At 32.8% G+C, this 64,398-nt stretch overlaps 10 protein-coding genes across 13 annotated transcripts; 3 read left to right on the forward strand and 7 right to left on the reverse strand.

Moving 5' to 3' along the window:
* The first annotated feature begins 1,049 nt into the window (after positions 1-1,049).
* Positions 1,050-4,687, forward strand: LOC120257496 (probable carboxylesterase 16). Its single transcript, XM_039264947.1, has 2 exons — positions 1,050-1,913; positions 3,904-4,687. Exons 1-2 carry the CDS (start codon positions 1,144-1,146, stop codon positions 4,439-4,441), a joined length of 1,308 nt encoding a protein of 435 aa, XP_039120881.1. The 5' UTR covers positions 1,050-1,143; the 3' UTR covers positions 4,442-4,687.
* Positions 4,688-7,497: 2,810 nt separating this feature from the next.
* Positions 7,498-10,233, forward strand: LOC120257497. 2 transcript variants are annotated; one of them, XM_039264950.1, is made up of 5 exons: positions 7,498-7,621; positions 8,401-8,506; positions 8,889-8,996; positions 9,761-9,825; positions 9,899-10,233. In XM_039264950.1, exons 2-5 carry the CDS (start codon positions 8,414-8,416, stop codon positions 10,044-10,046), a joined length of 414 nt encoding a protein of 137 aa, XP_039120884.1. In that variant the 5' UTR covers positions 7,498-7,621; positions 8,401-8,413; the 3' UTR covers positions 10,047-10,233. The 2 variants fall into 2 exon arrangements, with proteins under 2 accessions (XP_039120884.1, XP_039120883.1); XM_039264949.1 differs by having other exon boundaries at positions 7,511-7,621; positions 8,380-8,506.
* A 124-nt stretch (positions 10,234-10,357) lies between these two features.
* Positions 10,358-14,759, reverse strand: LOC120257523 (26S proteasome non-ATPase regulatory subunit 6). The gene is made up of 8 exons (XM_039264988.1): positions 14,547-14,759; positions 14,350-14,464; positions 12,351-12,441; positions 12,105-12,250; positions 11,783-12,002; positions 11,595-11,703; positions 11,006-11,174; positions 10,358-10,769 (listed from the first exon to the last, which is right to left on the reverse strand). Exons 1-8 carry the CDS (start codon positions 14,680-14,682, stop codon positions 10,595-10,597), a joined length of 1,161 nt encoding a protein of 386 aa, XP_039120922.1. The 5' UTR covers positions 14,683-14,759; the 3' UTR covers positions 10,358-10,594.
* Positions 14,760-15,014: 255 nt separating this feature from the next.
* On the forward strand, positions 15,015-20,633 carry LOC120257512. 3 transcript variants are annotated; one of them, XM_039264970.1, is made up of 4 exons: positions 15,015-15,110; positions 16,595-17,679; positions 19,247-19,617; positions 20,016-20,633. In XM_039264970.1, exons 2-4 carry the CDS (start codon positions 16,629-16,631, stop codon positions 20,064-20,066), a joined length of 1,473 nt encoding a protein of 490 aa, XP_039120904.1. In that variant the 5' UTR covers positions 15,015-15,110; positions 16,595-16,628; the 3' UTR covers positions 20,067-20,633. The 3 variants fall into 3 exon arrangements, with proteins under 3 accessions (XP_039120904.1, XP_039120907.1, XP_039120905.1); XM_039264973.1 differs by having other exon boundaries at positions 19,247-19,593; XM_039264971.1 differs by having other exon boundaries at positions 19,259-19,617.
* Positions 20,634-21,002: 369 nt separating this feature from the next.
* Positions 21,003-23,308, reverse strand: LOC120257520 (30S ribosomal protein S21, chloroplastic-like). Its single transcript, XM_039264982.1, has 3 exons — positions 22,866-23,308; positions 21,798-21,997; positions 21,003-21,254 (listed from the first exon to the last, which is right to left on the reverse strand). The coding sequence occupies exons 1-2, from the start codon at positions 23,258-23,260 to the stop codon at positions 21,868-21,870; spliced, it is 525 nt and encodes a 174-aa protein (XP_039120916.1). The 5' UTR covers positions 23,261-23,308; the 3' UTR covers positions 21,003-21,254; positions 21,798-21,867.
* A 577-nt stretch (positions 23,309-23,885) lies between these two features.
* Positions 23,886-29,203, reverse strand: LOC120257513 (peptidyl serine alpha-galactosyltransferase). Its single transcript, XM_039264974.1, has 8 exons — positions 28,771-29,203; positions 27,937-28,107; positions 27,379-27,622; positions 27,076-27,276; positions 26,470-26,942; positions 25,765-25,929; positions 25,416-25,659; positions 23,886-25,139 (listed from the first exon to the last, which is right to left on the reverse strand). Exons 1-8 carry the CDS (start codon positions 29,076-29,078, stop codon positions 24,465-24,467), a joined length of 2,481 nt encoding a protein of 826 aa, XP_039120908.1. The 5' UTR covers positions 29,079-29,203; the 3' UTR covers positions 23,886-24,464.
* Positions 29,204-30,018: 815 nt separating this feature from the next.
* Positions 30,019-31,434, reverse strand: LOC120257521 (BAHD acyltransferase At5g47980-like). The gene has a single exon (XM_039264984.1). The coding sequence runs from the start codon at positions 31,399-31,401 to the stop codon at positions 30,139-30,141; it is 1,263 nt and encodes a 420-aa protein (XP_039120918.1). The 5' UTR covers positions 31,402-31,434; the 3' UTR covers positions 30,019-30,138.
* Positions 31,435-33,214: 1,780 nt separating this feature from the next.
* Positions 33,215-34,708, reverse strand: LOC120257499 (stemmadenine O-acetyltransferase-like). Its single transcript, XM_039264952.1, has one exon. It carries the CDS (start codon positions 34,661-34,663, stop codon positions 33,413-33,415), a length of 1,251 nt encoding a protein of 416 aa, XP_039120886.1. The 5' UTR covers positions 34,664-34,708; the 3' UTR covers positions 33,215-33,412.
* A 5,519-nt stretch (positions 34,709-40,227) lies between these two features.
* On the reverse strand, positions 40,228-45,124 carry LOC120257525 (two-component response regulator ORR26-like). The gene is made up of 5 exons (XM_039264990.1): positions 44,903-45,124; positions 43,511-43,663; positions 43,028-43,411; positions 42,767-42,843; positions 40,228-41,600 (listed from the first exon to the last, which is right to left on the reverse strand). The coding sequence occupies exons 1-5, from the start codon at positions 45,036-45,038 to the stop codon at positions 40,566-40,568; spliced, it is 1,785 nt and encodes a 594-aa protein (XP_039120924.1). The 5' UTR covers positions 45,039-45,124; the 3' UTR covers positions 40,228-40,565.
* Positions 45,125-54,876: 9,752 nt separating this feature from the next.
* On the reverse strand, positions 54,877-59,386 carry LOC120257519 (B3 domain-containing protein Os02g0598200-like). Its single transcript, XM_039264981.1, has 5 exons — positions 59,198-59,386; positions 56,487-58,266; positions 56,248-56,352; positions 55,841-56,112; positions 54,877-55,292 (listed from the first exon to the last, which is right to left on the reverse strand). The coding sequence occupies exons 1-5, from the start codon at positions 59,345-59,347 to the stop codon at positions 55,032-55,034; spliced, it is 2,568 nt and encodes an 855-aa protein (XP_039120915.1). The 5' UTR covers positions 59,348-59,386; the 3' UTR covers positions 54,877-55,031.
* Between the last annotated feature and the right edge of the window lie 5,012 nt (positions 59,387-64,398).

A 64,398-nucleotide genomic window follows, 5' to 3' on the forward strand; every position in this document is an offset into this window, starting at 1 on the left:
ATTATGTTTGAAAAATAAAACATTATAATCATTTTATTAATTTTAAAAACTTAAAAAAAAAATCTCATAACAGAACAAAAATTGATAATATTTTTAAAAAAATACTTAAAAAATTTTATACAACTCAAACCTACACATTCCCTTTGAAATTCTATTTCATTGGACAATATGATTTATAATGGAGTAATATTTTAATAAACTTTGTTTATAATGAATGGAAATTTTTAAAAGTTTATATGTTGACATATTCCTTTCTTTGAGAAGTTAATATTTAGTGTGGAGTGTTATCACCTCAAAAGCAAAACATAATTAGAACAAGAGGAATAAATTACTTTTATAGTATAAGCTTGTGTCTTATATTTAATAATATGGGAACTAGATTATAATGAGAATAAGTTAAATTATCCAACGTGAGAATGTTTTTCAGGGTAAATTACCAAATAATCAAATGTGGATAACTTATGTCTTTGTTCCAATTATTTATTTGTTTTTTTACTTCTTTTTATTTGAGCCGTGTTCAATTTAGCATAAAAAAATTGTTTAATTATATATATAGTTTAATGCTTTAGTTTAAAAAATATTAATCACAATAACTATTTTAAAATTCAAATTAATTTTTTATACACTAATTATCATATATATTTAAATAAATAATTTTTTTTATAAAAATAAATAAACTACAGATTTATTGAAATATAAAAATAAAAATAATTTATAAATGAATCTAAAAGGTTTTTTTTAAATATTGGTTTTTTTTTTAAATTAATTATTAAAATAGGCATTTCTACCATTATTTTGGAATGGTAAAATGCCGATTTTAGTGATTAATTTAAAAAAACAATATTTAAAAAAAAAGCCACATAAACAATATAAATAAATTAATAAATAAATTTAAAAAAAAAATCCCATCCTAGAGCCTTGACTACCCCCACTTTTCTAGAAGACCAAATTATCCTGTAATGTTTTCATTTCACCCCCTCAATTCTTTTTTATTTATCTATTTTTATTTTTAACACCACTTTCAATCCCCCGTTCACACAGTTAAAAAAACCCCATGAACTCCCAAACCTCTTCTCCTCCTCCTCCTCCTCCTCCTCCTCCGCCATTGTTCCTCTCCGAGCTCCAGATCTACAAACCCTAGATATGCCGAGCGTTGCCGTCAAGCTCTACAGCGTCTTCTTCAAGCTCCTCCTCAAGCGCCGCCTCCATTCCCTCCTCCACTCCCCCTCCTCCTCCCTTTTCGGCCTCACCTCCCGCCCCGACGACTCCTCCACCCCCGCTTCCCCCTCCTTCGGCTCCGACTCCGTCGCCACTAAGGACATCCACATCGACCCTCTCACCTCCCTCTCCATCCGCATCTTCCTCCCTGATCCCTCCTCTACTGCTGTTCCTCATCACCAGGACCTCTCCCACCTCCGCCGCACTAGCTACTCCGGAGCCCACCTTGCCGCTGCCTCCCCTTCCATTGACCAACCCCGCCGCAGCAGCTACGGTAGCCCCACCGACCCTTGCGCGTATAGCGGGTATTTGCCAACTGATGACGCTTGGCGTCGTCCGGGCTCGAGAAAGCTTCCGGTGATGCTGCAGTTCCATGGAGGCGCCTTCGTGTCCGGTAGTAATACATCGCCGGCGAATGATTTGTTCTGCCGGAGAATCGCCAGGTTGTGTGATGTGATCGTGATCGCCGTCGGGTATAGATTGGCGCCGGAGAGTCGGTATCCAGCGGCGTTTGAGGATGGATTAAAGGTGTTGAATTGGCTGGCGAAGCAGGCGAATCTGGCGGAGTGTAGCAAGTCGATGGGTAATTTGAGAAGTGGGGATGCGAGGAGAGCTGATGGGCAGAGGTATATTGTGGATACTTTTGGGGCTTCTACTGTCGAGCCATGGTTGGCAGCTCATGGTGATCCTTCAAGGTAACCATAATTCTCTCTTCCTTTCTCTTTTGAACCAAAGTTTTTGTGAGTTGCTTAGTTGGATCTGATATTTGGCTTCTGAACTGAATTTAAATCTTTGATCTTTGGAAGTTTGAATCTTTGATCTGCAGTTTGTCTTCTTTTCTATAAAATGATCATTGAATCAAGATTATAGATTAAAGTAATTTAGCATGCGGGTCAGTGTATGATCTTGCTGAAATTTCAGTTGAACAATTTATTTCTCTCTTATTTATTTTCCTAGGTTTCAGGTTGTAATGTCTATTTAAGCCAAGAGAAGCAGTGTGCTAGTTCCACATATGGACGCTTATTATAATGAACATTGGTACATAATTTATTGTTTTAAATTGACAGTCCCCCGAGCTATGGTATACACTAAGAAAACCTAGCGTGTTGAATGTTTATTAGACTGAAATTCCACAAATAATAGTTTTACTCATCTAGTTAGTTTTGAGTAAGACGGTCATGAAAGTGTCAGAAGTCAAATATATGAACAGATCAGAGTGTCCTTGGAGGTGAAGTTGTTGTGGGATGGGATAACTTCGCTGCATTGCAACCAGTTATCTGGTGATGCAAAACTGAGGTATAACTTTGACGGCAAATAGATGATTTCTACTCGGATCCTTTTAGCATGATTATTTATTTTTTGCTTGAAGGTTCATAATTCCAATAAACTCAAGGATGTGGTTTAAGTTTTCCTGATAATCACGGAACCTCTGAATAAAAAAGCTCAAGGCAACACTAAAACAGAGAGAGATGATTTTGAGAATATGATTTCATCAGTAGGCTTATGAGAGATAGAAGAGCTATAAGAAGTGGTTATTTGAAACAGTAGAAATGTTAGAAGATTTTGAATTGATTGCATTTTAGATATTTGCAGACATGAGAAAATGGCTGTTCAGCTGTAGACTTCACTTTGTTGTGTATTCTATTAAACGCCATCTTTGTTGTACGTCTGCTCTTGGGTTTTTATGCTGCATGACGGGTTAGTGTATCATTATTACAAATAAAGCTAAGTTTGTTTTGAGGTTGACAGGTGTCTTCCGATAGGCACAACTTCAAAAGTTTAGTACATTAATGTACAACACTTGCTAGCATCATGCCTTTGACATGGTACATAGGAGGTCTAAAGGGCTATTGGACAAGCCATTAATTCTATGAAAATTGGTATACCTAAAATGACAATTGTAAGGTGAATTAATTAAAAGCTTGCGTGAGTGTTGGTAAGACATTAAAGTTTCTCATTGACTTCTTTTGAACTTGTAATTATGCTTGCCAGCGTATTTGTCTCTTATTCATATTGGAAATCTCTGCTTATTTTAAGCAGATACTTAGAGCCAAGAGGATATTGGTGTTTGCGCAATTTTATCAGTCTCATAATTGTTAGAAACTCTTATAGACCATGGTATTGTATTAAAGGTGTCCTGATATCTTGTTTGTTCATTTATGACTGCATTGATCATTCCGAATCAAGTAGCATTGCAAAATTGACTTTCAAACCCCAACACAATTGTCACCTTTGCTGTGTGTTTTGACATTCCTGTTTAACTGGTTGAATGTTAATACCATCATTCAAAGCTTTATCTCCCTTTTATATATATATAAATCCCTTTTTTTCCCCTACGAAAGGACCTGCTTATAATTTTGGACACTTGATGATTTTATTCCTCCTGGCCCACCTCACCCTCTAAATCACCAATATGTGCTGCAGTTGCCACAGTTAGGACACTCATCTGCTGTTTGTATCATACATACTGTATGGAAGTCACAAGTTCATAACCCTATTGTGTTGCATGCCAATGTATTTATAAGATGTATATGTTCCATTCTCTAAGCATTTGTTAGCGATCCATGATTTTACTATCTTGTCTGTTTCCTTAGCTGAAATACATGATCTTTTTATCCTTTACTGAAAACGAATTGTCATACTGTGCACTATGTAAAATAATGCTCCGATGTTTCATCATGACAGATGTGTCCTTCTTGGCGTGAGCTGCGGTGCAAATATTGCCGATTATGTAGCTCGGAAGGCAGTCGAGGCCAAGAATCTTCTAGATCCTGTTAAGGTCGTTGCACAGGTGCTGATGTATCCTTTCTTCATTGGAAGTGTTCCCACCCATTCCGAAATAAAGCTAACAAACTCCTACTTTTACGACAAATCCATGTGCCTGCTCGCCTGGAGATTGTTCTTACCAGAGTACGAGTTCGACCTTGATCATCCAGCTGCAAACCCACTCGTCCCCGGAAGGGGGCCTCCTTTGAAATGCATGCCACCTACCCTTACAGTTGTAGCAGAGCATGATTGGATGAGGGACCGAGCAATTGCATATTCAGAGGAGCTCCGGAAAGTGAATCTCGATTCCCCTGTTCTTGAATACAAGGATTCCGTTCATGAGTTTGCGACACTAGACATGCTTCTCACATCCCCACAGGCTCAGGCCTGTGCTGATGACATTGCAATCTGGGTGAAGAAATACATATCACAACGTGGTCATGAATTCTCTTATTAGAACAGAACTTTTTTATACATAGTAAAGATCATCACTGAGATGTTTTCTCTCTGCTGTAATTATAGTTTCTCTTTGATTTGCGCTGATGCGATTATCAGGTTTAGCAATTCTTTCTTTCTTTTTTTCTGAAGTATTTCATGATTTTTGTGTTGTGTTGTAATATGAGAAGAGTAGCGATGGTATAATGTGATGTTATGCCCTTTACTGAACTTCTTATGCATTTATGGTCTTTCTTCTCTTGAGTAATATGGTGTAATGTATGATGGAGGCTTCTTGCATACCTTTAATTGTAAAAAAAAAAATGGGAAATTTAATTGATATAGTGATTGAAATTAAAATTTATTATGCAGGGATTAAAATTATATAATGGATTGGATGAAAATCTATATTCATTTTCTATTTTTAATCTGATTGGTATTTTTTTTTTTTTAAAGAAATGTTAGGAATACAAGATGCTTTAGTGGTCTGTGTTAAATGAAGTTCTTTGGTTTATTATATCATTTTTATGTCCCTTGTTTTTTAAGAATTGTGATAATCATGTATCCATATTCCATTGCATTAAATTTATCTTAAATAATTATATTTAACTATTCAACCTTATGTACGGATTGTCCACGTATTAATTATGAGCTAAAATTTATTTATTTATTTATTTTATGGTTTTGACCGGAGAACTATTGCATTTTTTGTCGCTACCAATTTAAAATAATATGCTAGATTAAATAATAAATAATATATATAAAAAAATTGATAAATCAAATTTTAACATGTTTGAGGAAATCAAATAACATTAAATGATAGTTTTTGGATGAAGTTAATTTTTAACTGGATTTTATATTTTATTTTATTTTATTAGTTAAGGGTTAGCAATTTTGAATATTTTTATTAATAAAATTAGTAGAAATTGATTCATAATTTCAGACCATATGATAAAGAAGATATGAGTAGCGTAAAGGCACATAGCCCGTTAATATAATGAAATTTTATTCATAATAAAATCTTACTAGAACCATTTGAGTCTTTGTTTCATTCTCTACTTTTATCTTGCAATATTGAGTTGATAAAACTATGTTGGACAAAGCTATTGAAATAAATTTTAAACCCCTTATATTTTCAAATAAATTGAAAATTTATTAAAAATGATGATAACAATAATCAAATGTTTCATTATCAATTTATTAAATAATAAATATTGGATCAAGCTCTTAGATAAAAAAAAAATTTACAAGAAAAAAATGTGTGTTTGGATTGAAACGCTTACAATTTTACTGTAGTTATTTAGATTGATTATACTTTTTTATTATTAGTTTATATTAAATTCAAATTTTTGATAATGTCTTATTCTACTCAATTAATTATATTTTTTCTCTTTCAAAACTCCTTATAAAGAATTCTGATATATTTTATAAACTTTTATAGTAAAAAAAAAAGCAATCCAAACCACACTTATTATTTATATAAAATTATAACTCAATAGAAACAATATAACAAAAAATATATCATCTTGACTTGGAAAAGTTGATATTACCTTTTGCAGAGGGCATATATGTAATTTTTCTAAATATAAATTTATTTTATTAATAATTATGATTTAAAATGTTAAAAAATGTAAAAGAATTTACAAGTAGAAAATTAATGTTGGGTATGCACGCAACTATAAAAATATTTTCACATGTTTTAAATCCATTAATTATGGCAACGAGTACTTGATTGAATTCTAATAGAGAATATATAGAAAATAATTTCAATTTTTTGAAAAGTATAGAAAAAAAATACAAAGAAATATTATATGTTTATTTATAACCTTTAAATTTAACCTTTTATAAAACAAATTATATTTTCAAAATATATTAAACATATATTAGAAATTTCAAAACATCTTAGCCTTATTTCATCCTGTATTTGTGGCACATTCATATGTCTTATATGATATATATATATATATATATATACACATGTTAAGTCACATTCTTTTCATGATCACTTTATTTATAAATATTGCGAAAATGAATATAAGAAACAAGAATTACACTCTCTTCTTAATAAATAAATTCATTTGGATTGATTTTTAGTGATTTTCATAAGTTTAAAAGTTATTTAAAATTATATGTAATAATTAAATTTTTAATATCTCAATATGCCACTTGCACTAGAACTTAGATGTTGGAGGAAATCAAATGAAAGGGACAAAATACAGGTAATAGCTTTCAATTTTGTTAATATTTTAAGTGAATTTTCTTTACGAATAATGATTTATAATTAAAAAATAAAAAAAATTGAATTATATGATTAAAATTTATTTATTTATATCAATATTTTAAATAATAAAAATATTAATTTTAACATCAATTATTTATTTTTGTTTCTTCAACAGGCTTGAGAATAGGATTCCTAGGTGATTTAACTGGGGAAGAATATATAACTTTAATGGAAATATCATCTCCTGTCCACCACTTTATTGTTATAAAATATGGTTATAAAATATGGGGTTTGTCAACATTTTAAAATAAATAAAAATAAAAAAATACAGATGCATGTAATCTTTTTTATTATTGTAAAATAGAAAGCCGTGATAAGAAAAACTCTTATAAAATCCACTATTTTAATATATTATGTATATATTAATATATAATTAGCTCTTATTTTTCTAAATAGTTAAAACATTGAAAATTTATTTATTTTTATCAATCTGTTTTTTTTTACTTAATATAATTCATAAATGTTGACAATTAAATGTAAGTCCAATATATATATATATATATATATTGCATTGGAAGACTTATAATATATATATATATATATTAATATATATATATATCCAATCTACCGGGACGTTTATAAATAACAATTTTAAAGATTTCTAGGACTATTGGACTTGAATTCAATAATTATAGATCATACATTAATATAAATAGTAATTATGATCTCAACAGTAACTTTTTAAATTATAACTCACATTCACTTTTAAATCGAGTACAACTCCCAACCACTATTTTTTCTTAATTTTTCTTCATATATATATATATATATATATATATGTATATATATAATTAGCTGGAGACTGGAAGCGAATTGATTTCACTAATATATAGGGTTCTATTTGCAAATAGACCTTGATCCCCATTTTAATTGTCACTCTGGTGTTCCTTTTCTCCATCAATGGTCGTCGTCGAACTCTAGGTATGATTTTCCACTTTTTTCTCTTCTTCTAGTACTATTGTTTCGCACGATGGCAATAAGAGTGTCTGAGTGGTGTTGTTGATGATGAAGGATTGGTATTTAACTGGTTTTTGTGCATTTGGTGATAGAAATGGCAGTTATAATAACATTTGAGGGACTCCTCAATTCACTAACTTTGATCATGTCTCATGAACAAGAAACCCTAATTTTGGAACTGTTATCTTCTTCCTAAAGTTTTTGTTTTGTTTTTGTTAATTGTTATTTATGAATTTGAGCAACTGTTAGTGTAGTGTTGATTGTGAATTATTCAAAAGCTGATTGATAATATTTAGTGAGAAAGATGACACTAAGAAACCATTTTTTTTTTTTAACATTGATAGATGCAAAGTAGGATGAATTTAAAAATAAATACTTGAAATCTAGTAAACGATAATGCTAAAAAAAATGTTGGTCTTTACTTATAGTTTAATTTTGGTATGAGGTGTTCTAGTGTCAAAAGCATCTGTTTGAGAAGAAATGGAACCAAGGTCTTGTTTTTCTTATTTTATTGAATGAAAGAGGAAGATATACAGTAGCAGGAGTATAAAACTATGTACATGACATATGGTCAAAGATAATGGTGATACATAGCTGCTATTGAATAAAAAGTGTATGACATAACTTTTTTCTTAACAAATTTTTATGATTGATAGACATTAACTTGGTTTAAAGGCTTTATTTACACTGTTGAATTACTTCTTTATCTGTTTTTGGCTCAGTGCAAGATCTTGACCTGACAGGAGCACCAATGTCATGACTGCCTTACTATTGGCAGCGGTTCGAGGTGTATGCACTTCTGCACAACCTCCCCGGCTGACCAAATTCACTCTTCATCCTCCCAAAGCTGTAAGCTCTTTGCCTCTTGTCACTTATGATGATTGCCTGATGAGATGCATGACCAAGTTCCTGTCCTATTTCTACTTTGTTCATGTGAACATGTAGTATCTGATTGCTTTTTCTACTCTCAATTCTTTTCTTATCTACTTTATTTGTTTCATAGGTATGCATGTTTATTTTTTCTAGTGTGGTATGAGATGCAAATTTGTATCGGAAGTCATTAATATAGGTTTCTACTTCCTACTGCATGACAATTAAAAAGCAGTATATTAATTGGATGTTGTGTCTTTCCCTTTGTGATATTGAACTCAAACTTTGCAAACTATTGATTTGGTCTGTGTTGAAATCGACATTATGAAGTGCAAATTTATGTCATGCATATTTTTTACAGGTACATGTAGAATTTTCAGATGGGAGCTTATTCAAACTTTCAGCTGAATTTCTTCGGGTGCATAGTCCATCAGTAGATAGCAAGATAAGATCAATAGGTGGTGAAAAGGTAATTTTTGTTTTGCAAAGTTTAAGTGATATTTTCTTTCAATGACTTTTTGTTGCTAGAATTCAGTTCAAGGGTTTGTGTACTCTCCTTTACATGAAGATTTTCTGCTAATTCCTATTTACTATCAAATTTGATAATGATGCTGATGTTATGATTCTGAATTTCTGATAGATAATACTTTATCAAATACGGTGGAGAATAATTTAATAAAATGGTTTATTACATAACCTAGCGAAATAAGGGATAGAGATTTAGAGCAAAATGAACTGAATTGATGCTACGGTGGTGAAGATGGAAATTAAAACTTGTGTAGTTTTCAAAAATATGACATGCATGTATCTCAAATTATTAACAAGACATGGTTGTAGGGCACTATGGAATTTTACCAAGTCTGTTCCACCAAGCCCTGGCTATCCATTCTAATCCATGAGAATAAAAGATTTATATCCAATTGAGCTTTTGATATTCAATCCGGTTGTTATTCTTACTTGTTCTTTTCCATCAAAACATAAATCCATTTTTGAGAAGTGAAATGAAGTATGAAGTCAACACTACCTTGAATTATGTTTTAGTGTTTTACTAAGTCACATTGAACTATATAAATGATAACCTCTTCTTCTTAATCTTACCTAGGCATTTCCAACAAAGCTTGAACTGATGGAATCTAATATATCATCATTGTAATATAAGTATATAAATATGTATGCATGCACGCTATTACTGCTCAATTTAAAGGTAGTATTCATTCTGTTCGCATGAAGCAGGTGATATTTGGTCGACGGCATGTAGGTATAATGTCAGCAGAACCAGTTGGAAATTATGGAGTGAAGTAAGCATCTAGTGTCTTTAAATTTACTCTGCGAGTCATTCATGATTTGTGTAAGCCTATCTTTTTTTGTCAGGATAATCTTCGATGATATGCATAAGACTGGTATCTACACATGGGATTATTTCTACCATCTAAGTACCAACAAGTTTTCTCTCATGCGAAACTACATAAAAATCTTGAAGAAACATGGCCTTAGTCGAGATCCTTCTCGGAGAAAATGAGGCATTATATTGTTTCGAGAATTGTTATTGAAATTTATGCTCTTGAAGAAATTCAAATGTGACCTTATTGGTTTTTAACACTATGGGGAATACACAGGTTTTGAAAGAACTCAATATCATCAATTGTATTACTGGAGTGGTTTCCTTATCATTCCAAGATTTGTTGCAATGACACATTGTTTGTACATTTGTTACTCCATTTAATGATGTTTTTTATGAGATGTATAATTGCTTAAAGTCCCTGTAAATAATTTCAAATGCCTGCATTTTTAGACAAGGCAACCAGGAGCAATTCAAACATGACCACCATGAAAATTCCAAAAAACCCGATTCATTTTGGATAAGGAACCTTGGAAATCTCATATCCCTGAAGAAAGGATATGAATTGTTAGCTGAAAACATATGACAAATACAACTCCAGATACTTCTACAAAGTTGGATACAAATTGAATTTGGGAGAAAGATGGCACCTTATCAAAGCAGTCTAAGAACTGTTCTGAGCAGATTTTAAACATTTTTTGTTTAATAAAAAATTGGCAATAACAGGTTTACAAATCTATCACACGAGAAAGCTTCTGGATCCTATTCAATAAGAAATCGCCTTGTTTGATGGTTGCTTGATAAAGTGCATTCTTTGCATCCGGCCTGTTTGTTTCAAGAACCCCAGCAACCTTGTCTATTTTGCAGTGGAGTTTCCCAGCAGCTATGAAGCGTGACAATTCCCTAACAAATAAAAGAAAATTTTAATTAAATACTCCATCGATTTTTATCTTGTAATATTGATGTGAGTGATCCTACTAAACATATTAGCAGTCGAAGATAATTACATGATTTTGTAATTGGAATGAGGTAAGTTAGGAACAAGCCATCAACAAGCCATATTTATCAAAATATAATAAGAGTAATGATTACTATTATCACAATAAAAGAAGAAAATATAACAAAGGATAAGTACTCACAGATCTATGAAATCAACAGTGACACCAAATGCTGTTGCCATTGCTTCCATGGTAACACTCTTGTAGGACTCGAGAAACTGAGAATAGATGACAGTTCGGACCTCCCTCATATAGAACCGGAAGTGAGGCTGCAGATAGCGATCCAGCTTTATCTGCTCAGTCAAGCCAGCTGAAAAGCAAAAAAGTGAGTACATTGCTACAGTGACTTATATACATCAAACGTAAGTGGCAACACTGGAAAATGACAGCCCTAGAAACCAGAATTGGTCAAGTGTAGTTAGTTTGAGATTTTCAAAGACAATTTATAATGAAGACAAGGATGAGCACGGAGTGACATCAACTAAGAATAAAAGAGAGCAGACTTGGTCATAGAGATTGATTTGACAAAAGAAGACAATCAAGAGACAAATGTGTGGCATAACTAGCACAAATGCTTAGATGAGATGCTTCAAATCACATGGAAAGCATAAGTTTTTTAATTTATACATCCACAAAAGAAGCCAAAAAGTCATATTGTGCCCCCAAAAAAAAAACAGAAGGGAAGAAAGAAATCCATGCATAAGCAAGCTGCACTGGTTAAAGTACTTACAGAATGCAGAGAAGAAAGACTTGTATTGGCACTGGTAGAGAGAATTCAAAAACTCAGACAGATAAGGGACTTTTCCTATAACAGCCAGTATTTCTGGTGCATCAACCACCTGCAATAGTTTGCATCATCAAGTCATCTACAGGCACAGAAAAAATACATACAAGAATACAATAAAAGATTCAAATTACCTTTTGCTTTAGTGAAACTCTGTCCAATGAAATAATGCTGGTGAGGACAGTGTAGAAGATGAAGGTATCATAAGGGAATAGTTCATAGGTTGTGAAAGTTGAAATAGAATCCAAAAACAGATTAGCCGCTTTCTTGAAGTTCCTAGTAGACATACAGTACAGGCCTTCATATACCTTTAAACGGTTTTTCCTCTCCCAATCACCTCCCTCCTCAAATAAGCTGTCATCAATCGGATTACACTTGATTAAATATCATTAATTGGGTATTATACTAGTATTAACGCTAGCAATTAAAATAATCCTTTCAGAAACCAACTCTTACTTCTTAGCCTTGTCAATGCTTTTGGAGATAAGATCAAAATCCAAATAGAAAAATCCAAGTTGGAGAGTGTAGAAAACTAGGTCCATCTTTTGACCTACAGCAACTGTTTTGCTCTCAGTTAATTTGAGTTGCTCCAAAGCCTTTTCCTGCATTTGATAGTCAGTCAGCAACAAACCATGTTTACTACAGGAAGTTCACTTATTAAATAAAGACAATCTGAAAAATGCAGACTTGAGGAAAACATACCTTACATCCTATTTGGATGTAAAACAAGGATTTAGCTAGATGAGCTTCACGCACTTCACTTTCACCTAAGTTCTCTTCTGCATCAACAATCCTATGACATAATGCAAAATGCAACTAAAAGATGAGGACTAGAAGGGTCAAAAACTTAAACAAATGTAAAATGCTCTCATAAGATCAGATCAGTAAAAATGGATGTTTAAGTTTCAAACAGTTAAAAAAAAAAGTAATCCATAAAAAGGATAAATATAGCATATTTGTTCAAGAAAATTAACATCTAGAATGGGAATAAACATTCATCATATTCATGACCCATTCTTTGACACCATTAACATATTATGAGAAGTTCAAGCATGAAATGATTACCAACGTACTATGATGTAAACTCATATCAACAAGTAGAACTAGATCCTCATTAAAAAAAAATCAAACCAAGAAGCTTAACAGCTTAAACTAAAGTTCAATATTTAAGAAAATATACTTCAATTTAACAGAAGATAAAAGAAAAAAATGCTTAAGAAAAACTGCAAACCACAGTTAAGCATCTATATCCATGAATACTCTAGCGGACAAGAAATGTTATACAGCCAGCAGTGGATTACGATCCACGTCAGCAGCAGTATCCAACCCAGGGCTAATTACTCTGAATCAGACCCTCCAAACTTAACAATATTTATTACTCAAAAAATAAAAAATAAAACAAAATAACAGATAAAAACACAAATTCTAAACAATTTATCATTTAAAAGTAATCCTATATATAAGTCTCTTCATGAGAAATATATGAGTGTATGTGTTCAATTGTGTGGTCTTTTATGAAAATCACGCATACATATAACCTCATAAAGTTTATCTTTTGAAATATGCCTCCACAAAGTTGAGATTTTTGCATATACACCTTTTCGTTATTAACCATGTTTTGTGGATCTGCCAGGAGATCTTCGGGTAATTATTAGCTCAACAATGAAAAGCACAAGTTGCTTCTCTTGTCATCTGGTATTGAACGTTGAAGGTTAGAAGGTCCTACAGAATCAATATTCTAAGAAATTAAACACCTTCCTCAAGGTTGCAACCATTTGTCAATCTGATCACTGCCGCAGGCAAAACAGTGAGTGTACCCTTAAAGATCTTGCTTCCAAACCATGAGAGCTCCAAATTTAAATAAGGGGAAATTTTGGGACACATATTCAGACGACTCCCTAAAACTTCCTTTGAAGAATCAAAAGATAAATGCTGAGACAATCAAATACATGTTCTTCTAACAACAAATTGTAAATAATAAATAATAGGGCACTTCTAGAAAGGTGTGCATTAAGCTACATCATAATTCATCTATAGGAGCCTCACAGCCGAAAAATTTGAGTGCATTTCCAAAACGTTTAAATAAGCTGCCGCAATGACATAATCCATACATAATAGTACAGCATCATAAATGATGAGCAATCATAAACATAGGACTATCTGATATTCCTTCCTAAACACTACTAGAACCATTTCCTTCGCTATAAAGCTGATTATAGCTTAAAATCATTAACACATGCTAAAAACTTGAAATTTACAAATTGAAAAACACAAGCTACAACTACGTTGCTCAAGTCATTTGCTACCCACCGACTATCAGACTGGGTAGCAGGTGCTTTCAATGCAAACTGTACAAGTTTTATGGACAAAAATATCGTGTACAGACTCATTACACAAAGATCATAAACCATTTCTAATCTAACACTCCAATCCAAAGTGAACAATTTTCATATAGACTTCAATTAAAAAACAAATCCATAAAATCTGATCGCTAATAATTACAAGACAAGAACCACAAATATTCAAGATCCATCAAAAACATAAATTTTCACAGCATATCAAACATTTCAGAACCAAAAGAAAAAATTGAACTTCCAGAACAAACCCTAGGGTAAGCGATCCAACGAATTTACACCCAAAAAAATGCGCAATCAAATAATAAAAGGGTAAAAAAAAAAAGATGAAGAAAAAAGAGGCTCACTTCTCATCGAGCTTCTTGATCTCCTCCTCGTTCCGCTTCCGCATCTCATCCAGCAAACCCTGATCCCTATCAATCAAAGAGTCCGAAGCAAGACTCTCATAGAGAGAATCCATATCTGCAATCAAGGGCCACCGCCATAAAAACACACGAGAAGCAAGGACAAAAGGGGGAAAGAGAGGAAGGAGAAGAAGAGCTACCAAGGGATCGGACGGTGGAGACGACCTCATCTCTGAGTCGGACCTTGTCGATATCATCCACATCAGGGTGGGTAAGAAGGAATATCTTGTGAGCTAGCACTAGATGGGGCTCTTGTTTGCCATCTTGCCCCTCCATTTCCACTCCACCACTACTCTTCTCCGAGCTTCTTCTTCTTCTCCTCCTCCTCTTCGATTTCTAGGGCTTTGAACTCGGTTTCTTGTGAGAGAGAGAGAGTTATATAGGCCGGTGCTTAGCGGGTCGGGTATAGTTTTCCTCCACCCGAATCCGAACCCACTTTTGAGGATCGGATTCGGGTTAAAAAATGATCAGGATCCGACCCGAAATGTGTTAAAAGTCAGTGAAAAATTAACACGTATTGGCTGTGGATGTGAATCGGGTCCAGATCCTGTAAAACGGGTTTCGGATCTTTACTACTATCGGGTGTCGTGAGCATCCGACCCGTTTTGGCTAGCGAATCGTGGATAGCTCGACCCAAAAGAGAAGAAACGAGAAAGGGCAAGACGGGGGGGGGAGAGAGAGAGAGAGAGGAGAAGATCGAATTGGTAGGCATTTCATCGATCTCTTTTCAGCTTTGACAGCTAGGTTTAGTGATGTAACTCGCATTCCCTTTTGAGATTTTCTATCTGGAAATGATTTGTTGTTGTTCTCTGAATTGGATAGGGTTTTGTGAAGTTTATCTTGTGATTTTTGTTGATTGGCTTTGTTTATTGCTTTGTCTATGTTGAATTCCAGTCGGGGATTAGAGTTTAGATTTCTCTGGGCTGTTAATTTTAGTGGAGTTTGTGGATTGATGATTGTTCTATTGGCTAATCATCTATTGTGAATGGAATTTATTGCAAAAATTCACCCTTTTTGATAAATCTATGGAGAAGAGAGTTGATATCAGTTTGTTTGATGGATTTAAAGATGTACTCTTTTTGTTTTGTTAGTGTAGGAAGCTGGAGATCATGGTGAAGAAATTATGAACACAAGGGTTGAACAATTATATGGATTTGGATAGTATTGTTGAAGCCCAGTGGTGGATTCAAGTTTAGTATATTTAGATTTCTCTGGGCTGCGGAGTTTTGCATAATCTGTGGATTGATGATTGTTATGTGGGTTATTTGGTAGTTGAGTTTATTGCAAAAAACCAGACCTTTTTTGCTTACTAAATCTGTGGAGAAGAGGGTTGATATCAGTTCGTTTGATGGATTTAAAGTGATATATTTTTTGTGTTGTTAGTATAGGAATTTGTGGATGGAAGGTTTCAATTGTTTCCCCCTTTTTTTTTTGGAATTCATGGTGGACTAAATATGGTTTTAAGGGTTGAACGATGAACATGGGTTTGGATAGTATTGTTAAAGTTCAGTGGTGGGGTTTGATTTTAGTGGAGTCTGTCGATGAATGATTGCTCTATGTGCTATTCATGCAATCTAGTTTTTTTAATTCATTTACTGTTAATTGAGTTTATTGCAAAAACTCACATATTTTTTTTACTAAATTTGTGGAGAAGAAAGCCTATACCAGTTTGTTGATGGATGTGAAGATATACTCTTGCTAGGTTGTTAGCACTTGAAACTATGGATGAAAGTGCCAATTTTTTTTGGAGTTCAAGGTGGATCATTTATGCCTTGACAAGTTAAAGTTTTAGACAATGACATGGATTTGGATAACATTGATCCCATCATTGCAAGAATAAGAGAGGGATGAATCTGATCTCATTTTGATTTTCTAAATTTTTTGAGGTTTTGTATTTTTTTTTCCTGAATCCTAATAACTGGTTTATACTTTCATTGCTTGCCATTGTTGTGTTTCTGCTCAAAAGTAATTATTTCTGATGATCTAAATGAAGCTGACTGACTTGATGAAACTACTCAAGTTTTAATCTATCTCCAATGAAAGGAAATTTATATTGGATAGCTAGGTTCCGTTATTTCTGCTCAAATTCTGATAGACCTATTATCTAGCTAAAATATGTTTCGTGAACATTTAGTTTGTCATCACTTCTTCTCTTAGTCTGATATTATTTGATCAAACTGTTATGCAGCCAAAAAGATGTTTCCATGTTAGTGGCACCTTGAATGGGTGGCATGGCAGGCACTGATCTGCCATCTATTGGCCGAGTGAGGCTCACTGATCTCATAGCCTCAGAAGGGCTTCCTTCGGATTCTTACAAGATATCTTTATTAACTTTAACACAGTCCCTTGCTCAATATTCTGCCGCTATTATACAGTTACCATCCAGTGATGGGGCACTTCTAAGGTCTGGCCTTGAATCTGCTCGATTTTTCTTCCACCAAAGAGCTTTCCCAGCTGCAGAGATGGTCCAGACTAATGACCCTCGTGAGTGGTGTAAGACGTCTGGTTATTATGCAGACCCCCAATTGTGGCAGGAAATATATGATTATAGGCCTGGTCTGACACCAACAGAGCCTAATGGTGCAATTGAGTTTCCTCCTGCTGGTTTGCCAGATATATTTGCATTACTTGGCAAGGCCTCTCGGGATATTTTAGATGCTATCAGTTTCCATTTGAACCTTCGTAGCTTTTCATTCACTCAAATACTTGATAATGTCCCTTTGAGAAGTAGAGAAGTATCTTCCTCAGTTCTTTCAGTATGCTGTCATTCAAGACCATCATTTCAAGGAGCACAACACCATAGCTTAACTACACAAGAGGATGGGCAGTTGGACATGTTTGCAGACCATGAGCCTCAGGTAGATAAGAGTTTCATAACAATTGTAAAGTCAGAAAGAGCTGGTTTGCACATCAAGGATTTCCATGGGCGTTGGGTACTTGTTGATGGGGACCTTGGCCCTCAAGATGCCATTGTCTACCCTGGTCTTGCCCTTTACCAGGCAACAGCTGGTTATGTCAGCCCGGCTTTGCACAGGATAGAGATGGGCGGTATGCAAGGTAACGTCTATGGAAGGTGTTCTTTTGCTTTCAAGCTCATGCCAAGAGCCATGGCTAGTTTCAGCTGTTCAGAAATGAGAGCAGCTGGGTATGGAGTGGAAGCCCAATTTCAGATGCCTATACAAGTGGATGACTTCATGCAGAGAACCCACCCCACAGATCAACTGTTGACTAGGCATACTTGCACAAGTTATACGTTTCATGCAAGCCAAGATGGTAGGTCAGCATTCTCGCACTTGCAAATTTGTTTCTATTTGTTTCTGTATTTCAGTCAATATTTAGGAAAATTAGGGCATTAAATCAGCCCTTGACATTTTGCAAATCATATTTTCCATGTCATGACTTTTGTTTTTCTTAAAGTGTGCACAATCAGTACAACCAGATGCATTCAGAGAAGGAAGAGGAAGCAGATTTTTATTCCCTGTAATGTCTAGACTTTTGATCTAAGATTCGCCATTTGCATTTAACCAACTTCATTTAGATGTCTTTACAAAATTAGGTGGATATTTTTTACATTAAGTTGGTTTTGGTATCTGATGGCACATGTTGACTATCATGCACTTGATTCATGTTAAGAGCAAGTTATAATTTTCATACTTAAGCAGGTGCATGTACTTATGAAGGTGAATAGCATGAGATAAATGAAAATTTTCCATGTAAGATTTATTCTAACCGTTGCAAGGGTGTAAAAGGAATCCAGTTGAGAAAACGAGAGCAAAGCAAGAAGAAGTGACTGGTTAACACATCGAAACCTTTCAATTGAAAAGATAACCACACATCCTCAGCACTCAAGAAACATCTTTGGATGATGTTTTAACATATTTTAAGCTTCTTTAGGGATACAAAAAAAATAATAATAATAAATAATAAAAAGGAATCTTTTAATGCATTAATTTATAGTGCTTTTGTTTTTCAAATTTGTCATCAGGACAGTGTTGAGCGTCATGTTACATCACAACTGCAACATTAGTTAATCATTTACTCATGTTGAACTGGTTGAACATTGTTCATGGGGAATATCACAATTGAAATGGATTTTCTTGACAATTTGAATTCTGTTAATTAAGCATCATTAGCCATATATGTTGGCCACCTTGTAGACATATCTTAGTGATGAAAAATGAGTTGAATTACCCTTTTCCATGAATTGGTAATTGCTTTGTTGTATTGGCCAATCTCTTTCTACTGTCTAAGTTTTCTATCTAATTCGTTTACTTAGAAGAACCAATCCAGATTTTTGGATATCCTTTGTAATATTACACTAAATCCACTTTTGGCGTGGGGATTAGTTCATATTACCTACCTTTATTTTTTGTTTGTTATGACATTTGCCCACCTGATGTCAAGCATCTTACCAAAAAACCACATGCAATGAACATAGTAGAAAAATGTCATTTTGTAACTACGTTTTTTTTCCATGATTTCTACCTAAGGTCTATGATGCAGTTTGGCCATAGATTGTGCATGTAGATTTTGCATCTTTATTTTCTGTTTGCCAGTTTTAGTTGTTACTGGTTTTTCATATCACCTTCTTAATTATTATTATTGCAATGTTCTGGAATTTGATGCTTCTTTCAGTGCAGCATCATATAAACATTTTCAATTACCTATACTAAGTTGGTTTATTGATGTTGTCAAATATTCTTTGTTGTAATGTGTTTTGATTTTTTTCTGTTATTTTTTTTTTTTAACTAAAGATTTACATAGTGTTCTCTGGTGGGTTGTCCTTCATTATTTGATTAGTTTAGTCTAAAGTACTGATATGGCCTTTTCATATGTGGAGATGGTGATACAGTATCTATGAAACCTATCATTAAGAGGAGGAAGAACAGTTCGGGATCCAAACAGCTTCCTCCTTCCAAGAGACTACGGTGTGCGGCACAGAGGGTTCTGAAGGAGCGAGTCCAAGATATTGCGGATAAGAAGGGAATCAGATTAAGGTTTTGCAATCTCAAGGAATGTGAAGGCCACATTCATGCACTAGACAGCCCATGTGCTAGTATAAGAATGGAAATTGGGTGGCCAGCTGGAGTTCCCTTTGTCCACCCTCATGACCTCCCAAACAAAGCTAAGCTTGGGTTTCTCGAAGCTTATGAACCTGGATGGACAGCCTCTCAGCAAGATATGGAGTTAAGTCCTTTTGAACCCGGACAGGCCAGTCTACACTTAGCTCTCATTCATGTTTTTCTACTTCATGGTTGTCATCCAAAAGTTAGACTGCTTTTTCGTGCACTTATATTTGCTATATTCTTTTCATCGTTCTCATTGAAATTTGGCATAATGTGAGCAGTGTGTTTCATCATTGTCATCAGTTATCAGTTTGAATGTTCAATATTAATTACCATAACAAATGTTCATATCAAGCAAACAAGGACACACTGAAATCACATTTGATTCACTCATGCATCAAAGATTATATATTTCTATAGATATGAAGAGTTTGAAAGAAGCAAAAGGCTCCCCTTCTTTTGTTGTTATTGTTGTTCTCCAAATGCATCAAATTTTTTCCTGGTCACTAATAAAGCTTCTTTTCGACTTTTGTTTTTGTGCAGGAGTCAATCTCCGTAGCATTTGATTTATGGCCGTCTTCTGTCAGCTTATGAGTTCAACATCAAACAAAATCATCTTCCCCAGCCATTCACATGGATGTACATCAATCCCTTTGTATTCCTTCCTAGATTGATACTGCTTTGAATTCTTTTGTCCCAACTGAAATAAGTCGCCTGCACCATGGACAGTGCCTTGGAAAGCTATAGTTGCAGCAAAGAAGCCTATGATACCTCATGATACATGATCCGATCTGTTTATACATTTTCATTATGTCGAGATGCAGGCTGGGTTTGTATGAATAAAGTATGATTATAAGTCAATATTGCTGATTCCATAAGCCTGCAGCAGTTCATTCAGATTACCTACCAGGACCAGGGTGCTGGAAATTTTCTCCATGTGAATTATGGCTCAAGGATACTGAAATCCAATTCAGACATGTAAAAAGTAATTCGGTTTTTGGGGTTGTAAATGTAGATAAGTTTGTAAGCCAGTGATTATTTGTAAAATTTGTTGAATGTACAAGACTCGATATACTACTCCGGAGATGGACATTTATTTATCGGCTTTGTTTAATTTGTGCAAAGTAATGGATGGCAAGCAAGATATGATGCTTTTCATATTGTGATTTTATTTTTAATAGCATGGCTTTAGCACAGGGTGTCTTTTGCTTTTAACTCTTTTATGTGTTATATTATTGAGGATTTGGAATGGTTTGGGACTTAAGTGCAAGGCTTTAAAGGATCTTTGTTTGGTTTGAAGGAAAATGGAGGAGAAGGGCAACGGAAGAAAGCCTTAGTATTAGAAAATTTTGGTTGATTTTTCACCTCTGGGGCATACACAGAAATATTAATGTCTTCTAGGGTTATACTCACTAACAGAAATTTTCATTGGTTATGTATGTATGTATATACACACACACTTTTTCAGTAAATATGGTTTCTATCTATTCTAAACTAGACACAAGAAGGAAAAAGGAGACAAAACAGGAATAATATCAAATGGGAGGACCAAATGGCAAGCAAGTAATTTCATCATGAAGAGCTCTATAATTTGCATGAATCCTGGAGTGTTTCTGAATTATATACATCAAACCAGAAAACTCTACAAATCTATAACCAGTTCTGAATGCTTAAGAACCAAAGAACTCTTGCTCGATTTCCTTGTCCTGGTTGCGCCAAAATTTCAGCATATAGTAATTTTCCTGACCTTTCAAGTAGTATGGCGATGTAGTGGTCTTTCTCCTGATGAATATCAGAGAACAAGCTGATGCATTAGCGAACACAAACAAATTGGAAATGGAAGGGCAGGCTTCATACCAGGAATCACTACTTGAATCAAGAAGATAGGCAAAGCATTATAAATATCGATAGAGAGCAAGACATGCACGCACGAATTGTGATCATTTAAGTATAAGGTAAAGCTGCTGTAAATGATTCATTCTATATAACAGAATGTGGACCTCGTTGCTTGAATCAAAGAAGACACAGCATGCGTACAGACAATGGTAGAAAACTACGACAAACTTGGTAAGTAAGAAAAAGTTGTGATCATCTTAATCACAAGGTAAAGCCACTGTAAAGGATTCTATATAACATATTGCATAAAGATATGATCCTATGATTATCAGTAAGGATTGGAGTTCTATCCAAAGTATTGCAATGTTGGCACAATTGAAGCCCTAAATGACATGTATGGCAGAAATGAGCAATCACATAAAACAATATCATAAAGAAAAATATCTTGTGATTCCTTGGTCATGGTTATTATGATGGTATAAAACTTACAGAGTTTGATGTCGTCGGTGGACTACATGCACAGAGTTCAACAACAGGACAGTGTCTAATATGTACTGAATTAGTAAGAAAGTTCTCCTTCTGGAAGTTCCCAATTGTCTTCTTCGTCCTCTTCTTTTGACTTCTTCATTGATGCCTTCCTCAGTAACTTCTTCTGCTTGCGTCTTGAGGGAGACTTTGGCTTGTGAGACCTGTTCCAATTGCAAAGGAAATTAAAGGATTTGGCTAAAGCTACCACAAACTTTGCAATGTGAATATCCAATCAAATCCAGCCAAATAACCCAAAATATATAGAGTTCTAAAGTGCAAAACTCTGTAGCTATCTAGAACAAAGTACAATTTCCTATCTGCACAAAACTCTGGAATGAAAAGACCAGATCTTATATACTACCAAACTGATGTATGATTTCAATCTTCTGCTCTAAGGATAATATTCGAGAAACAACATGAGGAGCTGTTCTTATAGTTTTAAATGGTAGTTAAAGATGCATATGAGAAAAGAACAATCTAATAGTTTAAAAGGTAAAACAAGTTTGATTTATTTTCTTTGAAAGCTCTAATAAAAGGTAAAATATACAGTGTATGGACAACTCCAATCATTCACGCTCCTGTATTACATTTAGGGTTTTGGTATTAATCTTCTCACGCAAATGCCAAAATGTTCCTCTTAGGTTTGTTCATTTTTGCCTGTAACTGATAACAGGAACAGACTTCAATCACCATTCCTTAAAACCCTAACAAAGGTATCACTTTGTATAGGCCACTAAAACTACTTCATTAACATTTCAAAAATTCCAACAGCGGGAAAGAAACTCTCTTTTATCCTAAGAATGAGAAATAAAACAAGACAAATTCAAACTAAGACTAGGACAAAAGATCTTTGCTTTAATGCCTCACTCATTCAATCAAATGATTTCCAAGTTTAAAGAATTCATCTTCAAATTAATCTTCAACAGTTCATACTGAAAACAAAGTAATAAAACATATGAAAAAAAAAAACTAAGGTTTTCTTCGAAAAAATAGCATACACAACGAGGGCGGTCTAAAAGGGAGCAATACCAGTTGCGATTCTTGAGTACGGCCTCGCGAGACTTGCGCTTCTTCTTGGCCTGGGCGTTCTCGAAGAACATGCGGCGGCGGAACTCTCGGATGATCCCGGTCTTCATTACCGCGCGGCGGAACCTCCGCAACAGGACTTCCTCAGGCTCATCCTCTCCGACAGCCACTTCCACGTTGTAGTACCCCGATTTGAAATGGAGCAAGTTCGCACACGCCAACGCAGGGAAGCAGGTCCTCATCGCTGCATCCCTATCATCTACGGAGATTGAGAGGGTGCGCGCTGGTTGGGAGGTCCAATTCCGGTTCAGAGACAAGGTTTGGGGAGGAGAAGGGACGATGGGGAAAGGTTTCTCGGGTGGGAGGAAGGGGAGAAGACTCTGGAGAGAGATGGGCATGGCGCGGTCTTCAGCTCATTGCTCGCCGAGACGTGACGACGTCTCTAATGGCGGAGAGTTTTTCCAGAGAACCCCCTGGGGTTTAAGTGATTTCTAAAAAACTTTTTTTTTTTTAACTTGCCACCCCTGAAATATAGTAAATTATTAATCACCAATCCCTGTTTATTTTGTTTTATTTTACTACCTAAGTCTGGATATTTTTAATGTTTTAGTCTGATAATTTTTTTTAATCTTTTTATTATATATATATATATAAATATAATATGATAATATCTTCTATTAAAAACCCATAGTTTCTTCATTTATATCAATTATATATATATATATATATATACTAAATCACATTAAAGACATACACAAATAAAAAATTAATGCCTTAACCCAAACGTGTCTCACATGCATGAGCTAATTTTCGAACCCGTGTCTCACAGTCACATGCATGAGCTAATGTTCGACCTGCTTCCTCAGTAAGGGCATGAATACTCTGAGCAAGAGACCCAATATTAATAAACTAAGATATCATTGGTTCTAATATCTAATAATATATATTAAAAAAATTATATAAAATAAATAAATAAATAATCAATTTATTTCAAAGCCACACATGAATATCAAAAAGAAAATGAGATCAATGTGGTTTCATATAAATAGCAAACACAGAGAGGCTCAGATTACATGGATACAAAATAGGTACATATTCAGGTAATAAATGGAGTTTGACACAAACAATACTTCAAAGACTGAACAAACTCATAATATACAGCTTTGAGTTTACTGTAATTGGTTTTTTTAATTCTTACAGTAAAGTGTTCTGTTTCGCCAAGAAATTGTAAAAAAGGAATTTGCTCATTCATAGTTTGCTGTCATGCAAATTTGCATACAAAGTTGCTCAAATTTCAGTGTTGATCTCCAGAGGAAACAGTAGTCAGCAGGTTTCAAATAAATACGATACACAGTCAAAATTGGCTTCAAGCTCGGACAAGTAAACCCAGCGATGAACACACGCCGCATCAATATAGAACAAAAAGCATGAACCTAGCAATTTTAATTTTGTCACCTCCTTAATCTCTTGGTATGATATGCTAACTCGTTCAGGAACAAAAGATGGTACCTTGTATAATTCCATTTGAACTGCATGTACAAACCTGTGTTTGTTTGTGGGTGTTGGAACTTCCCTTATGAATCATAAATAAATTGTGTATTTTCAAGCTTCAGATGCCATTTCTGCTTCCAGGAGGTGCTTATTGTGGAGCTGACAGGAAGTAGCGTTGTCGGAAGGTCCAACATATGCTTTCTTGTATCTATTATTAGCCTTCACTCTAGATCCATCCCCTTTACGGTTTGAAAGAATCATAGACATAACCGCTAAGAAGCCAATGACAGAAACAGCCCAAAGCCCGACCATCCAAATCCTTATCCTTGTGTTGCCATTGTTTGATTCAGGTTGTGAGGATGAATTAGAAGTATCACCGTGTGCAGGAGTTCGTATGTTAGGTAAGACACCATCTGTTTTCAAGGAAATCTCATTACTAACTATTGCTGGCTTCTGATTGCCAATAACATTTGAAGTAGGACAATTCCTCCGCTTATAATGCAAAACAAGAGCTTTATTTAATGTCTCCGCACATTCAATGCTAAGCTTATCCCTTTTTAGGATATCTTCATCCTCTGAGGAGAGACTTGAAGCATTAGGAGGCTCAGGAAACTTTGCCCAGCATGTGTTTACCACATCAGTATTCCTCCAGTCAGCTTTGTCAAAGCTCCAGTTGCCGACACTGAATTTTAACCCATAATGGAAGACTCTGTAGTTGATGCCAGGTTCAGGAACATAGCCTGGGTAAATGAGTATGTCCTTTCTTATGATATGCCTCAGATTTAACTGCACGAATTATAAAAAGTAATACAGGATGAATCATGGTTATAACTGTGATCAGATATACAATAAAAGGATGGAAGAGTTAAGCAGTTGCCGTTGCGCTATTGGTGGAAACATTTTTCAATAGAAGATCACATGGGACTATGGCAGCATACCTACCCTACATTTCATCTTGCACAACTTAAAGCATGCATAATCAATACTATTTCAATGAAGAATTCAAGCAGTATCAGCATAATTCCTGACAAAACATATCTGCATTAATGATTAAAGACATACCTCAGCTGCACCAAAGGAGTAACCATACATCTCACTAATCCAGCCAGATTCATATATATCCCCAGTGAATTTGGTTGCGTAGTGAGCTTTGTCAGCTCGGACCTCTTCTGTCTTGAGCAGCCACAGTATAGCAAACTTTCGCAGATCTTCTACGTGCATAATTATGACACCACCAACTTTGTCACAGGCAGTTGGATTCCGAGTATGCAGTTTTGCAAGCTCATTATCACAACCAATAAGGTAGCTAATCAAAGAAAGAGTGTCATTGGTAAGAGCAAGCATAAACAACTGATCACAAGAAGAAAAATGAGGCAGCCATCAGGTTTGAGAGAGCAAATAAGCTTCTTACTCATAGGGAGTCGAAACAGGATGGCCAAGTTTTGCACCATATTCCCACGGTGTGATTGGGCCCCTGAGAATCATATCAGCATCCAGAATGACTATAAACTCCGCATCAGTCTCCACATGATTAAGCCAGTGGACAACAGCAGCTGGCTTATTTATTGCAGGATACCTATAAAGCAGATAAAGCAATTGATTTTATTGAAAATAATATTAGAACAGGAACAACAATGTTGGAGGTGTGCTTCCTAGTATTGAAAGATATCAGTTATATGTAGCAGCTTTTGATGATACGTGGTTCTTCTCAAAAGATAAATGGATCAGGTCGATGGGAATCATAACAAATCATGACCTATGAGATGCAGCGATTATTACATCACCATATGTCACATAGTAGATTGTGGTTCTCAACTGGTATGACCTAACAATTGGCAGTCTACCATCACCAAGTGCCACTGAAATGCACTGCCTAGAGCTCACTATCAACAAAATGTTCCTCAAACTTCCAGATTGTTGTCTTTAATGTCCTTCACCCTTGCAACTTTTAATTCATGAAGTGAAAAGGCTCATATATGACATGAAAAGAAATTGAGAAACACAATGGAATATCAAATTGACAAGGTTCCCTAGTTTGAAGGCTCAAAATAGATTATAATCAGCAAAATAGCAGTTTATAGCAGCTAAAATCATAAAACACTGAAATTTGAATTACCAGTCTCCTGTCAGTGGATGCCGGCTCATAGATGGAACATAATGTGTAGGAGCAAGATCACGGCCCTTATATTGCTCAAGGTCTTTCTCAGTGCAACTGAGAAGGCGTGTGATATTACCAGGTTGACCACTTAGGTAGAAACTATGCATAAGACCTACAGTTTGCCAGTCAAAATAAGGCGAGCATTCAGTAGAAAAAAGAGTATGTATCTTTGGATTTGGTTCCACTGGTTCATCTGAACGTTGTGTTTCCTTAGATATCTGGCTTCCCAGCTCAGGATGATTCCAATATTTTGGTTTCGTGAGCTCTGAAAATTTTTGACTTTTCAGAAAACTCAAGTACCTTGACCATTGAGGCTTAGGACATCCCATTGATGCATGGTGAAATAGAAGTCCTTCATTTAATGTATTAATACATTCTATGCTTAAGAACAAACTTTGCCTTACATTTGGATCAGCTTCCATCATTTGAACCTGCAAAAAAAAAAAAAAGGACAGCTCCACGTGATATCGTTTCCAAGGTTTTTGAATAACCAAAAAAAATGCAATTGCATAAATACATGACATCCAGATCAACTATCCATACAATCTTGAAGCTGACTAATACCTCTCTAGGGAAAGGGGGTGGCGGAAAAAGGCGGTTGCACTCATAAACAATGCCATCTTCATGATGTTCCAATTTACTGAAAGACCAGTTTCCAACTTTGAATGGCAAGCCATAGTGAAATAGAATAGGTTCAACACCAGGCCTTGGAATATAACCTGGGTAGATCATCAAATCATCATTTATCTTGTGGTGAAGACCTACCTGTTCATGCAGACCAGCAAAAGGAATTTAAAAGTGCCATCAAAACAGAGTATGAAAATATTATGGACATGCATCGAGAGGAAGACACCGAATAGGCCTCACCTCTGCAGCACCAAATGAATATCCATACATTTCACTGATCCAACCCTGACCATAAATATCACCAGTTATATTGGTACCCCAATGAGCCCTATCTTCACGCACTTCCTCAGTCTTTGAGAGCCACATGGGTGCTAAGGCCTTCAGATCATCAATATGCATGGCCAAAAGCCCACCAACCTTGTCACATAGTTCTGGATGCTTTGTGTGCAACTGAGCCAGAATATTATCACATCCCACTAAATACCTACATTTTCAGATTAAAAGTTGGTGTCAAGGAAGCATCCATCAGGTTGTCAAAGCAGTAGAGCACCCATTGAATAACATCAAATAAATCTGAAAATAGTAACTAAACCATCAAGAACATGGTCTGGCGAACTATGGAAGAAACAAAAGGGAACAAGAACAGAAATCATTGAAAACCAAAAGCCACTCAAAAACTAAAAAAAAAAAAAGCAACCCTAATTTGCTCATTTAGAATTTTGACAAAGTTCTTCGCAATGAACTTCGGACTGCTCAAGCTGACTCATCACATTGAAATGAGGAAGTTCATTTTCATACCCATAATACGCAGCAACAGGTTTGCCCTTTTCTACTCCTAGTTCCCATGGAATGATAGGACCTCTAATGATCATATCTGCATCTAAGATTACAACCCAATCAACATTCTCAGCTTCTTTGCTATTTTTAAGCCAATGCACAACACCTGCTGGTTTATTGATAGCCGGATACCTGGAGTTATAACAAAAGAAAATCATTATGCCTGTGATATAGTAGTTTAATCCTTCAAAAAACTGTAGAGAAAGAAAGAAAGAAGGAAAGAAAGAAAGAAATAATAGACAACTTCAATGATATAACAGGATATTCAGAGGGCAGAAAATGATTTTTATGTGAAATCCTACACCATTTGCAGTTTGAATTAAAGTGGATTTTAATTAATTCCAAGCAGAAACAAGCAGCATAATGTTGCAAATGCCAGCAAGATGCAGCATTTATGGACCTATCAGATGGCACTCCTAAACAATTACATGTTAAGCAAGATCAAAGGGTGTGAGGAAATGAAATGAGCATGTCATACTAACAACCTTTATAATTTTTCCAGAAATTATGCACATTCAGTCCCAATTTTCTAAATTATACTGAAATATCAGCAAGATTACAGGATGAAAGTAGTCCCCCTCTACCCACCACCATGATATTACAGACTCACTCCTATCTATGACGATCACATATCAAAGAAAAACACTCTTAGAATGCACACAAGATCAACAATGCACCCCACCCACAAAATTCAACAAATTGAAGCTCATGCAAGCTATTCAACACACCAATCAAATCAAAGAAACCAAAAACCATTCATATTAGCAATCAAACACTGAAATTCAATTCAATTACCAATCACCAGTCTGCGGGTGACGGCTCATTGACGGAACTTCAAGCGTCGGAGCAAGACCCATTCCACGGTACCGAGCACGCTCCTCCGGCGTGCAGCTGAGAAGGCGAGTGATAGGCCCAGGTTGCCGAGCCTTGCGGAAGCTGTGCATCAACCCCACCGTTTGCCAATCGAAGTAGTCCTGGCATTCAACAGAGAACAACGTGTGAATCCTCCAGCCCACCTCCCCAACCTCCACCGCCTCTGCCGCCATGACCAGCCCCACCACCAGCACCGCCGTCACCACCGCCGCCATCATCGGAGTGGCCATCTCACCGGCGAGATCTGGGTTTCCATCATGAATGAAAGTCCAAAGTTTATAGACTATGTGAACATTGACTTTTAAACTATGATTTTTAATTAATAAATTAATTACAAGATTAATTACAGAAGTAAACAAGATCTTAATAACACTCTGGATTAATTTTCAGGTAAATAATTCTCTCCTTTAAAAAAAAAAAAAAAAACTCAATTTTTTTCCAATTTTGAAATATTTAAACGTTGTTATTAACTTTCATGAGTTGTGTGTTGTAAAAAAAAAAAAAAATTCAAATATTACATTGTAGTTGTACACATGATATAATTTTTCTTCCTTTTATTGAAAAAGAAGAAGAATGTTTATACAAGTATATTATACTACATCAGTAAATTGTTTTAAAAAAAAATTTACATCTCACTCAAGTGCCTTGAAAATTGTTTTTTTTAATGTATCTTTATTAGGCGTGTAATGATAATTTTTTATTGTTATGATATAAATATAATCCTAAAACTATAATATAATTTCACAAATGATTATATTAAAGAGTATGAAAAAATCATCCAACAAAGTAAATATTTAACCTATGGAGCTTATATATGAATGTAAAGTTTATATATATATAAATATATAATATGGTTGCGATGAATATTTGACTGATTTTTATCTGTTATTAGAATATAATACGACTACTCTAATTACTTAAGTAAATGATTTTGAGTCTGAATTTTTATATTAAAAAAATATATATGAATAATTTATCAATTTATATGATGTTTAATACTTCACTCAGGCAAAAGAACCAAATGTGTCGTCTGTCCTTTCAATAAATCAGTGGTTTATCTATTTTTTTAAATTAAAAAAAAGTGTGTCGTAGACACCAAACTAAGAAAAACATAATATATGCTATATATGCTATATATATGAGTATATCTTAAACAATAAATACCTTTTATACATATTTCACTCATTAAAGCATCACACAACCTTTGGAAATAAAATAAAATAAAATAATCCAAAAATACATCAATGACAACATCATCTAAATAAACATCAAACATATATATACATCTAATTAAAAAGAAACAAAACTAAGAAACTCAAGATCACACTCAAGCTTCTTCATCCCATCCTCATCCAACCAAACCCAAACCTCAACTCCCACTCCATCCTTTGCATCAATCAACATGCAAACATCCTTCATCTCCCTTAATCCACATCCAACCCAATCAGGTTCTCCCCATCCAAAATCACTACTCTCATAAAACCCCATCCTACACCAACTTGTAAATATCCAACATGCATCACTCTTCTTCACCTTCCCTTCAATAAAATTCCTAACATACTCTTCATTCACACTTGTCACAGCTTCTCTCAATGCTTCTTCTTCCTCAATTCTCTCACACTGATGATCACTACTAGTACTAACCATAACACTAACCCAGAGGTTACCGAAATCCTTCTCCGAAAGCATTGAAACCATGTTCATCTTCTTATTTCGAATGTTCACTACTTGTGATACATGATTACCGGACAACTTAGCTCGCCGGAGACATCTCCAAACCAACCCCAACACAGCTTGTACTCTCGTTGGCCGCCAGCTTTGTTTGCTTATTCTCAATCTCTCTACTCCTTCCTTATCAATCACAAACCTTTTAATTATGGACACTTTGGTAATAGTATTCTCATCTTGTTCATCATCTTGTGGTTTTTCCACTGTGGATGCTGACCAAGGCTGAGGAGAGAATAAGGAAGCAGAGTCAAAGATTGGTAGTGAGCCATTAATGGTTGCACCTGATCTTGAAATGGAAGACCATTGTTTGAGGAACAAGGCCATTGAAGCACCATCAGCAATGAGGTGACACATGGAGAGGCCAAGAACAAAGCCACCAGAATCAAACACAGTGAGTTGCACTGCAAGAAGAGGGTCTGATAGGTTGAAGTGGTCTTTCTTGATTGGCAAGAGCTCTGGGAATTCATTAATGGGAGATGAAGAAGAAGCATGATGATCAGATGTGAGAAAGGACTGGATGGTATAAGCTTGATGAGCTTCAGCTTCGACGAAGACGGCACCTTCGTCGGTGCAGTGGACGTAGAGAGTGCCGTTGGAGCTTGAACGGTGGATACGGCCGGCGAGGGGGGAGAAGTGGAGGAGAGTGGTGGAGAGAGAGGTCTTGAGATGGTTGGGATTGATGGTAGAGGAGTAGAAGAGGAGGATGTGTGTGTAGATTTGAGGTGTAATGTGATCAAGAGAAGAGAGTTGGATTGGTGGATGGTTTGGAGAGGTTGGTGATGAAGGTTTGATGTTTTCTTTTGATTTTATTTGAACCTTCAACATGATTCTTAGTTGTGTTTTTTATGAAGATGGAGATGAAGATGAACCAATTGAGGTTTTTGTATATATATATACATATATTAGAGAAAGAATAGTGGTTTTTTTTTTTTGGACACCGGACAATAAACGTCACGGTCCCCCACTGGGGGAAGTCAAAGACAAACGCCAGAGCATCGCTCTACACTACTTTCACCCAAGCACAAAGCATCGCGTGGAACAAGGCTCGAACACGTGACTTCTATGAATCTTTTGGAGACCCTATACCACTAGATCATTAGGCCGGTAGTTGAATAGTGGTGTTTTTACTTATCAAACAAGGACTTACCAATAAATAATATAATAATGTCTTTATCTTCATCTCCAAGTTTTCCATGCTTGAGGGGTGACAGAATTGACTATGGTTTTGATCCATTGGGGATAATGATGAGAAATATGCATGGGCGGCTCAAATGTTGAAACTTTCAAAGTTTTTTAAAATCTTATCATCATAAATATTATAACAATTATTTATTAATTATAATAGCCAACACTTGCTAAGCATGGCATTTGGTGGTGTACTGATACTTGGGACTTAATACTAACGTCTCTTGCGGGAGAAGCATATGTATTCTTTATCTTTTCAATGTTACATGATGAAGAGATTTATTATTGTAAAATTAAAAATTTAATATATATAATTTTAGACATATATAACAGGTCTTAATTGTCGTGCATATTAATATGCTCTATATAATAAATCTCTGTTATATTCATTAAACTAAAGTGTAATCGGTGCACCTCCATACTACTTATCTCCCGTCGGTGCACCTCCATACTACTTATCTCCCGGATATTGCTTATCACTTTTATAATATATATATATATATATATATATATATATATATATATATATATATCACATTAAGGTCAAATTAAAGATAATAAGGTTTTCTGTTTAATAAATTTTCATATTTCCATATTTTGTCTTAACTATTTTTTTTTAAATTAAATTTTCTACTGTATGTTTTTTTAATAGCCTTTTTTTTAAAAAAAAAAAAAAATACTCTAACGTTCATTGTTTTAATATAAATGAAAAGTTTTATATTTTTTTAACATCTCATTCTGATATTTTATTGAAAAATAAATAAAGGCTTGATTATGAAATCTGGCTTTAAACCTTTGATTACCTTGAGCCATCTCTAACGATATGATTAGTTTATAAAGAAATGTTTAAGAACATGATATTTTGTTTGTAGCTTAGGATATTCTCTTGAAATTATTAACCTTTTTTTATAACAAGGGTTTTAAAATTTTTATTTTTATAATGGATTTCTTTCCCAAATTTCTCTATCAAATCCATCAATCTTAAATAACACTCATTTCTCCCACCAAGATATTTTGTTTGTAACTTAATTTGATATTTCTTTATGCTATTTTCATTATTTTTATACTGTTATAGTTCTAACATAAAATTGTTTGTGCTTACAATAGGTTCATAACGATAGAAATTCAAATAAATAAATAAATAAAACAATATGTTAATCTTCAATTAATCTCAATCCAAACCTATATCAACACACCCAAATTATATATGCATATATATATATATATATATAGAAGATACATTATTACTACTCGCCAAAGCCACTTAGTTCAAGTATAGATTAAAAACACTAATATGGTTCCGTTGTGTAACATACAGAGAATGAGTTTGTCGTCTTTATTAATAATAATAATAATAATAATAATAATAATATTCTAAAAAAAAAAAAATACAATGGTTAAACAACAAATATCAAGAAAGTGTTTCATTCATTCTTTCATTTATTTGCACTCACAACACCAATTTATTTATTTATTTATTTCAAAACAAAAACATCACAAACTATTTAAAGATATATAGTAAAACAAAGACTATATATCATTACATAACACATAAAAAACCAAAATTATATAGAGATCATAAAGTAACTAACTTAACACAATACAAAACAAAATAGACAACAATAAAACTTGATCACCCCTTGATCAAATCTCACCTTCCCACAAATGAAACAAAATCAAGTAACTCAGTGTCCCTCTCAAGCCTCTCCATCTCATCCACATCCAACCAAACCCAAACCTCAACTCCCACTCCATCCTTTGCATCAATCAACAAGCAAACATTCTTTACTTCTCTACTTCCACAAGCCACCCAAATTGCTTCCCCACTTCCAAAATCACTACTCTCATAAAACCCCATCCTACACCAACTATTAAGTATCCAACATGCACTCCTCTTCTTCATCTTCCCTTCAATCAACTTTTGCACATACTCTTCATCCACACTTGTCACAGCTTCCCTCAATGCTTCCTCAAGTCTCTCACACTCACTACTAACCACATTAACACCAACCCAAAGGTTACCAAAGCTTTCATTAATGGAAAGCTTTGATCCCATCCTTTTTCTAAGGTTTACTACTAGTGACACTACATGACCGTCGGCCATTGACACATTGGCTCGCCGGAGACACCGCCAAAAGAGCCCATTCACGGCTTCCACTCTTGTCGGCCGCCACCCTTGTTTGCTTACTCTCAATCTCTCTACTCCTTCCTTATCAATCACAAACCTTCTGATGGCTACCTCACCACCATTATCTGATGAGCTTTTTACCAATTGCACTGTTTCAGGCCAAGGTTCACTGGGAGAGAATAACAAGGAAGCAGAGTGAAAGTTTGGTAATGAGCCATTAATAATATTGGTTGCATCTGATCTGGAAATGGAAGACCAATGTTTGAGGAATATGGCCATTGAAGCACCATCAGCAATGAGGTGAGACATAGAGAGGCCAAGAACATGACCACCAGAATCAAACACTGTGAGTTGCACTGCAAGAAGAGGGTCTTCTAATAATAAATTGAAATGTTCCTTCTTGATTGGCAAAAGCTTTCTGAAGTCATCAATGGAAGATGAAGAAGCTGTGAGAAAGGACTGGAGGTTAAAAGCTTGATGAGCTTCAGCTTCGATGAAGACGGCACCGTCATCGGTGCAGTGGACGTAGAGAGTATCATCGGAGTTTGAACGGTGAATACGGCCGGCGAGGGGGGAGAAGTTGAGGAGAGTGGTGGAAAGAGAGGTCTTGAGATGGTTGGGATTGATGGTGGTGGAGTAGAAGAGGAGGATGTGAGCGTAGACATGGGGTGAAGTGTGATCAAGAGAAGAGAGTTGGATTGGTGGATGGTTTGGAGGAGTTGGTGATGAAGGTTTAATGGTTTCTTTGGATTTGATTTCAACTTGCAACATCATTCTAGTAGTTATGAGAATATGTGTATGATGCTTAATGAATTTGATGAAGATGAACTATATATATATATATATATATATAACTTGCTGGGGTTATATATATATATATATATATATATATATATATATATAATATGAGGATGCATCGTCTGTCAACGTTCACAGATTCGTAATCTGTGAACGTTGATATGGGCCATTGGATTTCAATCCAACGGCTGCACACCGTTCTATAAACAGTAACACTATGCACTATTTATAAATACAGTAAAAAATGGGATACACAGTGTTTTAATCTGAATCATTAAATCAATTTCAGCACAGTAACTGAATCAATCGCAGTCGTCCAATCCTATTAAAATTACTGGACATCATCATATTTGGCCATATAATATATCACAGAAAGTAGTATTTTGCTTGTCAACCAAGTCTTCAATGTTCAAAGGGACCAGACAAATTAGGGTAGTTGCATGTACCTATCTAGACAAAGGCAGGTGCATGTATGTCAGCTTTTCCATGCATGATGCATATATATATATATATATATATATATATAAATATATATGTAGAGGACCTATCATTTAGGCACGTATTTAGATTTCAAATCTAAGGATGTTTATAGTAGCTATCAGATGGTAATCTGACGGTTTTTATTCTTATAAACAGCAGGAACAGCGTTCTACAGTGTTCTACCGTGATTATAAACAGAAAAAAGTGTATAGTATTTATATAAACAATCAACCATCAGATGATGATCCAACAGCTTAGATTTAAAACGTCCCTAGATTTGAAATCTAGGGACTTGCCAGGATGATCTTTTTCTATATATATATTGTTTTTGGAAATTTTGTCACTACTTTTGAAATTTTAATTAAATAAATAAAGTTGACTGCTACATAATAAAACATTTGCTGTTATATTAATGTAATTAGCACACAGATATACTATCATTAATTTTTATTTTATGTTTTAAATTAATATTCTCTTTGGACTCTAAAATTAGCCATTTATTTTCATAGCTATTTGCATTCATCACTAAAATTAATATACCATATTAAAATTTTTATTACTGTGAATTTCGTTTAGTATAAATTTATAAAATAAACAAATAACAAACCTTTAACGGTTATAAAAGGGAGTTGAATCTTTTTATAATAAAAAAAAAGGGAGTTGAATCCTTAATTATACATTTATGAGAAAAATGACCCACATATTACTCTTCTAATGTGACCGGTGTTAAGTGCATAATATTTTTGAATAATAGACGACAAGCGCCATTTTTTATGAATAGAAACGGTACTTAACAATACTGAAACCCGAATATACAGTATATATACAGTATGAGAATAGTATATAAATCCTTGGTGAACAGTGTATGAACATTACAGGGAACAGTACTGTTGGGGGAGAAATTTAAACCCATGACCTCCCCTTACACTTTGATGTCATACCATTGGGCTATAATATTTCACCTTAATAATAAATAAAGTTTGAAATTCCAACCTTTCTAACACAAATTCCAGTAATAATAATACTATGAATTTTATGATATATGTGCCCTTTCTCCTTGTACTTGGCATTGGTGATATCTGAAGCCATATATAATGAATGATAAATAAGAACTCAAACTCAAATACAAACCTAGTTAAATGCAAAAAGAAAGATTCTGGACTAACTATTTTAAAGAAAAAGAGAGGGGGAGAGAGAGAAATTATCAATGAAGATCTCCTCATATTTACTTGCCCCTTCCTAACATTCCGGACTACCTTTTCTAAAGAGAATTAAAAGAGAGAGTGCAAGGTTGCATTGTTTGTTTCTAGAAGGAAAGAGGGAGTGAAGAAAGAAACTGTAATTCTCACGCAAATTTTGTGGTGTAACTGTTTAAGAGAGGTTGATCATGTGGCAAAGGTTGCATTGTTTGTTTGAAGGAGGGAAAGAAGAAAGAAACTCTAAGTCTAATGCAAATTAAATCTTGTGGTTTAACTCTTTAATTAAGGTGTTTTTCATAGAAGAACTAAACTCAAAAAACTCATGCAAATCTTGTGCTTTAGCTGTTTAAGGGGCAGTTGATGTAGTATATTTTTAGGGGAAGGAGCTCATAGAGCTATTTTATTAATCACAAAGAAAAAAGTTTACAGAGTTCTTAGGATTACAGACCAGAAAATGAAAAAACAACAAAGAAAACAGAAGCAAAGAAAGAAAGCAAAACAAACAAACAAACAAAAATACAAATTAAAACTGAAAACCGGCATAAGTAAAGCCCTCCATTATCCAGTTCGGGAGATCTCTACCCAGATGATAGAGGGAAATCGAGTGAAGATTCCTGCCAAGCAAAGCCAAATGGTTGGCCGGTGTTATCCATTCAGGGGGGACAAGATGGACGCGAGGGGAGCCAACGCTGAATAACAACTTGTTAATGTCCCGAGTCCATTGATTGATGAAGTGAATTGGTATATCAGCAGCCCAGTGGTTGCTCAGAAGAGCTTGATAAACAACGCGGTTGGATGTGAGGACGTGATGCAGATTGATTTGAGCTCTGGAAACTTCAAGAAGGATAATTTGAAAACTTTGAAGCTCGAGCAAAGAAGCGTGATTCCCAGCAATAGGACCACAACCTGAAGACATGACAACCCGATTATGAGTAGAAATGAAGAAACCAAAACCACTTACCTCAGACCTAGACGCATGCATTGCTGAGGTGAAGAGAAAAGGACCGTCCGCATTCGAAAAGTTATCCAGTAAGAGTTGGCGACCAGTCAGAGAGGTATTCACAACAGAGTGACTCATAACATGAGCCAGAGCTTTTGTAGTGATAATAGAAAAATTAGGAGTAGCGTGATTGAAGATAACTTCACATCTGTGTTTCCAAATATACCAAGCAACTTCAGTAATAATGGACTTATGAATTAGAGTATATTGGCTACAGGTGATCCATGAACCCTCTATGAAACCATCAGGGAAAACAAAGATAGTCCCAGTGAGAATGCTAACATTATGCCAAATAGACTGAGCTTTAGGACAATGAACCAGGAGGTGATCAGTGCATTCAAAATCCAAACTACAATGAACACAAAAGTTACGAGGACCCGAATTAATGCGATGGAGAAAATCATAAGTGGCCAGCTTACCATTAAAACAGATCCAAAGAAAATATTGAGCTCGAGGGGCTACATTGAGTTTCCAAATAGTCCTCCACCCATTCCAGGAATTAAATTCATGATCAGAATGATTAAAAAAATGATACACCTTAGGAGAAAGCTTAGACTTGCAGGATTTAGGAGTCCACAACCAGTGACAAGGAGAGTTAACATCAATATGCCCAAGCTTGTCCTTAAGACTGTCCACATTAGTATCAAATAAATTGAACAACTGTTGAAAGTCCCAAACACCGTGAGAAATGAAGTCAGAGACTTGGGAATTTTCCAATTCCAAAGTCATATTACAGAAGGTAGGCTTAAAGGCGATGGGGATACTATCACACCAAGGATCAAATAGGAAAGAAGCCAGATTAGGATTCACAGAAATCAAAGAGCAATAAGGCTTCAGATGATTGGCAGTATAGCAAAGACCTCTAAAAAACCAAGAACAACCTGGGGGAATAGAGTCTCTCCAAAAATTAAACTTACCATATTTAGACACAAGGATATCGACCCAGATAGCCTCACAGCCATTTAAAAACTTGAAAACATTATTAGCCATCAAAGAAATTTTGGCAAGAGAAAGGTTTCTAATTCCTAGACCCCCCTCAGACTTAGGAAGAGAAAGATTTGCCCAAGCAACTGCATGGATGCCCTTTCCATTGCCACCTTTATACCAAAGAAAATCCCTAACAATTTTATCAATTTCCTTGAGAACTGTATCTGGGATAATGTACGCAGAAGAATAGTAGGTTGGGATTGAAAGGATTGACGAGTTAATGAGAATAACTTTGGCTGATTGTGAAAGTTTAGAGTGTTTCCAATTCGAGCACAGTCTGCGAATTTTGTCGATCATAGAGTGTAGTATATTATTCTTTCTAGTAACTGTGATACAAAAAAAATACGAGAAATGCTATTCATCATGAATAGTTTTCACTAAATCCAACACGAATACTAACCTTATAATTGGGATTGCTAACTGAACTCCGTGGTTAGCAACCCCATCTCTGGGTTAGTATTCGTATAATTTTATTTGCAAACTATTCGTAATGAATAGCATTGCTCAAAAAATACTTCAATGTTTTTAGTAACTTTTAATTAAGATTTCTATTTTAACTGTGGTGTCATCTTGACTACTTTGCTATTTTTAATAGTTAAATTATAATCATCAATAAAATCTCTTTAAAGTTGTCGATTTTAAATACATATAACAAGAAGTAGTATTGTGTGAAGGAACATTTATGTCAAAAGAACAGTAATGAAATAAAACAAAGAATATCAGCTTAATTTTAGCTTTTTTATCATAAAAAAAACCAATAATAATTTTTTTAATTTTTAAATATTGTATTTTAAATTACAATAAAGTTGTTTAGTTTTTTGTGAATTAAAATGATATAAAATAAAAACTAAAAAATACCCCTTCTGTTTCTATTGAATTATCACTATTAACTGTTAAAAATATATTATGAAAATTAGTTAATTGTCTTAATTTTATCAAATTTTCACTTAATTTTTCAAAATTACTATTTACTATATTATCCCATCAAATTTACTCTCTTTATATTCTTAAATATAATCTTCTATTTTTTCCTCTCTATTTTGTAATAGTAAATGTGATGTACACTAGTCACTAGTATTTTAGAAAAAAAAAAAAAAATAGTTTCTTGGTCCATAAATTTTAAAATTATAAAAAAATCAATATGAAAATTCTAACATTCATTAAATTAATATCGCTAGAAAGTTACAATTAAAGGAAGGAAGCATTTTTAAGAAAACAACAACAAACAAACAAAATTGCACACTTAACTGGACTGATCATAATGTATAGATATCATAAAATAACCAACAAAAATACAAAAAGAGAAGGCACACTAAAACATAGAAAAACATGGAAAACAGAGCAACAGAAGCACAAGGGCCAGAACTCAGTGCATAAGTTGATTTAAAAATAGGAAATTATAGAGAACCATTAATTGGTTGGTTAACAGATTAGTTGGTCTAAAAATAAAAAGTTAAGAGGAATTGGTTGATCACACACTTACTACATAAGTTGGTTTAATGATAATTATAATAATAAAAATGGTTTGAATGAATGATTAGTGCATAAGTTGGTTCAAAATTAAAAAAATTATACAGCTAAACACCAAGTATATGGGTTGATTTAAAACAAGAAGTTATAAACAATTAATGAGTTGGCTAAGCACTTAGCATATATAATTAGTTGGTTTACAAATAAGAAGACATTTGAGTGATGTAAGTTCATAAGTTCGTTAAAAAATAATAAGTTACAAGGAATGAATTAACTAAACACTTTGTAAATAAATTAGTTTAGAAACAAGAAGTCACATAAAATAAGTTGGCTAAACATTTTGTACATAAGTTGGTGTAAAATGAAAGGGTTATACAAAATGAGTTGGCTAAATATCTTGTACATAAGTTTGTTTAAGTCATAAATAGTTTTCTTATGTCCGAAAAGGCGAAAACTACACGATTAACGGCGAATATCACATTAATCTTCTCCGAAAGAGAAGAAAATTACAGCATGATGAAAACAGTTGAGGAATGTTTAATGCCTAGTATGCTTGTTAAGTATAAGAAATCAAGGATCTGTTCTATAGCACAATCATGCTCAAAGCAAGTGAAAAGGCTACAACTTTTGAATGCTTCAACTGCAAAGTTGCCGCTGTCTTTTTGTTGTGGCTAAATGCTGAAAATACAGACACATGTAACTGCCTTGCAAATTGAGCTATCTAAAAATTATGACTGAATAATCATGTAAAAAGGCATCCATCAAGTGGCGGGTAGTCTGTTGTGTCGTAGAATTGCTTGAGGTCGAATTCCCCCGCATCGAACAAGTTACCGTGAACTTCTGTCAATGACATTGAGTCGTATTCGAAAATTCCCATGCCATTAAGGCCGACGTTCTCTAAGCAGCCATAGCCTTGAAGAGAATATAACTGCAAGTCATCAGGAAAGGAAACCAATCCAACTCCATTTTCCATACTTGATTCTTGTGATGTCGATAACAAACCATAGTTTCCAGGTTGATCCAAGTACAATGACTCTGTTCTTTGCAAGCTAGTGAGCTCGGGTGGCATGGTGAATGCTTGAGAATTTGTAATTCCATGTTCAACATGAACTGAGACTGAGTCTATTGCGCATGTAATCGGAGATATAGTTTTTCTGTGATCCATAGACACAGGCTTGATGTTAGTGATTCCAGTTTTCTCTCTTTCAGTAGTAGTGCAGGTCCTTGAGATGAGAGGCGGCGCCGTGTGAAAATGATCCAACGGTTTGTGTTCTTGGTTAGGCTGAGGTAAGATGGAGAAGCCTTGCGGTAGACCACCATTCTCAATGTTGTTTTTCGGATACTGCATAACTTGCTTCACTGCAATGTTGCTGCTCGGAGGTTGCTGCTTTGATATTGCTTGTTCCAAGGGCCTGTAATCGACATTAGGCATGAAGGAAACCAATACGTCTAACTGAGAAACACTATTTATCTTTGGAGGGTCAATAAAATCACTTCTTAAGCCTTTTTTGGCATCGGTTACTTGCACGGAGACAATGCTCTTCAAGTCATCGACCTGAATATCTGAGAAAATCCCTTGAGCTTGTATTTTCTGAGTAGTGCCGACATATCTGCTGGCCACACTGTTTTGTTGCGTAGAAATGGAGCTCTGAGTCATCAGAGGCGGAGGAGGTGGAGGGGGAGCGGGGTCCTTCGGACAGAATTCTGACTGTGTATTTCTGCTAGGAATTCGCACTTCATTCTGCTTTTGTATTCTGCTCAAGTAGAGACGGTATTTCTGCAGAAAAATGGATTTCAGAAATAAACTACTAAAAATTTAAACTTAACCAGATTGATGATATTTCATCATATAATTCTTCAAAAATCAGACTTGAAAAGAATTGATACATTACAAGTCTTGGCAGGATAACATTAACTGATTAACAGAGACCTAACAAACCTCTTCCTTCATATGGCCTAATAATGAATTGCTGCAATAGTAGCAGCCAATATCAGGATGGATGGACTGGATTAATTATTTGAAGATGTGCTTTGATTGCAATTAATTCTTATATTTACCATTTATCACGTGCTTGCAAATTGAAGCCCTGAGAGAAACTAAGTGCTTTGTTCTTTAAGGCATTATGTGCACTATTTGGACGCTGATGCATACTTAGTCCAAAGACTACTTTTCCAAGAGAAGAACCTGAATCCAATGTTAAGTTAGAAAAGGACCCATACTAATTGTCGATCGCTATTTATATGTTCCACGTTAAGAAACAGAATGAAGGACAACAATATATTTCTTTGAGGAAACTCTAATTCCTTGTTAAGAAGAAAAATAATAATAATCACAAAGAAGAAATAATAATAATAATAATAATAATAATAGTAGTAGTGATGATTATGAATAATACGTAATTTGTTTTCCTCAAATGAATTGTCTTCCATGCAATCAGTTCATAGACTGGTGAAGTTTCCGATGGTCAAATGACAATATGTAAAAAATTTTGGTTTACACCATGCATGCAGATCTTCATGTTCTGGTTGTAGAACTAGGTGCAATTACAAATGATTTTATACAACAGACATGTCTTCGAAATGGCATCTCGTCATTTTTTATTTTTATTCTCTAAGACAACAACACTCTAGTCCATAAATCTCGAGAAACCTGAGCACATGTGGATCTGAACATATTTTATTTACTCTGGAGTAGAAAAAAAAAAAAAAAAGAATTTGAAAATTTTGTCAAATTACCAGCCATATAAATAAATATTGCTCATTATATAAATGAAATTCATTCGCAACCAGAATGCTTTTTGATTTTGATGCTGACATCAAATAATCACCGATTGAAATTTAGGAATCATTATAACTCAACTCAACATAGACATTATTTGACTATTTCAAAATATCAAGATAAATAATTCCTTGAAATCCCAACGAATAAAAAATGTTTATTACCTGAAGGTGGCTTGCAACATTTTCTCTTGTTAGCCCAGGAACACTCATCAAGTCGAGTATTTTTTTAGGACCAACTTCTGCCAAAAGAAACATCAAGAACAAACACAAGAGCATTAAATATAAACAAAGAAAAAATTGCTAGCCTTAGAAAAGGCATACAATTATTTACTCTTTGCTGAGTTATTTTCGCTTCCATGGTTCTTTGAGTAGGAAATCAGGAAAGACCATAAATGAAGACAAAATTCAATACCAGATACTCACTATCAAATCCAATCTGATTTACAGCATCGACAAACTTCTGGTGAAGATCCACAGTCCAAACTACCCTTGCCTTCTTTGCAGCAGAAGAATCACCATATTCTTGGTCAGCTAGATCTTTGTTATCCATATCTTTCCTCTTCCTTACAGAGTCGACTCCGCCAAATACTTTATTTTCATCAAACTCCTCATATCTACTCCTTAGTAGTTGAATATCTTCGCTGCTATCATGACTTTCAATCTCTCTCACCTCATGTATTTTCTTTCTGTAAACATGTTGCCATATATTGCGCAGTTCTTTCAACCTTACAGGCTTAAGAAGATAATCACAAGCACCATGTTGAACACCTTTCATAACTCTACTTGTTTCCCCATCGACAGACATCACTGTAAATTTAGAGAAACAGAAAAGTTACTCTAGTATTGAGCACCAGCAAATTCATGAGTTCTACTAATGCTATAAATTTGGGCGCATATAAACTTAACTGATAACAGGAAGATCCATCTCAAGTCCAACATGCTCAAGAAGCTTGAAACCATCCATGTCAGGCATATTGACATCACTGATCACAATGTCAAATTTATCTTTTCTTTCCCGGAGAATATGTAGAGCAACTCTTGCTAAACCACATGTAGTTACTGCAACATTCAAGAATATTATTAGTAATAAACATCTTCAACAGTGTAGGAAGGAAGGAAGCATCTTACTTTCACACTTTAAGAATTAGGTGGGTATCAAATGCAGGTATTTTACAGAAATGAAAAATGAATCCAACATAGGGGCATTAATAAGCTTGACTAATATTCTTTAAGAAAAATACATTTTTTGTTATAACAAGCATCACATTTTCCAGTTGGAATGAGAAGGGTCCTTCAGCAGGCAGAGGACAAAATACAGGATTATCAGTGAATGAAATGTAGGTATATCGAAAGTTATATAGCAGCATCAATTAAAACTCACTACATTAGACTATCAAACTTTGTCTAAGGCCAAATTAAAAACAAATGAATGATACAATAGTATCGCAAAATGAACTGCAATATTCTCAAATTTTAAACCCCTGGAACTTATAAAAAATACATCAGCAAAAATCTCAGTACACTTGGGTTTCATCACTTTTAAGTTTTATCCTTGGTCTTCAAAAAGAGCAGGCGTCCTTCAGTCACAGAGTAATAGCTAAAAACTTAATCAAACAGTTCCCTTAAATTACTGTATAAAAAAATGGAATTTTGAAATGCAGCTATAAATTATGAAAACATAGTCAAAATTATCGGACAGTAAGACACAGTAAAAAAACTAAAGTTACCGATGAATGCCATCAACTCAACTGTTCATAAGAAATTAAAAAGGCCAAACCAGAGGACCAAAGCAAAAACAAGCAAACAGAACAATAAAAACCATACGGTATGCAACTATTCTTTCTAAACAGTATAAACACATGTTCGTCCCTGTTTTCCTGATCATAAAAGTCATGTTTTGCAGTCAAATCAGTATCTGAAAATAAAAAATAAAAAAAAATCTCATGCTGACCACCAACACAAGCAGAGCTCCTAAACCCTAATCTACCAGAAAGCAATGCAGAAATCCTTGGGTTAAATAAAAACAAGCAACAACCCCACACAAAGCCATGCTCAAGACAACAAAATTGAAAAGCAATAACCAAAACCACGCAAATCATATGAAATCAAAGCAATCAAGCAAACAATCCAAATCAAACAGAGCAAAACTTCCATGCAGGCATTAAAGCAAGCACCTTGTTGAGCTAAAAACCAACCCAACAACCCCAGCATCCAAGAAACACAGAGAGACATCAAAAGAAGAAAGAAAAGCAAAAACAAAGTGAAGAAATACATTAAGGTGGAACAAAAAACCACCACCTTCATAGGAGCACTTCTTGAGCATCTTTTCAAGGATTTTCAACCAAGTAGGATCATCATCAACAACGAGGACCCGAAGCCCATAAGGAAAGGCTTCCGCCCTGGTGGTAAGATGACCAGCGTTCTCCCCAGGCATGCTATTGCTAGCGATGAAGACGCTGAGAAGCAAGACAAGAGAAACAGAGCAAAGAGAGAAGGAGGAAAGAGAGAAAGGGAGTTCAATGGCTGCAGCACTTGGCCTCAAATTATAATGTTCGAATATATAAATAAATTTAATAAGTAAATAAATTAATTAAAATAAAATAAATAGATAAAGCACTTGCCTTCCCTCAACGAATATTGGCGCCAGTTAGTTAACTCAGTGGGCCCCAGCCTCTTTCCCTCTCTCTCTCTCTCTCTCTCTATCTTTTGGTTTTTATTTTTATTTTTTATTTTTTATTTATTTCAAAAAATAATAGGAATTAAAATCATGGTGTTAGGGACGTTGTTTTGGTATATTTACACTTAATCCTCTGTGTAGAATATTCATGATCTCGTTAAAAAATAGAGTTTAAATCTCAGTTATTAAAAATAAAATGAATTAATTAGGATGATCAATTTCATAATAAAAGGATGGTAAGAATGGTAATTTTTTTCTTTTTGTCATATCTCTGATAATATTGGTTGAGTCAAATAATTTATTAATTTTTATTTAAATTGATAATAATAATAATAATAATATTATTATTATTATTATTATAGCATCGCACGAATCGTTGCTCTGGGCCGTTGGATTTCAATCCAATGGTTCTGCACTATTCAATAATACTATTTATAAACAGTATATAATAAAAAATGGAATAAACAGTATTTTTCAAAAGATATTATTAATCTTGTTGCTGTCTGTGGATGTCAATAAAAACCCTTTTCTCATATATTATTATTATTATTATTATTATTATTATTATTATATAGTGATATTCCTTTTGGAAAATTGTAAGGGATAAAGCTTGTGGAGATGATAGATCAATGGTTTAGTTAGTTAACTTTGGCAGAGCAAATTCTTTCTTTGTCACTAATATTCATTTTATAAGAATTTACTTTATTATTTTTTTAATAAAACTTTTTATTGTTTAATCAGAAATATTGGATCAGTGGTTCAAAACATGTATATATATATATATATATATATATATATATATATATATATATATATATATATATATATATATATATATGAGGACCAATCATCTAGAGATGTCTCTAGATTTCAAATCTAGGAATGTCTATAGTAACGAGAGTGATAATCTGACGGTTCTTATTATTATAAACAGTGAAAACCGCGTTATACAGTGTTGTACAGTATAATAATAAACAGTTAAAAAGTGTACAATTTTTATATAAACAATCAATCATCGGATGATGATCCAACGGCTTAGATTTAAAATGTCCCTAGATTTCAAATTTAGGGACTTACTAGATAATTTTTTTCATATATATATATATATATATATATTGGTATATCACAGTATAATATATCTAGTGCAATCACAATTATTATTTTTTTTATGGTGGATGAAATGGTAATTTAAATAATTAAATTAAAAGGAGAGTGATTTTGATTCATTGATAAAAAAAAATTAGATACTGTAAGAATAAAACTTTCTATATTATTTAAATTCCTTGTACGTTTAGTTTTAGAACATAAATAAATTAGATAGATAATTATAAAAATAATCTTTGTATGAATGAAATATTAATGAAAGACATTTGATGTAAAGAATAAAAGATAAATATTAGAATTTGAAATTTTCATCTATACATTTTAGAAAGCCTTATTCTGAAATGACCTATATAATTTATACAATTTTGCCCAACTTCTGGAATCATACTTATTTTTGAAATAATATGAAATAAAAATAAATTTAATTAATTTAAATAAATAAACAAAATATAGTTATTAGTTAATATTGACAAAATCATATACTAATTATTTTGAGAAATGGTAAATGAAAGTGAGAATGGAGAACATGAGTGGAGATGATATGGAGAAAAAAAATTAAAAAAAAAAATTATGCAATAACAAAACAACCATCCTTACAATAGAGCAATTGGTAAAAAAAATGCCATATTAATTGAAAGAGTATAATATTTTGAATTTTTTTTTAAAATTCTTTTAAACATGATTTTTAAATTTTTAATATGAAAGAGTGCCAAAACAATAGTAATTTATTTTTAAAAAAGTTGGGAAAAAAATTCTCTCCTCTTTTGTTTAATATGTTATATATATATATATATATTCATATTATTAAACACGGGAGCTTTTAATTAGAGTTGAATTTAGAAAATAAAACTAAATAAATAAAAGGCAATTGCTTTTTTTAGGGTCAAAATTTCTATAATTAGAACCTATCAAAATTGGTGACCTATGCTCCCACATTTTCCTAAAATGGGTATGAATTTCATTTTTTTTTTTACAAAGGGGCATGAATTTCTCATAGGGGAAGCTAAAATAAGAAAATTTGAAGTGTTTTTGAAGGACAAAATGGGAAGAAAAAAAAATTAAACACAAATGGAATAAAAAGTACAACAAATGGTACTTTGGAAATTAAGTCAAAGTTAGACTTTTAAATTTCAAGCTTAGGGAGTCAAGGGCATTGAAAAGTTTATATAGATTTTTAATATAAACCGTAAATTAACAGAATAAAGATATAAAGTCATGGATAAGATCCACAGCCATTGAACTTATTGCCATTTATTTATTTAATATAAATAGGAGGTTTTGACAAGAATTTTAGAATAAATTTCAGACTTTTTCATTTGTTAGTATTGTCCCATATATAAAGTGTGTTATACTATAAAAATAGTTTGAATCTCAATTTATACATAATAAAAATACAAACAAGTGTATTGAAATAACAATTCCATCTTTATACAAATATGTTACTATATCTATATTTTATAATATATATATATATATATATCTGTGACCAAATTAGAAAATTTTATATTGGTTTATTGCTAAATTTTTAAAACATAGAAAACAAAAATGCATGAAGCATTTGGTCTCTAATAGATATTTTTTATTTTTTATTTTTTTAAATGTGGGTTAATGCGCATGCTAATATGATATTCATGTTGTGAAAAAAAAATTAGTAATAGTTTAAAATGTTAAAATGGTATGAGTTGTCAAATCAAATTCTTGAATTTTGTTTTTCATTACATTAAAAAACCAAAATATATATTTAAAAAATAGGAAAATTATTTAAAATATACTTTTATTACTAGTGTAATGCTAGACCATCAAAACATCCCATATTAACCATCCATTTGAGGTTATGTTACTCTTTATTTCCAAAACAATAATTACATTATATAATTTTATAAATTTTTGTACTTCAAAATTCATAGTGCAAAAATTATATCAAATTACAACACAATTAAAAGATAAAACTATTTTTGATTAAAATTAAAAATGACCAATTATCTGTAATATATTTGATATTAATAAAATATAATTAAAATTTGGGTGAATATCATAAAAAAAATTATGTTATTCATTAAATATATATAAAAAAAAACTAATCCAAGCACTTGTGCTCTAACTCAATGTGTCACATTACTCGTCCTATTCTTATAATCTAATCAATCCAGTCCTAAAAGTTAATATAATTGATAATTTATAAAATTTATAATATAAACTAACTCTAGTTAATATTTTTAAAGTAAAAGTTGAAATTAAAGAATACAATAAAGAATATGAAAAACATTCTTTTTGTCTTTAATTTTTTCTGTTAAAAATAATATAAACTAGAATGTTTATAAAATCTATATTTTAGTACCTAAAACAAAAACAACAATATTAACTTTGATTTAAGCATTAAAAAAATGAAGTCTTTAATTCTCCAAACCATGAAGAATACATAGGTTTTAGAACCAGATAAATTGATATACTTCAACTGTATAAATCAAGATTCTAAATTTAAAAACCTTCAATTTTATTATTTTAATTGAGATAAATTTTTATATACAATAAACCATAATTTTTCTCTTTAATCTAAAAGAAGATGAAAATACCAACCCTTCTTTCCTAATCTAATGAAATTTGATAAGAATAAATAAATTACTTTAAAGATATATATATCTATTGCTTCTGTATGGATAAAAAGTAACTCTATTTTTCATAAGGATTATTAAAATTTAAAAATAAAAAAGATCAACAATCAAAATTACATTTATTATATATAAAAAGTAAAAGCTACTCCTTTCTTATCTACCAAAACTAACATGATTAATGACAATGATTCATAATAAAAATTTAACTCTCCACATGAAAAGAAACCGTAAGAGAGTGGATAAAAAAAAAAAGGAAGGAAAGAATAAATCTCTTCATTTACTAGAATGAAGACACATGGCCTTCCTATAGTTTTAATTTGAGAGTTTAATTTAAAGGAATTTAGAATAAATAGGTAGGTGTCACAACTTCTTATAAAGAAAACATTAATTATCAAGTTAGTGGGAGGATAGAATGTTCAAGAATTTTTTTTTTTTTTAAGTTTCCACTTACAAAACAATCACTTGGAGGATTCCCTTGATAACAAGAAAGCTTTCACTCATCCCTTTAATTAATTAATTAATTAATTAATATTATTTATAAAAAGAATGGCTTCCAACACACCCTAAGTGGAAAACCAGAAGGACTTGTTAGAATATTTTTAGGACTATAAGCCCACCATAGTTTTTAACCAATGATCATTAGCTCTTTATCACAATCTTTTTGTTTTATATTATTTATTATAAAAAAAGTTTGGTATCCGAGTGAAAAGCGGGCAAGTTGATTGATCACTTTCATTTTTCAACAAAATGATAGTCAATCTTAATATGTTTTTTTTTAATCTTTTTAATACAGTTCTAAGATATTAGAAAAAAAAAAATAATTTTTTATACATATCATCTTCTAAGATCTTATAATTATTTACATATAAATGTTATTAAAATAATACTTACTGCAATATAATAATAGATCTAGATGTTTTAAGGGACGAGAGAACTCTAGCTTGTTCTTCAACTCAAAGGTTACTGGAATTTGCACATAAAGAAAAAACAACAAAGAAATTATATAATTAAATAAATAAAAATATAGAGATTCACATGGTTCAACAATCTTAATTACTAAGGTAGTTTGGTTCACAAAATTTTAAATTACATTTTAGATTATTATTATTATTATTGTCAAGAATATGATTTCTAAATTATATTGATTGGAAATTAGAATATATCAAATTTATGTTTGATTCATAAGATAATATTGTGGTTAGAATGTAATGTTACCTGTCATGTTTGGTTATGTGAAAATTTTATATGAAAAATTATCATTTTATTAAAATACCCTTCTTAAAAGGTCGCTATAAAAGTTTTTAACGTTTACTAATACAAATATGAAACTTGTTTATATAAATATTTGTTATTATTAAAAAAGTTAATTTTAATATTACAATATTTAAGTTTTATTAATATATAAATTTTATGTAATCAATGTTTTTAAAAAATAATAACTAAATAAAACTCAATTATTTTAAATATATGTAAATGTTTTCCCTCCAATTTAATTATTTAATATTTGAAAAACAATGTTAATTTCAAAAGTTTATCTCCAACAAAATATTCAAAAAAAAATTTATTTTTAAAATTTTTAAAATTTTTAAATTTTGGTATTTTGAAACTTGAGGAGTATAATAGGAATAAAATATGCATTTCTTAGGAATATGAGATTATCACCTTTTCAAACAATAATCAGTAATATTGGCCATGTTATCACATTCTAGACATATGATATTCTCATCTTAAAAAACCAAACTATATAATATAAGATTAGTTGGTTCACATGCCCCTGATAATTTGATATTAAACCCAATCAAACAGCACCTAAGTATTGTGGTCAAGATTTTAAAAAATCTCAATTATGTTACAGGAAGATCTTGGTCTATTGACATCCGATTTGTACAACACACTTATGACCTCATTTTGTATGCGTTGAGATTTGAATTCGCTTCTTCGGTAGAATATGAATTTTTTATGTACAAATCCAGTGTCAATAGATCAAGAGGCTGTTTACGTTATAAAAACTTTATACCCTGTACAACATAATTGTAAATTTCCAATATTTTATATCTATGATTATATGTATACATATATATTGTAAGTGTATTTCCTATTGTTTTAGAGAGGCATTGAAATATAATTTTTCTATGTATGTGAAAGGTTTTGTATCCAAAATAATAATAATAATAATAATAATAATTAAAAAAGGGGAGGGATGAGCTGTAGAGTGACCAAGCCACAGGGATGCTTTTTAATGAGTGTTGGACTAGAAAAAAAGAAAAAGAAATGCCCACTATGAATCAAGCTTTTTCTTTGATTAAACAATGTTGGTTTATCATGGTGATGTTGGGGTTACAGTGTGTGGAGGTGGGTGCAAATTAGAGAGAGAGAGTTTGAGGGGATTACTTGCAATGTTGTTGCTTATCTGATTGTGAAAAGGATGGATGGTTACTCAACAAAACCTCAAATCAAATTGAAGTTGACAAAGAATACTTCTTTGTACAACCCTCCCATTGACAACTTTCCACTATTTGCTTTGAACAACCATCTTAACTCATCCACTTTTCACAATATGTACCATATATAATAGAACCTATATATTAAGAAGGTTAATTACTATCATATTGCTATAAAAATGATACTTACTCACATATCCTTATAATAAAAAAAATCAATAAAACAATTATAAAATAGAATAATCTAAAAAAAGAATAAATTTATACTTTTATAAAATGTGTAAATTCATTTCCATCCATAAAAAAATATAAGCAAATAAAAATATTTTACAAAAATATATAAACAAACATGATTTTAGAGTTAGTCACCATTCAATGCATAGGAGATCACGACATTAGTGTTTTCAAGATAAAAAAACAGCTGTAATCAATGAATTGAGCAATCTCAATAAACTTAGTTTATACCAACGTTTTTTCAAAAATATATATATAAATATATATATATATATATATATATATATTTAACAGATATTGATTAATATGGTAAGAAGCATGTGTTGCTTAAGTAAAGTTTCAAGTTTGACTCTTTGTTAATGCAGGAAGTACTTCTTAAGAAAGGTTACTTTTTTTTTAAAGACTTCCAAGTTTTTTGTATTGAACTAGACTAGTACCCTAGCTCTTAAGATACCATGGATAAAAACCTTAGTTTACAAGTATAGCATTATTCTATATATATTAAGTGTATTTATTGTCATACATTTGCATCTCATTGCAAAATGCAGTGATTTTTGTATCTATTTGTAAAATTAAGGATATTATATATAGTTACAGATGGAGTATATACATAAAAGTAAATAAATAAATATTTATTTTTCCACAAATAAATATAAAGGCATATACATGCATTTATTATTATTATTATTATTATTATTATTATTATTATTATTATTATTTTACAACATAGACACAACCATAGAATTAGCATTTCAATACATCTATGCATTCACTTTGCGTAATCTGGGATTTGAATATGTCTTCTCAGTAAAAACATAAATATTTTATATAAAAAATTCTGTATTAATAGACAATGAGTTTTTTGGCACAAATTTTTTTAAAGAATATATATGTAAAAAACTATTCCTTGGTTTTGAATAAGAATGGAGAGTGGATTGAGTAGTTGGCAAATCATTTGAAACATGGGAATTTATTTGGGAACATGACATCCAAACCCAAAAGGAAGAGTTCCATTTGTGGATTATGCCTACTTTGCACAAGTCTTTGCATGAGAGTGACATTTTATATAATTTGTATTTGTTGCTGGTCCCACAAAGTCCACTTACCTGTCTATATTTTACTTGTAGAGATTATATCCTCATCTTTCTTGCTAATAAAGTGACTTTACATTCTCCTCATTTTTAACTTGCCAATCGACAACACACCACAGCATAATTTTGATTTTTGGTTACTTCTATTCATGAATAGGGTATGTCAAATAAGGTTGAGATAATAGGTTGAAATATATTTCATATTTTTAATATATTACTAAAGTTGTATTGTACTGTTTGGAGGCATTTTTGTCTTCATATTTCATATTTCATGTTGGTGCATTTGTCTGAAGAAACCTTCGTCTTCTAGCTATGTTATACTGTTCTCTTATCATAATAAATGTAATTAATCTATTTTATCAATATATATATATATATATATATTATATACCAAAGTTTTTAATAGTATCAAAAACTTAATTGATATCACATTATGATATCTATATTCTTTTTAAAAATATTATTATTACTAAGAAAGATATTATGTTAGTCTATATAGGCATAAGTCTAGTATAATTAATATATGGTGTTGTATTTATGATAATTGAATTTATTTCAGTATATTGTTATTTTTTTCCTTTCCTAAAATTATCTTTCACATAAAGCATATGTCATGATTATCTAGTTCTTTCACTTTTGTTTTTAGCTTATTCCATAGTCTTTTTTTAATAAGATAAATCCATATTTTTTTATATGAAATCTTCTGGTTTATTTAAAAATATTAAGAGATAATTTTATAAGCTTTCCCAAAGACTATTAAATTAGAGAAATATGCTCATGTTATTATTATTATTATTATTATTATTATTATTATTATTATTTGTTGATTTCAATTTATTGTAGTTTTTTAAGATGAATTTTTATTAGTTATTGGATGAAATTATTATCATCGCTTCTGCAAATACTCCGGAATATTTATCAAACTCATATTTCATTTTTCATTCACCATGAAATTTGAGGAAAATGTTGAAATATTCATGGTATTTTGATACATTACAAGAGTTTTTTTAATATTATTTAATTGAAAATAATCTCCATATATATTTTTTTAATATTATTATCTCATAAGAAAGCTGATTTTCATAAAGCAACATTAGCAATCACCCACTTTTGTAAGGGAATGCAAAGGAAATAATAAATAATTAAATAAAAAATATTTTTTCTAACCAAAATTACGTGCATGTCCTCTAATTAAAATTACTAATTTACCCCTATAAAAATCATGGTTACTTTATAGCCCCCTACAAACACTTTCTTTTTATTTATTTTATTTCCAAATGTAACTTTAAAGAAATTCAAAGCAGCCACATAATGAAATCCTCTGTTTCTATCCAAAGGAACCAATGAGCATGAGTCACATAACTACAATGTAGTGGCAAGAGCATATGAACAAACTATTCATTCATTCATTCATTGATTTATTAATTAATAAATAAACCAATGATGAAGGAGTTCATTCTCAATGCTGATTTGCTTGCCAGTGAAATTAAAGTAGAGTGAGTTTGTGCTGTTAGACTATCAGAGAATAGTAATACAAAGTGATTGAGGACTGTTCCATAAGATGCCAATTGCCTGCACTAAAACTTCAATTCACATGCACTAAGAATCATGTTCCTAATCCTGTTTTTTCAAGAATGATTCACTAACATATTCTAAGATGAAACCGAATAAAGAAAAAAAAAAAAAATCATAATATTGAAATCCATCGTGTTCATAATAACGATCTTTTTTCTTTCTTTTAGGTTGTTTCGGCGAAGGTTACTGCCAAGATTTCTGCAGAAAAGAATAAAGAGAACATTTAACTGTCAAAATTGATTTTCAAGTTTTTTTTTTTTTTTTTGGAGTACGAGTATTAATTCAAAGTTGGTGAATTATATATGTGCTATATTCTTAAGTGAGATGAGAATCTAGACTAGGAATTAAAGTAAATGAATTAAAACAAAGCATCAAATGCTGAGAAAATGGCAGCTATTGGAACTACAAGATGACTTTTTTGCAGTAAAAGTTTTGCTGTTTCAGATCATTAATCAATTGCAAGACTCTTTTTCTTTAGAGAAAAGAAGTGTTGGAGATGAAATTCCATGAACAACTTGCTGAGCACATCTTGCTTGTAAACTAAGAAATTTTCATTGACAAGAAATCATGAAGGAATGTACAACAGACATGTCAAAAAATTAGTTATGCATAAGACCAAAAAATGCACTGTAAATGACAGTTCTACAGGCAGACAAAAGAATCAAAATGTCACTGAGCTTAACAAGCTAGAGTTCACAGAGCAGGATTTTTGGCTTTCGTTATACGCACAACAAACGTATGGTTTTCTTTATCAGCGAGATGAAGTTCACACGTGTCGCCTTCTTTAAGATCGTTTGCTGCAGCGAATTCTTTCCAGCCACCGATGAAGCCTGTGAATCTTCTGTTTTCGCAATAGAGGACCGGCCACTTTCTCATGACAGGATCCTGAAGCACAAGCACCTTCCTCAGGAGAAACATTTTCCCGAAACTATACGGGATACTGTTCGACAATTTCTGCATCAATGAAAAGACCGACACGTATTAAAGGTATAAGATCAGGAAGGTACATGGCACTTCATATGTCATTTCCATTCCAAAAGAAAATGCAGCAGATAATGGTTGTGATTTTCAATCATCTTTCAATTATGCCCTGATGTCAACGCAATAATAGCATTAGTTCCCGATCTCTTTCATGGCTGTTCTTATTGATAATTAAGCAACATGTGCAAGAAAAGTCCAAATAAACTCAAATTCATAGATGCTGCATGATATTCTTTGATACTCTTAACCACTAAATTCTAGTAATTCAAGAAGCGCGCGATAATATTATAGAACTATGGCATGCCATTAAGAGCAATTAAATATCACTGTTTCAAATTAAACAGAGCCAAGGCAACTTGCATTAGCTACAAAATAAACAATGCCTTTTCAGACGTTTTGCAGATAGATCACCAGCTCATACGTCTAGTATGAAGAACTGAAATAATTCATATAGTGAAAGGAAAAGAGACTATATCATTGACACAGGACTTAAATAATGCACAGAATAATGAAGTACTCACAAGCCAAGAGTTGTTGTTTGAAGGAAGACTAAATTTGAAAATGAAAGAACTTGATGAGGGGGGTTTCACCAAATCCATGTATTCAGGTTTTAAATCTTCATTCACTGTTACTTCTGGACTGAGACTTGATCTCTTTTCAGTTTCTTCCAGCAATTCAACAGATTTTTTCCCTATAATCAAGGATTCAGGCTTTACATCTTCACGGGCAGTTATTTCTGAACTTAAATTCAAATTCTTCTCATTCTCTTCCAGTGAAACGACAGGCATTTTTCCTGAGATCAAGAGAATTGTTTGCAAACTAAGAATAACAGAGAAATATGGTCTAAATTGAAAATAGAATTTACACTGTACAGTAAATCAATTCAGAATATCAGAAACTTTATTATTCGGGAAATCTATATATCTACCAGACTGGGGAACAGTTTCCTCCACGACATTGGCATCATTTTGAAATTCAGGAGTTTGGAGGCAAGAAACACTCTTGCTTCTGTAAATATGGATGTTGTCTTTCCCTGCCAGAAAATTCTTTACTTTATATAAAAAAGATTTCATTTTTAAAAAACAAAAAAAAAAAACAGTAACAAAAGAAACAAAGAAATCAAAATCAGGTACTGAAACAATATGAACCATGACACAAATTACTGACCCAAGGAACCCAACTCCGCTTCATTTTTAGGAACCTTATCAAGTGGAACAGAGGGTGATATGTGCCTGCTCTTATCTTCATTGAATGTGCCATCAGTTTTGTGCAAAATGTCAGCTTCATCAGCATCACACAAATCAAAAGGATTAACCATACCATCACCAAATTTATCAGTAGAATCTTCTTTAACAATGTAGCAAATTCCTTGCAGTGTACCAAGAAATTTATAAACTCCATCTGCTGTATTTAAGTTTTCTTCAGTAACATTATCATCAAATGATTCAGATGAATCAGTTTCGCCACCTTCTAGTTGTATCTTTGTACACTCAGCTGTGGTTATTCCCTGTGGCAAGTCCCCTGTTATCACCGTGTTGCTAATAAGAGGATCCACATCAACTTCGCAGTTCACTTCAGTCTCATTCCGCGATCCATAACTAGTGCAATCTCTTTCTTCATTCATCACTAACCCATCTGTTGTTTGTTGGACAATGCATGAGCTTCCTATAGCTTCTTTAGGTATCAAATTAACAGAAGAAACTGCAACATTTTCCTCTGGGCTTTCTCCTTTTAACACACCATCATTAATAAGAGGATCCAAAATTACATTCTCATTCTGTGATCCATGTCCATCAAATTCACTCGCTAACAAAGGTTGGCACTTAACAGGGCTAAGCCGATGATGTGGTGATAATTCTTCATTAATCACTAATGTATCTACTTCTATGGCACCACACAAGTTTCCTTTTTCTTCGGAAGCAGTCAAATTAATAGAAGAAACTGCAACAACACCTTGTGGGCTGTCTCTAGTTAACACACTGTTACTAATAAGAGGATCCACAATCCTGACACATTCTGCGTCAGTCTCGCTCAGAGATCCATGCAATGATTGTTCATTAGTTACCAATGTATCTGTTTCCACAGCATTGCATGACTTTCCGTTAGCTTCTGAAGCTATCATATCAGGAGAAGAAACTGTGATATTTCCCTTCATGAATATTGAATCCCGAGAGCCGACTTTTACAGGTACTTGTACAAGCTTAACATCTGGCATTTGCTCTTCTGTGACAAAATCTCGACTCATACCTATACCTTCACTGATAGAATCACCAGCATTGTCACTATTATCACCATCGGTCATAGTCATCACATCCACATCCATATTCACAGGATCACTAGGGGAAATTTGGCAGGTTTTGTCAACCATTTCATCTAGTAACTCAACTGGCTCTACAACATCAATTTGTCGCCTTTTGGAGCTTTCATGGCAAACATGAGATGTCTTAAGTGCATCCTCATCTTCACCTTTGCGTTTTACACCAGCCTTCATACTTCTAGTAACCATCATACTGTCAGATTTATCACCAGAAGCCAATTTTGTTGTTTGTTTTTTCTTAATCGACTCCTCAATGCTATCGACAACATCTTTGTCAAGCTTTCCAACAGACTGACATTTTTTTAGAGAAAGATCATCAGCGGATGCTTCATTTTTCCTTTTCCTTTTACTCTTACCAGCGATAGATTTTTCAACGAATTCTAGTCTTTCACAGCCGGTAATAGCATAAATCTTTGCAGAAAAGAGCAATCTGTCAACATGATTAAATACCACAAATTCCCCAAATTTTATAGAGTGATCCAACACAAAATCCTGCCATCCTTGTTCAAAGGCCAAGTGATTATCCACTAAGGATACTTTTACTCCCCAACGATGTCCATTAGAATCCTCAATATCAACATTCTGATTAAGTAATGCACTTAATTTTTTAGCAACAATTGGCGGAAAGAACTGAAAATTTAATCCAAAGTCACAGAGTGAGAAAAAATAAATACAGAATTGGTAATACAAAAAGAGCAAGAACAATGGTACAATTAAAAAAAACAAAGAAATAAACTTTCAAATCAAAATCAGTAGTTTCGGGTTAGAACAACTAGAAAAAATGAACTCAGTAGCACAATGACCGACATAGTGGAGCTTAATCAACAACCAAAGAAACCAAAAACTCTGGAATCAAAATAGTTGCTTTCAGCTTAATCATCACAGAAACAATGTTAGAAGCAGGATGGAACAATAAGTAAAATAAATAAATATATAAATAATCTCAATAGCACAATGAACAACTTAAAGGAGCAAACTTTTGGGTGCAAAACCACTAATTCTCAGTTTATACCCAAAAATAAGTTTAAAAGATAGCCCAATTCAATCTCAATAACACAATGAGCAACTCAAAAGGAACAGACTTTAGGGGTATAAAAATCACTAATTTTCAATTTATACCCTAAATTATCTTTAAAAGAATAACCAAAATCAAACTCAATGGCACAATAAACAACCCAAAGAAAAAAAACCAGAACACGGAATCAAAATCTTCAATTTCAAGTTCTCAGAATCATGATCAAAACCAAATGACACAATGTATATATACAAAAAGACCAAACTTTGGTCCTTCCAAGAATAGCTTTTTAGTACAAAGAACACAATTCCACTAATCACACACCCAAAACTCAAATTATTAATTTTTTTTTTTTATAAAATATATATATATATATAAATATATTATGCGACAGAATCTGAAAAAAGCCAAACCTTTACATAAGACGATCGAAAAAGAAATAAAAAAAATACTAATTCTCTGACAACATATCCAAATCCGAAAAAAAGAAAAAAATATACAACTAAATTCAATCTTAAGAAAGAAAGAATAACAAAGAAATCATACCAAAGCTTGGCTGAAGTCCCCAATCATGACCTTGAAGAAGGAAAGAAGCGCAACAGCATCATGATGATGATGATGATGAGAAGAAGAAGGGTCCTTCCCATGAGATTTTTTGCTCTCCATGCATGCCTGCTGCTGTTCCTGAGCAAGCATTCCTCTTCCCCTTTCTTTTCTCCTAATTTTTTTAATTTTGAGAGTGATTGATAGAGAGAGAGAAAGCGCGGTCTCTGTTGATGTGCAAAGCGCCGTAACTTTATTTAGTTTTGCAAATCGTCTCTTGGAAATCCGAAATCTATTAAATGCTGTTATTTATTTGTTTATCTATTTATCTATTTATTTATTTATTTTAAAGATATTTTTTTGCAATTTTTAATTTATTATTTTTAAAAAAATTTGTTTGAGATTATCTTAAGAGATTATTTTTTTTAAAAAAGATGCATTTAAAAATTATAAAAGTTATCAAAATTAGTGAGTGTTTGTGTTTGTGTATATATATTATTATTATTATTATTATTATTATTATTATTTTGTGTGTGTATTAATAAATAAGGCAGTAAAGAAATTTGATTGAAAAAGAGATTTTTTTTATTGGCTGTTTATGGTTAGAATCATTGGAAGAGAAATATAATTAAAATGGTCATTCATAAAAGGAATAAATATCTAATTATGAAATTTACATTCAATTCGCAGCTGAATTGGTTTCCTTAAATGGCATTATTAATTTAAGTGTTATTTAATAAAATTTTAAAAAATATATATTTTTCTTTAAATTTATGGGTGTTAATAAACCAATGTGTTTATTAAAAGCTCCAAGGATCCATTGGTTAAAAGCTTGTTTTGACTTGTTTATTAAAGTAAACTAGTGATTCTCGAGCTCAATTTGTAAACTTATAAGGTAAACTAGCTGAACTTGAACATCACCAAGTTGGCTTATTAAGACTTTTGAATAATTCATTTATAATATTATTAACGGCTCGTTTATAAGAATTATTAAAAAACTTGTTTGTACTAGTGTTATTAACAAGTTAATTTATATAAATTAGTTATAAAAATCTTTAATATAATTGTTTATAGTATCATTAATAAGCTCATATATAAAAAGCATTTATAAAACTGTTTATAGTAATATTAACATTGTCAGGATTAATTATAATGATATGTTACAAAAATATTACGTGTAATTTTAGTACAAGTTTAAGCAAAAGATGGGATTAATTTATAGCTTTTATGATAAAAAAGTTTAATAATATTTTAAAAATAATACTTTTAATAATAGTGAGGATGTATTATTTATAAAACAAAATGATCAAGTTTTATTAAGCTAATAAGCCGAGTCTGAGTCTTAGAATTTCACGAAGCTCAAAGTAGGTTTGCACTAGGCTCGAGCTTGGCTTAGGCTTGGTTAAAGAAGGCTCAAGCTTGACTTAAGCCTGACTAAAATAGTAATTTTAAGGCTCAAGCTTGATTTAAGTCTGATTAAAATAGTGATAAAATCTCGGGAGTTTTTAGCCCTATTTAAATTCAACGTAAACAAAGAAATTTAAAAGGTAATTTTTAAAAAATATATATATGTTTGACTTTTTTTTGGTTTTTTTTAAGGCACAAGTGTGTGGGTAATACTACTATATTTCAAATTACAATTGTTTGGTTTCCAATGAAAACAAATGAAGTATTTAGTTTATTACTGGTTAGTTTAATGTTGTTAAGTTGGGAATTCAATCACTTGAATAGGTGAAAGGTTAAGTTACCCATAATTACACAATTTCTCTTTATAAAAAATTGTTTAAATTAAAATCATGTTTTGTTGAAAATCATATAAAAAAAATTATGCAAGAAAATGCAACTAATTAAAAATTCATATTTTTATATGAGAAAAAATTAAATAAATCTCATATAAAATGAAGACCACCATACATAAAAAGAGCACTATATTCCCATTTTTTTTTCTCCAAACCATCAAATGAAACATTTCAAGCCATTCCATGGCTACCATCTCATCAAGGTTGTAAAAAGTTAACTCAATATATCCACAAGAATCAAACAAGAATTCATTTGAAACAATACAAAAAATTCATTCACTTAAAAATACAAAATAAATAAATAAAAAAAGGAGGGAATGTCAATGCCAAGCTGATTCCTTGCTTTAATTTGCAAATGAAGCACACAAATGGCGAAAAATTAGCTCAAAACACAGTTTTGATTCTCCTGAATCAAATGTTCATCAATATCTATCATGATACAGAAACACTAAGATTACAAACCCTTGTTTGGAGCGAGGCAAGAACTGGATTGAATCGATCCCTAACGTAATGGATGGGAGTGAAGATACACGACATAACATGCTCAGTTGCGCCGACAAGATTTATGTGGATACGATGATGTTACTAGCTATCGTACTTTTTCGGTTGGTGCCACTGGAATAATCTTTTTGATAAAGAACTGAGCAATGAGGCTTTGGTAATGTATACTCTTTTACCGTATAGATGCTTTCCTCCAAGATCGGAATAATTTGCTACATCTTCCTTAAATCTTTCAATCTGCACAACAATTTATAGAACTTGAAACAATAATCAAAAGGCCGGATGATTTCAAGAGCTAATTTTTCTTTGAATGCTGTTCGAATAAACTGATGCTAGATGTAATTGCTAATTGAGTGAGCGTGAGATTGATATACATGTAATCTGATATCCAATAAATGCTAGAATACTGTATGTGTAATACTAATTATCAAAAGCAAAGAACAAATTGTAGAATTTTTAGTATGTACATGTTATTTTCAGGAAAATAGCATTGAAAGTTCAAGCATTGGAAACAATAGTCATATATATCATATATGAGTTCGCATTCATAAATAATTTCATGTTAAAAACTTCAGAATATCTTCCTTTTATCTTGTGACATGTCCTTCAAATGCCCTTTATGGAGCAAACACATTTATGGACAAATCATGACCATAATGAATAATTTAGGTACTGGATATGCTGTTTAGCGTGATGCTAATATTACCACTTCTTGTGACAATATACACCTTTAGTTGACAATTGAGAATGTTTATAGCTAGAATTAAAGTACATAACTTCAACATTTAGCAATCAGCAACGCATGCTTCGGTTATATAGGTTCACTAACAAGATATCATGCATCAGAAATAAATTGAATGAAATGAGTATAGCTCCAAGTCCAATACAGAATTTAATGCTTGCTACTAGATAGATGCAATATGAAAAAAAAATTGCACATTTAAAAAGGAAAAATAAGCACACCTTGCTAATTTTTCCTTCTCGCAAGTAATATCGAACTCCAGACCAGTTAATATATTGCGAAAAATGAGAACGGATTGCAGATATGGGGTATAAGTAGTCCTCGCTCTAGCATGGCAAAGAAATATCTAGTCACCACAAATATTCGCTTGTCAGTAGGAGAATCTACATATATTTGTCATGCATGCTCAAGATAAATGTAAATACACAAAGAAGAGAGGAGGTGCACACAAGTCCCCAATTGTAAAGGACTTATGATACTTCTGGGCCCCTCTGGTGATAACATGTTGCATAAACTGAATTTCCACTGGGTCAAGTCTCGCATAGGAGAGGAGTTCTGCTAACTGTGCATACAACCAGGCAGCTTTGCAAAGTGTCAGACCTCACAAAAATATTGAAAGTATTGCGGCATGGTCAGGTAGTAAAATCAAATTGACCAACTGAAGAGAAATCCCATCCCCTTTTGCAAACAAACACACTAATCCTCATGAAATAAAGCATATTATTGAGCCACAATTTGAAAGATTCACTGAAAATGTCTTTGATAACAAAATTACATTGAGTGGTTATCCAGGACAGCAAAGCACTCACCACAAGAAGACACCTTTTAATTTTTCTAGAAAGACCATCACTACAGGCATCTTAAGTGTTGTGGTGCCAATGCCATGAAATATGGCCAAACAAACCCCAGGATAAATAATAGCAGTGTGAAGAAAATAATGCACGATTCATCAACCAGTTGACATTTGAAATATATGATTCAAGAACAAATGTTTGCTTCCTTAGGTAATTCCAGTATCTGCAAAAAATAGAAGAATAGGAGTGGATGTATCAAAGTGTGATTCAGATCTCAATTACCTTGAAAAGCTACATCACCGCAAGAGGATGAGGCAAAGCATAAACTGGTGGTGATGTAATGTTCTCAGCCCCCTGAAGAGGGCATGAGTAACTTAATAAAGACAGAAAAAACAAAAGACCAGCAAACATACAAGATCTTTGAATTTTTCAAGCATCTGGTGGATGCTAACCAACAAAGAATTAAGCAATCGGTGATAAGGCTCCTTCAGCTGATAATGCACAATGAGTTTAACAATTTAACAAGGATGGAAATAATTTTTGCATTTAGATTTTCATAAGCAAAAGTTACCATAGCTATGGCAGCAAGTGTCATACCATCCGAGTATCCACCATCTCTCAGTCCACTGACAACACCATACAAGTCTTCTCTCTGAAATCATTGGCATGCATCTAAGAGAAGGACAAAAGACAAGATTGGTACCAAAATTCTTAATTTTCCTGCATAGTTCAATATGTAAGCAAGAAATGAGATAGATGTACCATCATACAACCACCCCATTATGAAAAAAGTTCTTCCACCGAAGGTAAAATCCCATGGAGCAAGGTTGACAATAGGTTTTTTTCTTTTCAGTACTATCAACTTAGAAAAGTAAAAGATAGATAAAAAGGTTCTGACAATGCCATTACTATGCTATATTGTAAATCATTGATACTGGAATATCATTTACAGTTATTTTTAGTTTTAGTTAATATATTGGGAATTAATAGCTAAAATGCTAACAGGATAAAAATCATATTACTGAAAGATTCGTGGATAATAAATCAAGAATCACTAATAGCTTGTTTAAATTGTGAGTTTACCATATGGTATCTTCATAAATGCAGTAGCTTCCCAAGCTCTGCAAAGGCAGCTCAAGTGGAGGATTCCAGCGAATAAACATTCGGTTAATTGCATAAAATTGAGAATGTACAAATTTCACCAGTACCAAATCCAAAACAAATAATATAACACCAGATAACAAAATAATTAATAAGGTAGAACTAAAGCAAGCAGCATTCAAGCAAACGATTCCGAAGACAGCATACTGTGATTTTTCTGCATTGCAGTTAGAGCCCCACGGACCCAGGATGAAGTCTGACATCATC

Source organism: Dioscorea cayenensis, unplaced genomic scaffold (assembly GCF_009730915.1).
Source record: "Dioscorea cayenensis subsp. rotundata cultivar TDr96_F1 unplaced genomic scaffold, TDr96_F1_v2_PseudoChromosome.rev07_lg8_w22 25.fasta BLBR01002168.1, whole genome shotgun sequence".
NCBI lineage: Eukaryota > Viridiplantae > Streptophyta > Magnoliopsida > Dioscoreales > Dioscoreaceae > Dioscorea > Dioscorea cayenensis.

Bases quoted from the DNA above. Each gene is read 5' to 3' on its own strand.
- LOC120257520 (XM_039264982.1), bottom strand. From the start codon at position 23,260: ATGCCCATCTCTCTCCAGAGTCTTCTCCCCTTCCTCCCACCCGAGAAA. The intron at 21,998-22,865 runs GTATTGCTCCCT...CAATTGGAACAG, and splicing joins GTACTCAAGAATCGCAACTG to GTCTCACAAGCCAAAGTCTC.
- LOC120257496 (XM_039264947.1), top strand. From the start codon at position 1,144: ATGCCGAGCGTTGCCGTCAAGCTCTACAGCGTCTTCTTCAAGCTCCTC. The intron at 1,914-3,903 runs GTAACCATAATT...TCATCATGACAG, and splicing joins GCTCATGGTGATCCTTCAAG to ATGTGTCCTTCTTGGCGTGA.
- LOC120257513 (XM_039264974.1), bottom strand. From the start codon at position 29,078: ATGGCCACTCCGATGATGGCGGCGGTGGTGACGGCGGTGCTGGTGGTG. The intron at 26,943-27,075 runs GTATTAGTCAGC...TTTTTTTTGCAG, and splicing joins CACCCCCTTTCCCTAGAGAG to GTTCAAATGATGGAAGCTGA. The intron at 25,660-25,764 runs GTAAGAAGCTTA...TTCTTTGATTAG, and splicing joins CCTGTTTCGACTCCCTATGA to CTACCTTATTGGTTGTGATA.
- LOC120257512 (XM_039264970.1), top strand. From the start codon at position 16,629: ATGGGTGGCATGGCAGGCACTGATCTGCCATCTATTGGCCGAGTGAGG. The intron at 17,680-19,246 runs GTAGGTCAGCAT...TCATATGTGGAG, and splicing joins GTTTCATGCAAGCCAAGATG to ATGGTGATACAGTATCTATG. The intron at 19,618-20,015 runs GCCAGTCTACAC...GTTTTTGTGCAG, and splicing joins GTCCTTTTGAACCCGGACAG to GAGTCAATCTCCGTAGCATT.
- LOC120257497 (XM_039264950.1), top strand. From the start codon at position 8,414: ATGACTGCCTTACTATTGGCAGCGGTTCGAGGTGTATGCACTTCTGCA. The intron at 8,507-8,888 runs GTAAGCTCTTTG...TATTTTTTACAG, and splicing joins CTCTTCATCCTCCCAAAGCT to GTACATGTAGAATTTTCAGA. The intron at 8,997-9,760 runs GTAATTTTTGTT...CGCATGAAGCAG, and splicing joins GATCAATAGGTGGTGAAAAG to GTGATATTTGGTCGACGGCA.
- LOC120257523 (XM_039264988.1), bottom strand. From the start codon at position 14,682: ATGGAGGGGCAAGATGGCAAACAAGAGCCCCATCTAGTGCTAGCTCAC. The intron at 14,465-14,546 runs GTAGCTCTTCTT...CCTTGATTGCAG, and splicing joins CTCCACCGTCCGATCCCTTG to ATATGGATTCTCTCTATGAG. The intron at 12,003-12,104 runs GTAAGAGTTGGT...GATTGATGACAG, and splicing joins AGCATTGACAAGGCTAAGAA to CTTATTTGAGGAGGGAGGTG.
- LOC120257525 (XM_039264990.1), bottom strand. From the start codon at position 45,038: ATGCCTGGGGAGAACGCTGGTCATCTTACCACCAGGGCGGAAGCCTTT. The intron at 43,412-43,510 runs GTTAAGTTTATA...CTAAATTTACAG, and splicing joins GATGGATCTTCCTGTTATCA to TGATGTCTGTCGATGGGGAA. The intron at 41,601-42,766 runs GTAATAAACATT...ATTTTTCTGCAG, and splicing joins ATGTTGCAAGCCACCTTCAG to AAATACCGTCTCTACTTGAG.
- LOC120257521 (XM_039264984.1), bottom strand. From the start codon at position 31,401: ATGTTGAAGGTTCAAATAAAATCAAAAGAAAACATCAAACCTTCATCA.
- LOC120257519 (XM_039264981.1), bottom strand. From the start codon at position 59,347: ATGCTTGCTCAGGAACAGCAGCAGGCATGCATGGAGAGCAAAAAATCT. The intron at 56,353-56,486 runs GTCAGTAATTTG...ATTTTCTGGCAG, and splicing joins AGCGGAGTTGGGTTCCTTGG to GGAAAGACAACATCCATATT. The intron at 56,113-56,247 runs GTAGATATATAG...TCTTGATCTCAG, and splicing joins GGAAACTGTTCCCCAGTCTG to GAAAAATGCCTGTCGTTTCA.
- LOC120257499 (XM_039264952.1), bottom strand. From the start codon at position 34,663: ATGATGTTGCAAGTTGAAATCAAATCCAAAGAAACCATTAAACCTTCA.